General features: G+C 37.9%; 2 protein-coding genes across 3 annotated transcripts; both read left to right on the top strand.

Moving 5' to 3' along the window:
- Positions 1-1,032: 1,032 nt before the first annotated feature.
- ston2 (stonin 2) lies at positions 1,033-18,923 on the top strand. 2 transcript variants are annotated; one of them, XM_053510260.1, is made up of 4 exons: positions 1,033-1,164; positions 6,519-8,390; positions 13,347-13,549; positions 16,672-18,923. In XM_053510260.1, the coding sequence occupies exons 2-4, from the start codon at positions 6,554-6,556 to the stop codon at positions 16,741-16,743; spliced, it is 2,112 nt and encodes a 703-aa protein (XP_053366235.1). In that variant the 5' UTR covers positions 1,033-1,164; positions 6,519-6,553; the 3' UTR covers positions 16,744-18,923. The 2 variants fall into 2 exon arrangements, with proteins under 2 accessions (XP_053366235.1, XP_053366234.1); XM_053510259.1 differs by lacking the exon at positions 1,033-1,164 and adding an exon at positions 4,346-4,633.
- Positions 18,924-62,637: 43,714 nt separating this feature from the next.
- On the top strand, positions 62,638-68,091 carry dio2 (iodothyronine deiodinase 2). Its single transcript, XM_053509246.1, has 2 exons — positions 62,638-63,044; positions 66,919-68,091. The coding sequence occupies exons 1-2, from the start codon at positions 62,817-62,819 to the stop codon at positions 67,477-67,479; spliced, it is 789 nt and encodes a 262-aa protein (XP_053365221.1). The 5' UTR covers positions 62,638-62,816; the 3' UTR covers positions 67,480-68,091.
- Positions 68,092-72,089: the final 3,998 nt, after the last annotated feature.

The raw sequence follows: 72,089 nt of genomic DNA on the forward strand, positions 1-72,089 counted from the left end.
AATGCTGATTTGTTATTTTTCATTTATCACAATTTTACCGCTGAAATACAGACAACGTTCACATCAAAGTGGGACTTTTGATTTTATAAAGTTACAGAACACAGTTATGAGAGTAAAAACGTCCTTTATTTTTCCATATAATCCGCTGCTACTGTACTCTAATGCACTTATCCAGCATTTCACTAGTGCGTGGATACCATTAAGGTAGAAAGTTTTCTCAGTGCATTAGCCATGATCGGACTGCCTTTAATGGCCCAAACATGTGAAAATGGCTTTGATCAATGTCAGTACCCGATTTGACTATAATGCGCTTTGTGCATTATAGGTATAAGGTATAATCCTTTACCCTGAGCATGATCTGACCATATGTAATTGACTGTACTGCGCCCACTATCAAGGAGCCTAGTTGGTTGGCTCTGTCCTACAGTAGGTGTGGTATCTGGATATGATGTTGGAAATTAAACTATATTAACAATATACACTTTATTTAAGTACACATCTCCTGCAGCAGAGGTAGGATTTGCCCTTGCCTTCCTGGAATGGTCTTCATGAGAGCCAGTTTCATCATGGTGCTTGACGGGGTTTTGCAAATGCAAAATTGTAGTTCACATAACCCACATTTTTCAGCTATTATCCAGTACAGCACACCTGCAGCAGACATGATAACAGTGGCAACTTGGTTAAGCTGGGACTTGAACCACCAATCTTCCGAACAACACAGAAACTTAACACACTGAGTTACAACATGTTTGAATTCAAGTGCTTGAACATGTCCTAGCTAATTTTTTGTAATAATCAGCCGTTTATTTACCTTTCATGACTGAATTTCTAGCGTCAGCACTTTTGTGAAAAAAAAAGAAAATGTAGTTGTTTGAACATGTAAACCTACAGTAAGTGCTTGAGCTCCAGGCAGAACTCGCTTATCGTGATTGGTGTGACCTCTCTGTGACTCAGAGCCACTCCCTGGGTGTGTGAGCCGAGTGTTTGCCGACGCTGTTTATGATTCATTCTTATATTTGAAGGCTGAAGTGAAGCACAGGAATAAAGGAGAAGTAAAAGTTTGAGTAAAAGGGAACCATCAGGCAGGGTCGAGTCAGGTCCGTCAGCTCCATGCGGAAATGTAGGATGATCTGGGAAGCAGGAATTTGGCTGGCTCTCTGACAGGTGATTTGTTCGTTCCTTAGGCAGGCTGTTTGGGAGAATCGTTTCACCTGCACTCGCTCACCTTAGCTGCTGTCGTTGCTCCTCCTGAAACCCTGAGGCATCACTGCTGGAAGGAACGCTACCCTCAGGCAATGGAATTTATTTAAATTAATTCATATATTATTATTATAATTATTATAAAATCTACAGTAATGAGGTTGATTGTGGATGTGTGTGCATGTACGACTTTTGACTTTTGTTCTAGTTTCTGTTCTAAAGCATGTGTATACACACCCTGTTTAAACACACACACTTTTTTCTTCCTCGTTTTCTTCTTATTATTATACAGCGAGTTATATATCATGTAGCTTTATGGAAGCTTCCAAAATCCCAGTTTATTTAATTAAAAAAGGGCTACAATCTGATTATTGTAAGTGTTCCTGTTATTCCAAATTAGTTTGAACTGCTAAAACATTAAACCTGAGTTTGAGTTTCATCCAGAGCTCATTCGTTGTTTGCGAGGGTCTGTCTGTGCGTACAGTACTTGTTTGAATTGAACTTGATTCAGATCCTGTTTGTGTTTGACACAGAGCAGGGTTAATCCCTCTGACTCTCTGCAGTAAGGTGATTTACACTCCTTAAAGTTCCATCCATCCATCCATCCATCCATCCATCCATCCATCCATCCATCCAACCTCTGTGGTCCAACTGGGGACCGTAGAGGCCAATGGTGATTACCATTGTATTTATGCACACAGACCCCAAGGAATCGAACTCGGACTCTAACCAATAAGCCCCCATTCCACCAACAAGTTATAAGACTTTATTGAAAAAGATCTAATCTTAATGCGCTATAATATCCATGTACCTTCATTAATTTTATGTTCAGCTCAATTTTCTGATTTCCTAAACTTGTATCCCTGGAGTTCACCTGTGTTTTTCCCAGAGCTTGTTTGACTTGTTATCCATTTGTAAATGACTCTGAACTTGTTTGAATTAGTCTCTGAGTTACTGTATGTATGAATAAACTTGGAGCTTGTTTGTAGTGCTTGGCGACCCCCTGTGATGTACACCTCACTATGGACATCTAGACATCTCATGTGTCTTATTTCTGTCTCCTCAACCCTGTGACCAAGGTTGGGTGTGTTTGCTGACTGAGTGTGTGGTTTTGCATGTGAATGTGCATTGTGTGTGTGCATTGTAATGATGCAGCTGTGCATTTGTGTAGCGGAGTGTATTACGTCTTTGACAGCTCTGTGCTGGGATGGCCCGTGGGACACATAACGGCGAGTAGACACCCAGCTGTTTTCCCTCTCACTCTCTCTGTTTGTCTCTCTCACACACACACATGCACACATTTATAAGGAGCATCTGAGAGTAATTTGTTAGCCGTGATCTGTAGAAGTGAGAGTTTGTTTTGCTGCACATATGATATCTTCCCGTCTCTCTGTGACCTCTGACCTTTATAAATCCATATCTGACACATACATTTCTTACCAGATCCCCCTGTAGTAATGGTTCTGCACAACATACAGTACTTCTTTGATATTCTTAAACTCTTGTCACCAGACTAGAGCCAGAGCTCTGGCCTACTCTTCAGAATAACCTTAGCCTTAATCCCTAGGCACAGAGTGTGTGAAGCAGGATGGATATGGGAGTAGGTAGTAACTATAGGATTAAAGCCTGATGAATAGAAAAAGAGGATCAAGGGCTGAGAGAATGCTCTGGGCAGATTAATGTGTAAAGACCAGGAGACACAACAAGCTAGCGGTCTGCTAATAACACTGTGCTATTAAATAAAGTAGCTGCATAGGTTATGTAGAACTTTTATTTTTATTTTTATTTTTATTTTTTTAACTCCAATCCCTCTCTGGTACTGCTGACTATTTTTCCAAAGTTCCAAACATTTCATAAGTGAGTTTGAGAAGTCTTTTAGAAAGTTTCTCAAACTTGACTCATGCCTTCAGAAAGGCATAGTAATCCCCCACAACTTTATAAAGTCAAATTAATCCCTCCCACAACTTCATAAAGTCAGATTAATCCCTCCCACAACTTCATAAAGTCAGATTAATCCCTCCCACACCTTCAAAAAGTCAGATTAATCCCTCCCACAACTTCATAAAGTCAGATTAATCCCTCCCACACCATCAAAAAGTCATATTAATCTCTCCCACAACTTCATAAAGTCAGATTAATCCCTTCCACTCTTTCAGAAATTCTGATAAATCCCTCCCACAACTTCATAAAGTCAGATTAACTCATCCCATGCCTTCAAAAATTTAGATTAATCCCTTCTACAACTTCAAAAAGTCAGATTAATCCTTCCCACTCTTTTAAAATTTCTGATTAATCTCTCACACATTTAGAAATGCAGATTAATCCCCTCTATTACTTTAGATTAATCTCTCGCAATCCTTCAGAAATGCAGATTAATCCCTTCAATACCACTAGAAAGTCAAATTAAATCCTCCCGCTCTTTTAGAAATTTTGAGTAATTCCTCGCACACCTTCAGAAAGTCAGATTAATCCCGCCCCTTTCAGAAGTTCAGAATAATCCCTCCCACTCCTTCAGATATGCAGATGAATCCCCTTGATTCCTTTTGAAAGGCAGATGAATCCCTTCCACTCCTTCAGATGTGCAGATTAATCGCTCCCATTTTTTCCTCAGAAATTCTGAATAAATCCTTCTACACCTTCAAAAATTCAGATTAATCACTCCCACTTATTCAGAAAGTTGGATTAATCCCTCCACAGCTCAATCCTTTCCACTGCCACAGACACTCTTGACCAATCAAGAACATTGAACTAGTACCGTTTCAAACATGCAGAAAGTTCGACAAATCATAGCCATTGCTGCAAAAAAAGTAAAATGAATCCCTTTTGCACCTGCAGACACTCTTGTTCAATCCTGCCTGCTCTTATATAACTGTTTTACTTTTTTATCCCAGTCCCTAGTACTGTTGAGAATCTTGACCCATACCAATAATTTAGGCAAAGCGTTGAAACAAATTCTGCAAACACACATTTATAAACCTGTACCAAGTTTTATTAATCCCTCCGACTGCTGTGAAAAGTTGAATTAATGCTACACCTGCCTGCAAACGTTTTTGACAAATATTCTTTTAAAGCCCTTCAACAGCATTTTTATTAAAACCACTATGATGACATGGATCCTTTGAGTGCTGGATCTAATCGACCCATATCGTCTGTGTTTTTCAGAGCATGACCATGAAGATATATTACTCTTTTTGGGATGGGTTTATCCATGATTTGTGTATATAGTTACCTTTTGGAGAGCAGGCTATCAGAGAAGGGGAGGGGTGGAGGAAGAGAGAGAGAGAGAGAGAGAGGGAGAGAGAGAGAGAGACAGGCAGCTACATGTCTCAGCTTTGCTATTCGGGCAACTTTGTGGCCAGAGCCTCACATGACCTGCTCCTTACTCGGGTGCTGCAGGATTGAGCTCTGATAACGTCTGCTCTTCTGCTCGTCGGTGAGTCTCTCCACCTTTGGCCCAATCTTCGGGTTGAAGGGTTATACTTTTGCATTTTGATTTAGAGTTTTTGTTTGTGTATTTTGTTTTTCACATGAATGAAGGAAGTTATTCAGATCTTAGCTTCCTTATTTACTTGCTTTATTCCTCTTTCACTAATTTCACTGGTTAATCTCTTTCTTTAACTAAATAAGTCTTGCGTTGCTTTATGAAAGCATTGTATAACCTACAATTTCTGTTGAAAGTTTTAGTAAAATAAATTTTTATTTAAGAACTTTCAGACTTAGTTTATGCGCATTCATTGGCATTGTGATAATACATACCAGGAGAGACTGGTGCTTAGTAACAGCCGGTTGCCTTTGTGTTGAAAGATTAGCCTGTTTTTTGAGCAGGCCAAGTGTCCTGTTGGATTCTAAGCAAAACTGTGTAACAAAACATGAAATTGGGTTTGTTTTGAGAGTCTTGGTGTTATTGTAAAACTCCTGAAAATGGATAAGATCTGCTGCTGATCTAATATCAGATACAAGCCTTGAGCGCTCCCGCTTTGGCTTTTGTCTGGACATGAAAAGACTTGCATGTTTTTTTATTTTGTATCATATTTTTTTTGACTGAGCTACTGACTCTCAAGGCTTCTCACTGATAAGACTTAGGGTTTAAAACTAAAAAGGCTAAATATCCACCTCAATTGATATTACTAAAAAAATAGATGTTTTTTTCCATTTCCATCAATTTGTCTAGGCGCATGTGAAAGCCGCTGTGCTTTGCTTTGTGTGTGTGTGTGTCACTGTGAGCGAGGTCATTCTCCTTTGCTGCACTTGCAGTGGAAACGGGTCTGAAATACAGAAACTGGTGCCTAGCAACAACATTTAGGACTCATTTTGCCGTAAAGTGCATTGGGCAAGAAGTTCAGCTTTGTGACAACGAGGCCACCAGCCCCATGCATGTTGGTTCATGGATTGTTTTTACACACACACACACACACACACATATATATATATATATATATATATATATATATATATATAATTTTCAATATAAAAATATATATATTAATTTTTTAATAGTTTTTTTCAACTTTTATGTTTTATTATACTGTACAATACAATGTGTGATATGTTTTTTTAATCTTCCTTTTTGTTTTTGAAAGCACAACTTTGAGTCAGCATTGTGGCTGAAACGAAATCCCTTTGCAAGCAAAATATGACTGAAAGCTAAACATTGCACAATAGGGTCCCTCCATGAAAACTGCCTTAAAATTGTGACATGAGAGTGAAGTTCACTTCTGCTGACATTACCATCGGACATAATGACATACGGGAAAACAGACATATGTCTCCACTGAAATATAAGGTTATAAGGCAGCGCAGGTTATGACTGAGTTGCGAACGTAACAAGATTGTGAAAATAAGTGTATACAATTTGGACTGAGCTCATGAATTGTTAACTGGAAGATTTCAAGATAACTCCTTTTTTAGTCCATTAAAGCAGAAGGATTGAGAACTAGATCAGACCGTAGCACTTATTTTATTCATTTATGATTGAGTGATCTCACTGTACTCACACAGGACCTCATGATTGCATCATGGCTGCAGCTTTTATAGCGTGACCCAACACTAAGTCGCGCTCCTGTTAGTTTCCACGTTCATCAAATTAAATCTGGTAGCTGGTCAACTAAATTAAAGCTCCTTGGATGTTTCAATGGTTGCTTGGAAATGGTTGCATTTTGTAATAAATATAAAGGAATAATGTGCAGTGAGCTGGTTCAGGGAAACAAATGAGTGTATCCTGAAAGAACAGGGTGTGTGGGGTATTAATGTAGCAAATCATATCTGTAATGTGGTGTCTGATCTTGTAGTAGAGTTAACCTACTTTTTTCTATTTGCAGATTCTTTTATTTGCCTGGAAGATGAGGGAATAAACATGGATACACTCAACTGGACATCCAACATTGCACAGAGCAATGGCCAATCCAGCACCAGCACCAGTCGATTTGCCAGCTGGGTCACGTTTGATGATGATGACAATGTGGAAGAGCAAGTCTACCAGCATGCCCCCAAACCATCCAACATTAGGACTGGCAACTTGAACAGTTTTCATTTACAGGATACCAACAGCAATTTGATTGTGTCGTCCATCCAAAACCAGAGAGCAGACAGACCCATTCTGGATTTATCCCCAGATGAATCAGATTCTGTGTTTGTCCTCGAAAGCCCACTGTCAAACAGCAGCACTCCTTACACCAAGAAGAATCCCTTTCTGCACGAGGATTTTTTAAACATCCAGCCATCTCATATTAACCCTTTTAGTGCCTATTTTAATAACAGTGAACTGACATCATCTGACAACCATGAAACCCAGGAGACACCTACTGCCTTGCTGTTTGAGTCCCCTTTCACTAATCCTGACACCCAAAATAACTCTTTCCCTTTCCCTTTTACTGCAGAGAGTTTTGGGGGTGGTAGTGGGACTGGCACTTTTGCCTCAGGTCTTCCTGGAAATGAACTGGATCTGCTTAAAAACATGCAGATCTCTGAAGCTGACCAGGAACCTTCTCTTCCAGATGACACTGTGGATGCAGGGGATGATGAAAAGACTCCATATGAACCGGCTCACATGGCACCTCAAGATGGCTGGCCCATGCTTCTGCGCATTCCTGAGAAGAAGAACATCATGTCCTCTCGGCACTGGGGGCCAATCTTTGTAAGGCTCAGCGATGCGGGTCAGCTGAGGCTCTACTACGAGAAAGGCCTGGAGAAACACTTCAAGGAGTTCCAGCTTAGTGCCCAGCTCGAGATCTCCGAACACAAAATGCAGCACTATGAGGAGAACAACCGTGTCCATACTCTCAGCTTGGACCAGGTGGTATATAAGGAGAAGCGCAAGATCCAGCCAAAAGTCACTGTGGTTCACCTGCCCGTGAAGGAGCAACTGGTAAAGCTTGGAACCACTGACTACAGGGATTTCCTAAGCTTCAGGTATGCTTTGCAGGAAAAGCTGGCAGTATTGTCAGCTGATGTGGACAGCATCAGTTCATCTGTGCCTTACTCTGAAGAGGAGATTCAGGTTGAAGTTGTAGATAGCTTTTACGGGGTTCTGTCCAAAACAGATAACCGTATTTTACAACATCTGGTAATGACGCAGATTTCTGTGCTTGCCTTTTTAACGGGCTCATACCCCTGCTGCATAGGTCTTAATGATGTCCAGGTAAAAGGCAAAGAGGTGGTGTCTCGGCATGACATCATCCCCAACACTACCACACGCTGGATCCGTCTCCGTGACTGTCGACTGCATGAGTGCGCAGACACACAAGAGTTTGCAGAATCCAGGACTATCTCCTTTGAGCCCCCATCTGGACGGAGATTTGAGCTTCTGCGTTTCCGGACAGGATACGCAGAGAAAACTCTGCCCTTCACCCTGAGAACTGTTGTCAGTGTTCGAGGTGCAGAGGTGGAACTACAGTCTTGGCTAGTAATGTCAACCGGGTTCTCGTCCAATAGAGACCCTCTGACAGTGATCCCATGTGAAAATGTGGCTATTCGTTACCCAATTCCTGATACATGGGCAAAGAACTTCCGCAGGGAAAGTGTGACAGGAGAAAAGTCCTTGAAGGCACGCTTTAATAAAGGAGCCAGTTTCGGTTCCACAAGCATCTCAGGGTCTGAACCGGCTATGCGGGTTACCCTTGGCACTGCAAAGTATGAACAAGCCTTCAAAGCCGTGGTGTGGAGAATCAGTCGTCTGCCAGACAAAAACTCAGGTAGGAACGTACTGTCTTGTTCCAGGGATTTAGGGAGCTCAGGTTCAATAATGCGCCAGGTTTAATATTACAGTTAAAATTTATTTGGTGTTTTTTTTCAGAAGGTAAATCTTTAAGAAAGACTTTTTATTTTACCTGTTACAATTTAAGATAAAAATGTTATGATACCCTTAAATGGTAGAATTCCCTCTTAGAAAAGAGATTTTACTGATAAAAAAGGTGATATGCCTAAAAACACCCTAGCAACCATTTGAGGGAGTGTAAAGATTGCTGGACAAAATCGTATATAAAAGATGCACAAAAAGATTAAGTTTAGTATGACAATGGTTTTTATGGTTCACATAGTGGGACATAGCAATAGTCCGATGAAGAACCCTACAACAGAGTTCATCTGTCCAAGATGGTTTAGATAGATGGTGTACCTTTCAAAGAAACTTTAAGGAGGTTGTTTGAATAATCTATTAGCTACAAAAGGGCATTGGAGAAATAGTGGTAGGTTTCTCGCCTGCTATGCAGAAGGCCTGCATTCAATTCCCAGTCAACGTCCAAACCCCAGCCAGAGGATGCAGTCCAGATTGTGTCAGGAGGGACATTTGCTGTAAAACCTGTGCGTTGGGTTGGATGGTTTGTGGTGGCGAACCCCTTGATGGGAGCAGCTGAAAGATGATCACCACCACCAACAACAACTAATGACAAATGCTCTATGAGGAAGCACAGATATTATTTGTTTCCACTATCTACGCTTGTTGACTTCCGTAAACACCTGTGTTCCGTTTTTCAAATCGGATTGCCGAACTCGCTCTGAAGTAGAACCTGTTTCTAAACCTACGTAAGAGCTCTTTGTTGTCAGAACATTTAAGGAACTGTTTTTTAATAGCCTTATTTATTTCTTTTAAAATTCATCTTTTTTATTTGTGTTATATCCATTTTATGACGTCATCTATAAATGACTAGAGGTAAAAGCCATTAAAAAAATCTCTAAAGCAGGTTTATTAAACATTAGGCTCACAGCGCCAGCGGCAGTAATGGGTTTGGGACATAAATCAGAGAGACACCAGACAATTATTGTTTTGAAGTGATTACTGTTGGAGAAGATAGAGGAGAAGAAAGATTAGCATTAACACAGACACTGGTTATTTTAAAGCCAAACAAAATGCAAAGAAAATCACATTACCATTCTCAAAAGAAATGGCACCCCTAAAGTGTCCAGGCAGAAAGACAAGGTAAGATTTTCTGGTATTTCCAGAGTGCCCACATTTAGCGTTCGGAGGTAATTAATCAAATGTTTGGACACATTAATTCAATGTTTTTGTTTTTATTTTCTATATTTGAGAACAATACTGAATAATAATAATAACAACAACAACAACAACAACAGTCAGCTGATATTTTAAGACACCAAGATCAGCTGTTCTGGCACACTTGCAGGAACAGTATTGTGTCTAGTGCATTTGCAAAACCCATCAAGCTCCATGATGAAACTGGCCCTCATGAAGACCTTGCCAGAAAAGCAAAACCAAAACATCCATCCGCTGCAGACTTTCATTTAGAGTAACCAGTGTCAAAAAACACCAATTAACAAACAGCACCTCAGATTAGAGCCGTTATAAAGGCGTTACAACAGATAAATAGCAGATACATCTCAGTATCAACTGTTCGAAGGAGATTATTGTATATTTTGCATTTTTTACAGTGAGGAAAAGAAATGCAAATCAGGAAAGGTCATAGAGCTATAAGGTGTGTCCAAACTTTTGACTGGTACTCTACAGTATATGCACACAACAAGATTAATTAGGTGTGGGATTGTATACATTTACAAAGACGGCATAATGCTGCATTATATGAAGGGAAGAGGTTATCATAGAGCTGCGCTTTAAGAAAGAAAACGCAGGTATGTTGGCTGTTAACTGAGAGAGAGAGAGAGAGAGAGTGAGAGAGAGAATGAGACTGAGTATTTATTTGACAATTATGATAAAAAAGCCTTTTCTGTACTATGTAAAGTAATAAAGATACTACTTATACTACTACCACTACAATTAATACATAATCCGCAGCTGCCCCAGATCCCTCCCTGACCATGGCTTGAGTCGGCCCACGCCACGGTGGATTTTGCGAATGGATGCTGCGCAGATAATCGTTTCTATAGTAACAGCTCTCTAACAGGGACGTGCAATTGTTGATGGTGAACTTTTGTGTAAAGAGATGTTTGTTTATCATTTATAAAAGGAGTCTCCAGTGTCAGTGTTTCCTAACAGGGGTAAAACCTTCTTTAGGACAGAGAAGGTTAAACATTTTTTATTAAGTAAATAAGAATATTATATCATTATAATAAGTATATAATGATAAATATAATTCCTCCCTCTGTTTATAAACAGGATTATTAGTCAGATTATTTGTTTGCACATGCACACAGCGATTTTTTAGTTTTTTTGTTTGTTGTAAAAACGCTATACTGGACATTGGAATGCATTAGCTTGAGCATTAACTTTTTTATTATTTATACAGTAGTCCATTTGGGGTTGTGAAATATCTGCAAAAACAGGTTTCTGCTATCTATAAAAAACATCTTGTCATGCTACAACGACAAAAATATACAGTATTTCTGCTTCCTTACTGAAAAATAAAGCTCTAGTTATTTACCGTCCAACTTTTCTGCTCGTTTAGCGTGAGCGCTCAGTAGGCCTGTGCTTCAAACCATTCAGAGACGGATCAGCAGGGTTTCTGCAGTGTGTGTCGGATTGGCTGGACAAAGCCCCAGCTGTCAGTGTTCATTAGATCACACACCCCACTGCCTGTCTTTTCATTCGGCATTTCCCTCAATTCATTCTATTTAATCAAATGCAATTTCTTTTAACATGCGTTTTATTTTATTTTATATTTTATCTGATCTATTTCAATCTTCACCACCAAAACATAAAATTTCGTTTTCTAGCTTCTTATATAATAAATTAGTTGTCTTCCATCAATGATCAGGTTTTAATGACTATATTCAGATTGTTGTGTAAGTATAGACATATGCTTTGTTTTTCCTGAACAGCTTGCGTTTACTTTCAGACTGTAACAACAGAGAGAATTCCCAATGAGCAGCTCGTTTAGACCACGTGTAATTTGTGCCTGGGAAGTCGGCCCAGGATCGTAACGTCATGCTGAGGCCTGGAGCTTGCAGCCCCCACCCTTTTTTTTTGGCTTTCTGTTCCTGTTTTCAGTTTGTTCTTTGCTCAAAAAAAACAGCTAAAAACCTGATTCAGCTCTTTTAGATGCTCAATAATTATCTGATAAGCAGGGAGAACGGTGTAGACAGCAACAACAGGGCTAGGAAAGAGAGTTTAAACCTGGACTGGAGGGAGATTGTTACCTGTTGTAATTACTGGCTGATGTGCAGTAGATAAGCAACACACGTTTAAAAAACACACGATATGATATGACATTATTACAATACCCAAGTTCTGATTCTACTTGCATTGTGATTCTTTAAGTGTCACAGTTTTATAACTATTCTGATTTTGTATTCAAGTTTATTTATTTTTTATTTTGTTACAATTCTAAACAAATAATTTGCTCGTACCACACAGGACGCTGTGTAAATAGTTCAAAGTGTGCTGTGCTGTAGAATCATAGAGGAACTACAACATTTTACCACTTTAATTGCAAAAATTTGAATATATATATATTTTAAATACCAGTAAAACTGTAACTTTACTCTTGCCTTAGGACAGAGAAGGTTTAACATTGTTTTACTCAATGTTACTTTAAACAGCAAATTGTTATAAGAATATTATTAAATTATATATATATATATATATATATATATATATATATATATATATATATATATATATATAAATTCAAATTTAAATTTTATTTGTCCAATACACAGTCATACACAGTACGATATGCAGTGAAATGCTTAGACAACTGCTCATGACCTTAAAATAAAAGACTAATAATAGAAAATAAATATAAAAAAGAAAATAGAATTTAACTAAGAAAAATTTTAAAAAATAACTGTACAGTACCAAATATACAATATAAGAATATAGAAAAATAAAAAAATATAGAATAATAAGTAAAGAAAAACAGCTGTACAATATAGAAATATAGAATTTATGAAATGTGTGAGAATGAAGTTAAATATATAATAAAGTACAGTGGAACCTCGGACCTCGGATTACGAGCCTAATTCGTTTCGGAAGCAGGCTCGTATTCCAAAACACTTATAAATTAAAGCACATTTTCCCATAAGAAATAATGGAAATTAAATTAAAATAATTCATTCCACAGCCCAAAAAAATAAAAACATAATTTTTTTTAACACAAAATATAAAGTAAAAATAAAACAAATTAACCTGCACGTTACCTTTAAAAAGTAAAAATAAATCTCGACAGATAAGTGTTTCCATTTATGCGCACAGGCGCTGTGTGTGTGTTTTTCTCTCTCCTGCGCTGCTGAGTGTTGTGTTATGTGTGTGCACGCGTGTAATTTGACACCATGCTGGTTGTGTGTGAGTGAAGCACCCCCTCTCTGTTTCTCACACACACACACACACACACACACACACACACACACACACACACACACATTCAAGGTGAGAGAGAGAGAGAGAGAGAGAGAGTAACCCGGCACAGTGTCAGAGAGAAAAACCGTTGGCTCAGTTGTGATCATGTGACGCTCTGCATCAAATCAAGAAGCGCATGTGTGATACTTGATACTCGGTGCTCGTAAACCAAGACAATGCTCGTTTTCCAAGTCAAAATTTATTTAAAAAAATTTGCGCGTCTGGCAGAACACTCGTAAACCGAGTTACTCGTATCCCAGGTTTGCCGAGGTTTCACTGCCACTGCCACTATATAATAATTTCCTCCCCCTGGCCATAATCAGTGTTATTAGTCAGATTAACTTGAGCATTAACTTGAAACATGTGCTATTGTTAACCTAGTGTTTGGTCTGTTCACTAGCGCTGGGTCACCCTCACACTTTCTTTTGCCGTCTGGAGCTGGGATCGGACCGGGAGGTTCCAGAACAGTTCCAGAGCGTGTTGGAGGTTGAGTTCGACATGCCTGCTGCGTCAGCCTCAAAGACCACTGTGCGCTCTCTGTCTATCCAAGACAGGGCCGAGCTGAAGAAGTGGATTACTTACAAAGCACACTACTCCTACCAGGTACTCTGTTTTTGTGTGTGTGTTTGTGTGTGTTTGCGGGGACATCATTAAAAACATGGACCTGGAGCATGAACTGCAAACACAAATTTATAGGTGAACACACAGAGAGGGAGAGAAACACACAGTTCTGTGGGCAATGAGACACACTACTGTTTACACTTTGCCTGCAAATCAAGTTCATTGTGAGTGGAGATAAGATGAATGTTTCCCCATCTTCTGTATGATTGCTTATTGTCCAGTTATAGAATGCTGGTTCTTATGTTTTCCCGTGCTTGGTGGGTTTCCTCCGGGTACTCTGGTTTCCTCCCACAGTCCAAAGACATGCAGATAGGCTAACTGGAGTTCCAGGAATTGCCTGTGGTGTGTGAAGGCATGTGTAAATGTTGACCAGAGATCCTACCATGGTTGTAAAGATGGGAATAAATACAATAATCCCCATTGGCCTTGACGATCCCTGGTTAATAACAATAAGAATAAGAATAATTACAGCATGATTAAGCGACTTTCTATCTTCAACAACATCGGCTGAGAAGGTATCTGCAGGGATAAACCACCACTATCTCTGATCTCTACGATCTCTTTTCCACTTTAATTGAAATACATGCTCATTTTGTACAGTTATCTAATCAGCCCATCATGTGGCACACTGCCACAAGAAAGCAACAGTAAAAGGTCTTGCTGATGAGGGGGGCAGACGAAAATGAAAACCAAACTTCTCTGATGAAGGAAAGAGAAACCAATAAGCATTCTGTACAATCATGGCGAGCACCAGCCACACAAATGTAACCCTTGAGGTGGGTGCATCAGGTTCCTCATCCAACAACGGGAATCTGAGACTATCTTGGGCAAAGACCAGGTGACACTTTTCCCTATTTTCGACTGCTTTAAGATTTTACTGCCCACAAACTCTTAGAAATAAACCTGGGCCCGGTTTCTCGATAACGCACTAAGCGCGCTAAGAAGACTCTTAATATATATCTTACGTAAAGTGATTACTTTTATAAGTGTGTTTTTCAAACTGTCCCTTAGAAGTCTTCTTAAGTCGCTGCCTCTTACGTCCGACGTTACAAGGCGCTGTCTACAGTGAAGGTACTGAATTAGCTGACATCGGTTGTTTAGGAATAGATTTTTCACTCCTTTTGCATGACAGCGTTAAGAAAGACGGCACTTTCTATGCAAATTAAACATTGCACAAAATTCTTCCAATAATGTTTATTTCGACATGGTTTACCTTATCAATAGCATGTCATAATAGACAGTATATAAATTAAATTACCAAACTGTCGATAATATTTTCATGTACCCTGTAGTGGCGGTGAAACGAACCGGGTATACAATCAAAGTTGATTGACAAACACCTAACAACACTCTTCACCAGCTTCAGAAACAATGTGAAGCATGTTAGTTGTTGGGGTTGTATAAAGCACTTATGGAATGAATACGATGAGATGCCAGAGTAGAGGTTTAATACCCCTATCTCACCTATGTGGTTTCGCGCGGTAGCCGTAGGTATGGTTCATCATGATTCATACGGTCAAGAAGCTCCATAATATGTTGCCTTGAAAAACTTTTTTTTTAATAGCCAGGCAAATAGCTTAGGCAAAATATGTAAAGGGCCACACGAACCACACGACCCCGCGGACGGCGCCGTATTCGGTTTAGCACAACAACACGCTGTATCGCTGCCAAATTGTTTGCCACCTGTTTAATATTAAAAGTGATTTAATGCATTAGCCACATTATGAAATAGGCTAATTAAAAGTCACTCTATTAGTTCTGATATTAAATAAAAAAAAAACTTAAACAGGCTTACAGTATATTCCATCATTAATCCGACTTTGATAATGTGCCATAATGTGCTTCCATACGCCGCTGATTTATAAAGACTGCTGCTTAGTGGCGGCGACTAGCGTCTTGAGTTGAAACTACGCTAAGAGTGAGTTAAGGATGATCCAGACCAACCTTACGAACGTGTGACTTACCTAAGAGATTCTTAGCGTACGAACGTTTCGGGAAATGCGCCATAACGTTAAGAGAGAGGTTAAGGTACAACTTAAGAACTACTTAGCGATAAGAAGCTTTCGAGAAACTGGGCCCTGGTTGTTTAGGTCTCGGCGCTCGCAGAAAAGCATTGCTCTTACTAGAGAGAGTTTCTGTGTCCTGGTGTGTTTGTCGAAGCACCTTGAGTTTATTTTTAATGACTATGCTCTCATATTCTGCTCTGCACACATGATCTTTATTAAAGCTGCTGTTCTGTAAATAAGTAAGTGTGTGTATATATACACAACTGACTGATATAAACTTAACCCAGCTCAAGTAGAGATGAATCTACACCAAACACACTAGAAGTGTCTGGTTTTTGCTGCAGTCGGTGCATTTTTGGCTGTGTCTGAGTGATGCGGGAACGAATCCCTTCCTGCTGAAGATCATCATCCTTTTGAGAGTCACCGAAATACGGGCAGTCACCCTCCAGCAACCTGCTGTCTCAGCTGCCAGAGCCGTTTTCCCTTGTGCAATCCAAACATGTCATTAAGGTGGCTGTAGACGTCTCCATGAACATCTGCTCTCATTACAGCTCCTCAGACGTGTTGTTGAAACGGCTCGTTTTTCACAGGAGGGCTTTAGGAGCTCCTGTGTGGAGGTTGAGGAAGGATTTGTGTTATCACGCGAGTCCCATCCTGTCATGCCAGAGCAAGGTCCTCGGAATACAGTAGGATGTTGAACCTTTGGTATCTGGGGTCAGTGGACGACGAGCGTCTAGACGCTGTGACATCAAATCCAAACTTTAGGCGATCCAAATCAGCTCTACCTGTAATAGTAGAAAGAGTTTCAATAGACACAAAAAAGCTTACTTTTCTGCTTGGTCAGGTCTACTGTGCCTGTGTCCAAAGCAACGCGTAAATTTACCATCTACGCATTAGAAAAAACAACTCATATGACAAAGATATAGCAGCAAAGGATTAGAGTTAGTTTCTCAGTAGTCATTCAAGATATGTTTAGGCTTATGGACCGAGCATTTAATCTCAACACTCACCATTTACCAGGTGAATTTGTCTGGCCTCTGGTGGGTTCTGTGTGTCATTACATCTCCTTGTCTCTTTCTCCCATGTGTTCTCCTGTAGGTGGAGATAGAGCACAAGAACGAGGGAATGATGGAGAACCCGGAGCAGGTGGGGCAGTGCGCTCAGCAGTGACGAGAGAACTCCCATCTTTTTTCTTCTTCTTGTTTTTGTTTTTTCTAATTAAAGTTGCACTTTGACTGAAACACTGAAGTGTGACGGTAAACAATAAAACAGGATGGTGTGAGATGTTTCTGATATGTAAATATCTGGTACTGTAGGAATGACTTAAGTGAAACCTGGGAGTTGAACTGGGGAGATGTTGTGTGCAGGTCAGCTTCAAGTCTTTAGTTGCATTTTTTTAAAACAAACTGGACAATTGAGTTGATTTTCAATCATTTCTCAAAGCAAAAAATATACAGCCTTCTTAACTTACAGTACCGTACAAATATTTTGGCACCCCACAGAAGTTAGTTTCAAACAACACATTTTTACTTATCCCAAAATTCAAAAGTGTATAACACTGAAAAAGAGGAAGAACATGTACAGAACACCTTTAAACAGCCCATTTGCGACATCGTTCATGGCCAAACCCCCAATCTGTACAAAGAAAAGCCATGTACGCCCCCCAAAACCCTGTATCCGAGCTCTCCCAAACCCTTACATCTTCAGATCTGCTTCTAATTGGTTTTTTATTGTTCTGTAAAAATTTTGTCAATCTAACAACTATGTATCATAATATTACAGAAAGCTTATTGTGATATAATTACCTTCTTTGTATTATTATTATTATTTTTTTCATTATTATAATTTTTTTAGTCATTTTATTTGTCATTAGGACATCTTTAACTGTTTAAAAAGTGCCTTAGATGTTTGTACAGCACTGTAAGAATTAAAGGACAACATATGCTTTATGATGGAGGTTCACTTTGTGGTGTGTAACTAATTTAACTAATTTAACTATTCGCAATACTTACCAGTACTTAACAGTACACATACACTACAAAAAACACACAAGGGAAAAATATAGTTCGACTTGAATTCCAGCTCAGGTTGATGTCATAATGTAATCTCATTATTAATTATTATTTTTTCTTTAAAATTCACGCAAATTGCCGAGATGCGTTAGCTTTTCTTTAAATCCAAATACCACAAGTGATGTTCAGTGTAAAGCACATATAATTTTTCAGGGTTGAGCGAAACACCCTGAAATTGTACAAACATGAATATATGAGTGTGTTATTGCAGTGTGACGCAAAACGCTGGATGTTGTGGATGATGAACGATATTAACAGTGCATTGTTCACTTATAAACAGAAAACAGTATTCGTTAAAATTAAATCAATAAAACACTTGGAAACATGCTGTTATGGGCAATTAACCAACTTCATAGTGGTAAGCAGTGACTCCACTTCAGTACAACTAATTGTCTATTTTACATCCTTACAAATAATAAAAATATATTAATGATCATCTAGTATTCTTTTTACACCTCTGCTTTATGTTAAACACAGAAGTGTAAATTCTCCACCGTCGCTTTATGCTTATGAAGCAGGTAATCTCTTACACACAAAGGCTTAGTTTGCTTTTAACTTGATTAATGGCTGGTTTTAATTAATATCTTAACATATCGATGTTCATGTTTATAGACTGGTCCAGTGATGCAGAATGAATGAGGCACGAACTTCATTTCGGTGAACACTGCTTACATGTGCGTAATGAAATCGACCCGATAGATTCTTCTGAACTGGTATTTTTATCCCAACAATGAAAAGTGACATTTTGTTAATTAAACCTGAACTGATCGTGTCTTATTCTTGCTGTGGCGTCGCTTCATTTCGATCCATTTTTAGCTTAATATTGATATTGGGGAGAAAAATCTGTTTTATTGTACTGTTATATTTATGTTGATATAGTGTAATTGTTTAATGTATTTTTTTTACTAACATAACTCTAACATGTTCCAAATCTCTGGGGGTATTGCACTATTAGATTTTTTATTTTTTTAATCTTTAGGGTATCTAGGATACCTTTAGGGTACAGCGTTTACAATGACCATCATGTGGTGAAAGTGTCTCTCTCCGTCTGGTTATTTATTTTTTTTAGTTTGGTTGCAATTGGTCAACATTTCAATTTTAAATAATTTTCCCCTGCTACAGTATGTTAGTACTTCTTTACTAGAGTTTAATAAAACACAATTCAACTGCACCAAGAATTCATTAATTTTGGTTAAGCAAGACAATGTTAGGGCTGATCTGGTGATGGTGCCGTGGTTTAATAGCTCTTAGTTGATGTTATTAACTTGAAATAAACAAATGCTTGTGACTTTTTGACCTTTTGCTTCTGTATTCTCTGACTATCTTTTCGATAGATACCTTTAATACGTTTTATACGTTTAATACGTTTTTTCTTTTTTTCAGTGTTATACACTTTGATACCTGTTTTAGATAAAAAAACATAACTAAAAAATTAATAACACAGTCTGGGACTTGTAGACAGGTCTGATGCATTTGTTTATCCATCGGCCTTAATATGTTAAAAGTTAAGAAAAATTTATTCTGAAAAAAACTGCAGACATTTCGTTGATAAAAGAAGATTTGACCTTGAATTTTTAACCTACTATGGTCATTTGTTTAGGTAAGAATTTAGTGATAAATGATAACATATAAACTGGACATGCTCAAATGTAGAAATGTTGTTTGAAATAGACATTTCGTCTGTTCAATTTAGTTTTATTTGCAACACACTTTAAACAATTGATTTTGTCAAAAAGCAGCTTCATCCAAAATAAACATTTATGTATGTAATGGTGCACACTGTCACCTTGCACCTCCAGGGTCGAGGATTAAATTCCCACCTTGAATCTGTGTAGAATCTTGGCTTAATTAGCAGACATGCGACATTACTGTAGCAATAAACCTTTTATTTTATTAGTAAAAACTATAATAATCAGAGACGCAATGATAAACCAAGAGCGGAATCCAAGGTCTAGGCTCTGATAAGTTATATTAACCAGACTAAAGAATTACAGTGATCCCAATTTTTATTTCTGAGGAAACATGACTTTTAATTCCCACAGTTCCACTAGGGGTTAAATAGGTTCCATCAGTCCAATTTAGTCCCATTTCGGCAACAGAAAATCTGCGCTCCTTATTCTACAGTTCCCCGAAACCATTCAAAGCTGAATAGCTTCCTCCTGGCCTGAGCTGAGACGGCGTTACACTGCAGTGAGGAGCACTCTGACCCTCCTAGTGTTCAAGCCCCAGTTTTATTTGGGAGATATCTCCATCTAAAATATCCTGCCTTTCATTTCCACTTTGAGACGTTTAACCTGTAAAGTGGCCAGTGTTCACTTTGTGAAAGGAAGATTACTAAAAACAGGCTGTTTAGCTTCTTAAATAGGGGCACTTTTTGGGAGTAGTTCAATTCATGGAGATGGAGAAAAGTACTTGATTTAATAATAGCCTACTTGCTGAGTCATTGACTCAAATAGGCTAAAACGACAAAATTCACAAGAGGGCAGCATTTCACAATGCACACCTACTCTCTCTCACTGCATCCAGATCCAGGATGAGATTTACAGACATTACTGATTAAATGAAATTTTTTTTTTTTGCCTTGCAAAATGTTGAGAAATATATATAAACGGTTCAGTTTGTATATAGTGATAGGTTCGTACTATATATATATATATATATATATATATAGCAAAACCATCAGCTTGTCATTTTACTAAGCAACTGCAAAGGCGAAAACACTCAGTCCTGAACATATTGTATGGGAAATCTTAAAGCTTTGCTTCTGAACGTTATAAAACACTGACACTGGAGGCTCCTTCCATAAACATTTCACGGAAAACGATTATATACACATTTTTATTCTTTTATGCGAGCATGTATTATGGAGTCCATGTGAATGAGTTGTTGCTATAGAAACCAGCATAGATGTACAACCCTGAACCTGAAATAAAAAAACCTGAAACTTAGTAGTCCGTATAAACAACTTGGTCCATAATGAAGAAGGTTGTGTGGAAGCTGTACTTGCAAAATGTCTCCAAAAGAAGGTGCTTTTTGCAGGACAGAAAAATTTAAGGAACAGACAGTAACACAGCTGGTTTGGACGTAAAAAGCATAATGATGCTTATGTTGGCTTTCGTTTTTGCAAGAGGTTCATAATTATATGGAATAAATCATCCTGGCTATACATAAACGATAGTAAGGAATCAGAAGGGTCTTGTTCTGCGTAGAAGCTCCATCTGTTACACATGAGTTAGGATATATTTAAGATTTTTTTGACTCTTGGATTTTGGCGCATACCTGAAATAAGACACAAAATGCTTTTTTGGGACTTTAAAAACACAAAGTGAATACAAAGCACACATATAAAAGTATTGTTTCCCTGTTGAAATGTGCATGGCTTGCTGCACTGCATGAAACCAGAAGCATGGCTGAAGATTAATTTATGCAAATTAATGCCATCTTTCAAGCTGCTGTCCTAGGTGAACTCTATTAAAAGGTGTTCAGTGCCACTTTAGATTTCTTTTTTTAACAGCAGAATCTGTTCCTATTTGCTGGTGTCTTTTTTCTGTTCAGCTCTGTGACTCTGTTTCTTTCTCAAGAAATCATAATCTGCGCTAGTCTTCTGACAAAATACTTAAAAATTATAACAAGCCCTAGTCATGTGACTAAGTATTTAATTATAGCGAGTACTAGTCTTTTGACTAGCACTTAAATATTATGATGAACCCTAGTCACATGATTAGGTATTTAATTATAATGAGCTTTAGTCACGTGTGTAAGTACTGCATTTAATTATATTGCGTGCCAGTCATGTGACTGGTACTTTAATACTGTATTATGATGATCCCTGATCACATGACTAAGTACTTAATTTTAAGAAAAGCTAGTCAGGTTTCTAATAAGCCCTTGTCACATGAAAAATTACTTGCATATTATAACAAGCGGTAATTGTATGACTAAGTACTTAAAGATCTAGTCACATGACAGAGTACCTAAATATATAATGAGCACTAGTCTTGTGAGTGAGTACTTAAATATTGTACCAAGCCCCAGTCACATGACAGCGTATTTAAATAATTGAATAATTTATGGCCACATGAGTACTTAAATATTATAACAAGTGTTAGTTAAGTGACTAAATACTTTAATATTATAATGAGCGCTAGTCACATAAATAAGTACTTAAATATTATAATGAATGCCAGTCTTGTAAGAAAATACATAATATTATCATCAGTAGTCACTTGATTAAGTACTTAAACAGTATAACAAGCCCATGTCACCTGACTAAGTACTAAACTATACAGTAACAAGCACTAGTTATGCGACTACCAAATACTTAAATATTATAATTAGATTTAAATATTTGAATATTATTACAAACCCAGATCACAAGACAAAGTACACCATCTGGAAAACACTTGGGAAAAAAAAAAGACTTCTATTGTTTTTTAAATTTTGGGGCGATCAGCATTGTTTTAACTAAACAAGTATTTTACTCATGGTTTAAACCCTCATCCAAGTAAATGTATTAATTTAGGTAAAATACATCCTCATTTTATTGGTTTGTGTTCGAGCTGTACAAGTTGGTCACACACATGTTCCACTGTTTCAGCAGAGATGTGATGCGGACTGTGGACGATTCATAGTTTGAGAGAACGAGGTGGTGAACACGCATCCATACGCTGACCGATCTAAAAACCTGTTTCGAGGTCACGTCAGAGCCCTCCGTCCATCTTTCTGTCCGCACGTCTGTTTACCTGCCTTTCCATCTGTCCGTTTGCTCTTTGTCTGGTTGTTCTGTTTGTCAAGGTCACGGAAAGACGGCCAAAATCGCTCCACCGACCAATTACGTTGGGGAACCAACATCGCCCATGGATCAAAGATTGATGTGCATGCTGCCAGGTTTTGAACCTCCTTAAGCAGTTTTTGATGCAAAAAAAATTCTATTTTAAATACGCCTTGAAAAGTCTAAGAAATCTAAAAACATTTTTGGATAAATAATTAGTGTAACAAAAGACGTTAATATTTATTTACTACTTTCTTGAAACAACTAATAAAACCTGGATTTTATTAAAAGGCCAGAACTCGATCACTGTGATGAACTACAGTTAACCTGTGGATTATAATCAGCCTAACCAACATCATGTCAACTAGCTATGGTAAGCTTTCACTAAACTAAAAAGGGGATAGATCACCAAGTCAAGCCAGATATTTATTTTACAGTTAATGCTAGCATTGTGCTCCTCATCATTTATATTTATGTCTATAATGACCAAGTTTTAAAATGTGTCTGTCTTCAATCTAAAAACTAAAAAATACATAAAAAAACTGAAAGTAAGCGTTTAAGAAGCTCCGCAAGGATTTACCTTTCTTTATTTAATGACTGTACTCGGTGATTTTGTTTGTACGATGGCAAAAAGTGATTAAACTCTAATAAAACAAACTCAAGGGGTTCAAAAACTTTTAATAAAGATCTCTCAAGAGTCACGCTTATTGAAATATTGTCTAAATACAGTACATAGATTTTTTTTGTCTACTATTGCTTACTATAAAACATTTAGATGATTTTTGACTTAATGAAGTGAAAACAGTAATAATTAATAGAAACAACAAATGTCTTTTGTTAAAATAAACATCTTTCATCTTTTATCTCAATAATGCTGCTGGATCCTGGACTCTGATTGGTTATAAGGTGTGGATTAATTCTCTAGAACAGCAGTGTGTTCATTCTAATACGTAACCGTTTCTATGGTAACAGCTTGTTCACAGAATTATGATGATATACAGTTTAAAACAATATTGAGATGGTGAAGTTTCATTGTAATTCTTTGATCTTTGGTCCAAGAAAATAATCAACTCCAGGTTGGTTACAGTAGCTCTGCTGCATCACATAATTTCAGTGTTGATTAGTTTCTTCAACAGCACAACACCAAAGTGTTTTATTGCTCACATAACACAATTTTATGGCAAAAAAAGCCCCCTCATTATTCCGTCATTAACTTTGACAAAAGCAGTCTCCATCAAATAGGGCTTTATTAAAATGTTTTAGGGAGACTTTGTGGGCGTGAAAAGTTTACGCAGGCATTGTGCTTTAAGTGTTGTACATTTTTGCAAATGTGAAAAACAATGATTAGTTTAAAAAAAACTCACTCTGAGACAAGCACACTCCATCATCGCTTTATCCGTGTGCCATTCTATGATTGGCACACGTGGGCATCTTCTTGACGTAGACATGATGTTCAGACATGAGCAAGACAGCAGCTTATTCCAGAGAATTTACAGCCTGGAGACAAACAAACTCCAGCCATAAACACTTCTGTATTATCCGTGTACGTATGCAACGATCATTTATGCATGCTTGGAGTATGTACATATGCATGGAAAAAGGATCAACAGAAGAATCTTTTCCTCTTCTTTTGAGTTGCGGCATTATTGCAACCAACTGGACTCTGAAGTGTGGAGAAAAAGATCCAGGATTATGACAAATTACATTTACAGATTTAACATGAAATGTTACAGTACATGGCGTCTCAATGTTTATCAAAATACCTTTTATAGTTTTAAGGCTTTAAAACCTAGGCCTTGCCAATAAAGACAACCGGCGTCTTCTCGTCCCTTTCCTGGAGGACGACGACCAGGTGCAGCGCTCGAATTGGGTTGAAATCACGAGGCGATGTTTTTGACGGTTGACTGCAGGTCAGACACTAATCCACACGGTGAATGCAATTGTGGCTTCAGAAAAAGAACGAGTTTCATACTGTGCCGTTAAGCTCGACGGTTCATATTTTGAGAGCACCGGCTATTGTATAAAGGTCACTCTGGGCCTCTTCACTCTCTCGCCACACATTCGAGTGTGACAAAAGCTCCTGTGATTGAGTTTTAGAGCACAGAGAGGTAATCTAAGAAGCTCCAGAACCTTTTAGATGAGGTCAGAGTTGATCTTTTCTTTTGCCTTTAGGACTGGGAGACAAAAAGGGCTTATCTTTTTTTTCAATCCCTTTCAAATATTTAGGAAATTATTCAGTGATCAGAGAGGAAATTTATGTTAAATACACATGCATCATCCTAAGCATGCCAGGAACATTTGGCCTGCATTGTTTATCCTGCACAGTTTATCATCATGCACTTCAAAGTTATTTGTTCTTTCATTCACTAATTTAATCAAACAAGTTGATAATTTAATTTAAGTCTGTTAAGTGCAGGAAACAATAAAATGTGTGTTAAAACTGTTGACTAGCTTCAACCATAAAACAGTTAATACAATGGCTAATTAAGACTAATAATTTTATTTACATTTTTCTAATATGGCTATTTTGCAAGAGCAATAAATTAAGGAAAAGCTCAACCTTCACAATAAATTCAATTCAATTTTATTTGTATAGCGCTTTTAACAATTTTCATTGTCACTAAGCAGCTTTACACAATCAATAGAATTATTTAAGTTTGTATTAAGTATATAAGTTTTAGGGAATGTAAATGTGTATGAATCAAAATGGTCAGATAGTCCCTGATGACCAAGCCAAGGAAAAACTCCCTGAGATGGTAAAAGGAAGAAACCTTGAGAGGAACCAGACGCAACATGGAACCCATCCTCATTTGGGTAAAACAGAAAGCAGGAATTGATCTGCATTCATACTGTGTGTTAGGTGGCAGATAATTCACCATATTAGTTGATGTTAATTGATGTTAATATGGAGTCCAGGTAGTTATTGGAGGCTTAGGTAGACTTGTAGCAAATTTCAGTCCTCAACTATCGAGTGACTGCGGCCAAGTCAAGTCCTTAGAGAAACAGCTGTCAACACCAGTCGAGGCCAGAACTGTTTTCATGGTGGAGTGAAACCGTCCCTAGACACCAGAAGCATCCCAAAGAGACACACGGCGCATCCATGTGACAAGATCTCCAAGCAGAAGCGGGGCACCAGGATAAGTCAGACAGGTCAAGAGGGCAGAGGGAGTCTAGATTACTGGCAGCTTAGGCATGACATGTGTAGCTCGAGAGGGAGGGAAAGAGAGAGAGAGAGAGAGAGAGAGAACAGGAGAGGGGAGAGCAGAAAAGGGAAGATAACAGTTAGGTATGGTCACAGTCATATAATGTATAATGTGAATGTATTGTGGCGTAGGCGGAGCGGCGGCTGTCGACTGTCATGCCTTGCGTGGGTTCTCTATGTGTTCACCCTGTTGGGGAAGGTTGTTTGGGCTGGGGGCTTTGGCCATGTTTGTGTGTGGAGTGTGTGTGACCTGTTGAATATGCTCCGGTTTATGCTAAGGCTAAATTGGATGTGGTTCTCGTCTGAATGTGCTGCTCATGCTATACATGCTGTGTGTTAAATAAAGTACTCCCAGCCATTGCATTGGACAGCAATTAAGCTCACTTGTCTCTTCAACTTCCTTACCGGTGGTAAAACGCTACAGTATATTTAGTGCAAAGTGCAAGCAGGGACTCCAGCAGGACTAATTATAACAGCATAACAAAAAGGGGAGAGCCAGAAGGAAACACAGACATGAGGGCTCCCTGAGATGTAAAGCGACCAATCACCTCACCATCAGCAAACCTGAGTGATCAATGAGAGTGGGGAAGACCGCATCTAAACATACCAGTTCACCATAATACTCTACGTCCATTATTCCCCCAGATCTGCTCCTTTACCCAAGACAAATCTATTTATAAAAATGCTTGGCTAAATAAATAGATTTTTAGCCTAGACTTAAACACTGACACTTTGTCCGAGTCCCGAACACTAAGCAAGAAAAAACTCTGCCCCCTGCTGTAGTTTTCATAATACGTGGTACTGACAAGCAGCCTGCATCTTTTGATCGAAGTAGGCATGGCGGATCGTAAGACACTAGCAGTTAACTTAGATACTGCGGTGTAAGACTATTTAATGCTTTATATGTCAAAAGTGGTTTTAAAATTTTAAAATCAATGCAAAATTTCACAGGGAGCCAATGAAGCAAAGATAAGATAGGGGTGATGTGCTCGTATATTCTGGTTGTAGTGACGACTCTCGCTGCTGCATTCTGGACTAGGTGAAGCTTGTTTATGCACCTAGTTAAACAACCAGACAGTAAGGCATTACAATAGTCCAACCTAGAGGTGATAAAAACATGAACTCGTTTTCTGCATCATTTAGTGATGATATATTCCTTAACTTGGCAATATTTCTAAGGGTAAAAGAATGCTATCCTGGTAATATTGTCTACATGAGCTTCAAATGAAAGACTAGAATCTATAATGACACCAAGGTCTTTCACTGTTGCACTTGATAAAACAGAAAGGCCATCTAAAGTTACAGCTTGATCTAAAATCTTGCTTCTAGCTGCATGCGGCGCAATGACTAGAACTTCTGTCCTAACTTAACACCCGGTCTCTTATATTTTTTATGCATTGCTCAGCTTTAGCAAGCTAGTTTTTCCTTATCTGGTTTTGCTGAGACGTATTACTGTGGGTCGTCAGCATAACAATGAAAACTAATACCATGTTTACGGATTATGTTGCCCAAAGTGAGCATGTAAAGGCAAAAAAGCAGTGGCCCTTAAACCGAACCCTGAGGAACACCAAACTCCATTTGGGAACATGCAGAATAATCACCATTCAAATCTACATACTGATAATGATTGGTCAAAAAGGATCTGAGCCAGGAGAGGGCTGTTCCCTTAATTCTTACCATGTTTTATAATCTGTGAAGAAGAATACTATGATCAATGGTGTCAAAAGCTGCACTGAGGTCGAGTAACACAAACATAGTGACGCAACCCTGATCAGAGGCCAATAGGAGGTCATTTACTACTTTAACAATTGTTGTCTCTGTCCTGTAATGAGGCCTAAATCCTGACTGATATAGTTACTGAATGCAATTTCTATGTAGATATGAGCATACAGTAGCTGCTTAGCTACTATCTTTTCCAAAATCTTAGAGATAAAGGGGAGGTTTGATATCGGCCTGTAATTGGACAGCTGACAGGGGTCGAGGTTAGACTTCTTAATTATCGGTTTAATAACTGCTAATTTTTAAAGATTTTGGAACATACCCAATGCTGAGTAAAGAATTATTTGTTTTCAACAGGGATTCTGTTATTTCTGCACTTAAGAAATATGTTTAAGAAAATGTGTCAGCATAGGATCTAATATACAGGTTGATGAATTTGCAGAAGAGATGAGTGAAATTAGTTCATTCTCTTCAAGGGAAGTAAAGTAATAAACAATTATTATTTCAGTTTCAGAATACAACTTTTCTAAGTAATATTTGTACTACGTTGTTAGAAAACAACTTATGCTTAATGAGTTTTCCTGATTTAATAAAACCAAGGCTTAAAAATACACCGATATACAGTTCTACGTTCTACTTCTACGCTGGACCTAACCAGTTCATGATCCATTCAGGGTGCTGAATTGACATTGGTGTAGTATGAAAGCGTAGAATTAATTTAGCTATGTAAAAGAAAATGCTACTACTACTACTGCTGCTGCTGGTGCGGCTCAACCATTCAATCGTGTCAAATTTTTGATGATTCTACTATCCATTTTTGCACAATTTCCGAGTATAATTATTTTTTTTCGACTAAATAAGATCACATAATGTAGCTGAAATAAGCAAGTCAATGGTATATGGTGTAAAAGTGCAGAATTAATTTAGCTGTGTAAAGGGAAAAACTACTAGTAAAAAAAAACTATGATATATTTCACCTTTTCATAATTTTTTTATTAAATACACAAGTAATAAAAGAAAATTTAAATGATATACAGTGCTGTGTGAAAGTCTTGATTCTTCATATGGAAATCATTAAAATAATGTACATTAAATTGAAAAAATGAGAGCAAATGCTTTACTGCAGCAGGCTGCGAATTGCCTAAAGATACAATTTAAAAATTAATGTGTATGTAAAAACTTCAGCAGCAGCCACATTTCCCCTCTCGTCTGTTCCAAACACTCAGAATCACCAGTATACTAATCACCGGCCCAATCATCTGTCATCATCTGCACTGTTTTCTCACTGGTTCATGGCTTATGGGAATGCTTGAATGATTCATTGGTCACTGTGTGGCTTAACTAACAAAAAACATTCCACTAAAACTGCTCAGGCACAGGGACCGGACTGAAAACAATGCAAGCCAAAATCTTGCCAAAAATAAGAGGCAAAAAAGTTCTTCAGGAAGTCTGGAGAACTATTCATCAAGACTGTGTTTAAAGTCGAAGGCACAATATAAAGAAATGTTGGGGGGGGGCAAGACTTTTGCGCAGGGTTCTACTTATGTCACTGTAAAAATAATTTTTACTGTACAGATCCACTGATTCACTCTAAATGACACACAAGTTGTTTCATTTTCTTAATTATTATGAACGTAAACTTCTTATTTATAAATAGATACAGTATAACCAGTGCTTATCACCATCAATAATTACCAGCACATGTTTATTCTAGGATAAATAATTCCAGGTTTGAGTTTTGAACATACAGTACCTATACGAGAATGAGCATGATGATTGGGTTGCAGCTCAGGCTAAATTTAGCCGGGCCCTGCGATCAGGATTTGCCTTGCTAGCCTGGAGATTGATCACACTGACCACATCTTGTAATGAATCCAAGAGCCACTTAGGAGTCACACATTCACACACACACACACACACACACACATACACATTTTCAGATACAAAACTGTTTTGCAGACCATGACAAAATGTTACACATTTCAATATGATTTTGTTTTTCCTGTTTCTATTAGCCAAGTAATGAATAACACAGTCTGGGTCATGCTCTCACAGGGAAAATAATCAACAACCCAGCTGGCGTAATGAGTTCCTGTTACAAGCCCAGGGTTTATAATCCTGCAATTATTTTATAAATATTTTAGCTTCAATACAAGTACAATTTTTATTCTACTAGCGAACACCAGAAAGGAAGCACGGTGGCTTAGTGGTTATCACTGGCACCTTGCACCTCACTCTATGTGCTTGGTGGGTTTCCTCCGGGTCCTCCAGTTTCTTCCCACAGTCCATACACATGCAGATTAGGCTAAGTGCCTTTTTAAATCGCCCGTTGTGTGTGAATAAGCGTGAGAGTGTGTGTATGTGTGAGTGCCCTGCGATGAATGTGTCCAGGATCCCGCCTCGTGCCCTAAGTCTCCTGGGATAGACTCCAGACTCGAAAAAATCTTTGTGTCATATGTATGATGGAAACATCAGCCTCTCTTGAAGATGAAAACCAACACGTGACTGAGAAACTGCAGTGCATACACTTACAAGAAGCGAGTGCTGAAAACTTTTACATTTCATAAAATTTTTATAAAGTTATAAAACCTGTGTCAGGAGACTTTTGGAGACTTACTTGAGAAGTGTTGCCTTAACTAATGCATTATGGTAAACTTGCGATGTTGCATGTGTTGCTGTGTCGAACGCGTTGCCATGTTGCCACACACGATGTGGTGTTATCAGGGTGTAACTGTGCTTTTTGTCATGTTTGTGTGTGCATCCTTGGAGTTGAAGAAAAACAGACAAGGGTGAGGCTGGAGATTTTGATCCTCTGAGACTGCACTACATCCATCTTGGCCTAAACACAACTTTTGTGTGTCACCTGGAAACATCTCTAATGAGAGCTAGACTGTAACATGCATTTTTTTCTGCAGCGTTTGTGTTTTTTTTTTTTTAATTTGTTGTGACATTACACAGTTGTATCATTACTTGCAGTATACCGGGATTTGTCTGTTAGAGCTGAGAGCCTCCCAGTTTGAGAGAAATGGGTGGTTAAGACACATTCCTCTTAGAGGTTAAAGTAAAAGATGCTTCACGGTACGAAAAACTCTAATGTACCTCCACTGGAACAAAATGTTTATTTTGTCTCTACATCGAATTTCTGCTTAATGCCTTCATAATGTTCCTGATACACAGCATCACTCGCTTTACTTGAGGATTTTTAATAAATTTTGACTTGGAAAACAAACAATGCTTGGTTTACGAGTACCGAGTATCATGTATCACGCATGCGCTTCTTGTTTTGACGCAGATCGTCATGTGATCACAACTGAGCCAACGGTTTTTCTCTCTCTTGCGCTGCGGAATTGTGGGTAATCGTCTCCCCTGCTGGGTCTTACTGGTATAACCAACATCCGTGCACTCGTGTACTGTTTACTATTAAAAAAAAAATTGTGTCTGTATGCTTGTGTGTACAGCGCACGTGTAAAGCAAAAGCAAGTCTCATTAGAGAGGTTAAAAATCCATTTTCTTTCTCTGTGTCAGCCCGTACTGTGTCTGTGTGCACATGCGTCATTGGACACCATGCCGCAAACACACACACACACACACACACACACAAACACACACACACACACACATACGTCCTTCTTTTGCCTTCACAGACACACACAGTCACACACACACACTCTTTCTCTCTGGTCTACACAGAAACACTGCTCTGTCGCGAATTTTTTCAAAGGTAAAGTGCAGGTTAATTTGTTTTATTTTTACTTAACAGCAGTGATGTCGTTAGTGTGTTGCTCATTCGAGTGTCATTAGTGAGACTTCTTGTTTATTTCTCAGATAAAGTGTTTCCTTTGTGTGCGTGCGTGTGTGTGAAAAGAGTGTAGGAAGGGTAACTGTGTAAGACGAGAAGAGGGAGAGGGGAGGGGATTCTTACTTTAGCTTCACACACACACACACACACACACACACACCGCCTGTGCGCACAAATAGAAAAACTTATCAGTTGGGGTTTATTTTCACTTTTTATTTTATTTATTTTAGGTTAATTTGTTTTATTTTTACTTTATATTTTGTATTTTTTGTAATAATTATTTTTATGTATTTATTTGTTTTTGGGCTGTGGAATGAATAATTTGAGTTTTCATTATTTCTTATGGGAAAATTTGATTTGATTTTTGAGTGTTTTGAAATACGAGCCCGCTTCTGAAAAGAATTATACTCATAATCCAAGGTTCCACTGTACTGTATATATTCTTAGTGTCTCCTTGGACATTGTGTTACCGAATCTTTGTCCTTGAGCATTCCCCAAAAGGACAGTACTAAACCTTACTAAATAGACTTCTTCTAGGTGATTTAAAAAAGAAACACAAATGTGACCTCCAACTCCAAATTTATTCAAGCTGTCTTTTTAATTAACAATTTTATATTTTATTTTACTTGTATGGCTGGGTATGATAATATACTATATGTGTAAAATCTTTATACAAATTAATCCTCATGCTCCCAGAACCACTCAATCACAATCCTTTAACTTGCTTGTTCCGTCAGGAAAGAAAACCCCCAAGGTACATTCAGGTCGTCAGCTGACTTCATTTTATTGCCATATAACGTTGCTGATTCTAGACCTGAGCAACTGAAGCAACTCCAGATCATCGCACTGACTCCAGAGGCTCGTACAGTGGACACTACAGTATGCATGATGGGTGCAGCATTTCATGCCCTCTGGAATAGGATCAATCTGAGCTCATCAGTCCATATGACCTTTTCCCATTGCTCCAAAGTCCAATGTTTTGTGCTCTCTAGCAAAATGTAACATTTCTTCTGATGAGTCTCAATAACTAGTGTTTTTCTTATTTTATGGACACACAGCTGTTTAGTCCCAATCATGTGCGTTCTCATCATATTGTGTGTGTATATGTAAATGTCTTTTTTCATGATGCATCTTTACCAAATGATTAAGTGACATTAAATCACACTAATTCATTTTGTTTTTGTGACTACTTCTCTTCCGTGAAGCTGAAAGCTCAGCACTATCCTTTCAGGTTTTAATAATATGTTGGACAGTTCTTAACCCAATTCCAGTCATTTTAACATTTTCTTTGGTTGATGAGGGCCAAAGTTTTGCCATTTTTATATTGTAATTTGTTTTTCATTTCTATATTTATTTATTTTTACTTTTTGTCTTGTAATATTTCGCTTTGCTCTTTCCAAAGCACTTTTGAATCATTTTATCTATAAATCTGTAAATAAATTCTTTATAAATCAATCCTACCATTAAATTTCTAGAAAAACTCTAGAAAAAATCCAGGGCTATAGTTTTACATTTCCAAAATGCATTAACTTGTAACTTTACAAGGCGATATTAAAAAGTTTCAATATTAGTTTTGTAGCACGCCAACAGACGGTGACACAAGGGTGCACACACAGTCACAGGGAGCACCGACCTTCATAAGTCAGTGTGCCAAAAGACATCGTCCTATGTACAGGGTGGGCCATTTATATGGATACACCTTAATAAAATGGGAATTAAAATGGGTGATATTAACTTCCTGTTTGTGGCACATTAGTATATGCGAGGGGGAAAACTTTTCGAGATGGGTGGTGACCATGGTGGCCATTTTGAAGTCGGCCATTTTGGTTCCAACTTTTGTTTTTTCAATAGGAAGAGGGTCATGTGACACATCAAACTTATTGGGAATTTCACAAGAAAAACAATGGTGTGCTTGGTTTTAACGTAACTTCATTCTTTAATGAGTTATTTACAAGTTTCTGACCACTTATAAAGCAGTTTGCTAACTGTAGCATGGGAGATGGGTGGTCTCGTAGGGTGTCTTGCATTGAAATCTGCTGCAATGACCCGGTTACTGCGTTCACCAGACATCAACACAATTTCTATCCGCTCCTCACATGTCGTTAGTATGTAAACTGCTAATAACTGCTTTATAAGTGGTCAGAAACTTGTAAATAACTCGTGCAACTGGTGCTATTCTGTCCACCTGCTATTTCATCTTGATCAGCAAGTTAAAACAAAGAGGGAACATGAAATTCTACACGCAAATCTGTCACAAGGACATTTGACATGATTTGGCAAGTTTACAGTGATGAGTTGTTCGAGGTGTTTTAAGTGAGACACGCATGCCAAAAGTGGAAGAACATCACTGGTGACAAAACTTTGGTGTATGGGTGCGACCCTGAGATGCAGCAACAGTTTTTACAGGGGAAGAGCCAATCATCTCCAACACCGAAAAAAGCTTAGACAGGTCCGCAGCTCAACCAAGCGCGCTCTCACAGACAGGGCCCAGACCCTTTTAAGGGGTCTGAGGGAGGACATACGGGGAAAAAAACAGAGCTTGTAAACAGAACTCATCTTTTATTAAATTCTTTGATAAACATCCTAAACGTCTAAACCTCTGCACTCTCATTTACTTCTCTCAAGTTCATCATTACTGTCAAGCAGATGCTCTGTTGATCTTTCTGGAAAGATTTATTAGGCCTGATGCTTTCTAATGCTGTGTAATAAAACAATGTTTGTTTTTTCCTCTCCCAAAACCCAGGACGCTTTATTTGTTTCAAAGCACTGAAACTGGAGACTCCTTCCCTGTATGGTAAATAAACTCCACCCCATAGAAAGCTTTACCATATCTACAATCACACATGCTTTTAAATGAGTGTGTGTGTGTGTGTGTGTGTGTGTGTTTTCAGTGCTGGCCCAAATCCTTTGTCTAATGAAGGACTATGCTGTACCCAGAGACAGTGGCACCACCACTGCCACATGAAAGGGAAACACATGCACACTCTCATTACAACATTGACACAAACTCTGAAACAAGCGGGTAATTCATGGTCTGAGCGGTCATTTTATTCCCATGGCCAGCACAGAGGGATACTGTGACCATGAAATGCTTCAGGGCGAGACGGCCCGGCGTATTAAAGAGCCCGGAGACTTGGCTGCCTTTTAATCTGATAAATATATCAACTGTTTTGGCAAAATAACAACGCAGAGCCCGACTAGCCTCCGCTCAACCTCGGATTGTTGGCCAACGGAAAAACTCTTATTTATTATTAGCTCTTTGTTTACCAGCTATAGTAATAAAACACCACACAAAGAAACTAAAGTATGTGTCAGGCCAAAACGACTACAAATGAGAGGGAGAGACTGAGACCAGATTTGATCTTGTATAAATAAATAAATAAATAAATAAATAAAACATTGTTTTGGAACTCGGAGAAGAAACAAAAGTGCTACGAGTGAAATTTCAGCACCATCGTGTTTCATGCACTATATTTCTGAGATCCATAATACCGTGCTCCTGATTGTGCCAAACTGGATCGAGTGTAAGACCAAAATGTCACAAAAGCTTTAGAACCCGTTCTCCATATCGAGGCGGGTAATGTGATTACCAGTGAAATATCTCTGAAACGAAATCCTAGTCATGTCAGTACTCCTTACGCACTGCAAATTCAAGTCAGGAAGGATTAGGCAGTGTTTTACCGTCTATAAAGGGACCAGTAGAAATAACCCCAGGTAATGGATATCCCATCGTAGCTGAAGAAAAGACTGAAGAGAGGTTTCACGCTTGTCCGTTAGTATAAAGTCAGTCCTTGAAGCGCTCGGTCTTTTCCAATGCCATGCATCAAACTAAAACTAAAACGGAAACCGCGTTTAAAGCACAGAACCATAAATTATAGATGACGTTTAAAAGGACGAGGCTGAGAAGCGAAGCTTGTACAGGATCCTTAACTAATCATTGAGGAGTTCCTACAGTCTAGACATGTTACTGTCATGTGACTTAGTAATGATTTAGTGTGAAGAGTCTGAAGTGTACGGTACGTCCCAGCCTGTTTGGGCTTGTGTGGTCACTACAGAGACAGACTGGATGCTCATACAGGCAATGTCTAGACCATGACCTCTCTGTTCAATTATTACTCCAACTTGTGCACCTCAGTAACAGCGTTCCCTGTGAATATGTGAAGCACCACAGAGAAAGTCCTTCAGAGACCCATGCTAGCCGTATTTAGGTTGGAAAAGGTTTTAGAAAAAAAAACATTTCAAGCGAAATTTCAAGCCACTAAAGGGTAAATTGACTTTTAATGGACGATGGCTTTGTTATTTTATTAGACTGAAACCGCTCATGGAATTTCTTTCTTTTTTTTTTTTTTTTTTTTTTTAAACCTTTACAGGTTTAGACCTCGTCTGCCCACAGTGACCTGTTCATCTCTGGGGCACAATGTGCTCCAGTACCATGGTTTAACTTTGTGCCTTAGACCTCAGAAGATTAGCCTTTAAAACACTAACTGTAAAGTCTTTACTGTAATCAACCCATCATTGAATTCTTGACCAAGCCAACCCCTCTGTTCCAATTCAATTTATCCTATTCTATTTAATACATTTCATATATCGTATTCCATCCCACCCATGATATATTAACTCATTCTCTCTGTCTTGTTTTGCTCAGCCAACCAACCTTCCATCAACTGTGTGACTCATAAGATCCATCCCATCCATCTATTGAAATTAAAATACTGTAACATGTGAGTGACAGGTGTTTCCGCTTGCCCAGGTACAGTATGCCCTGTTAGATTGATTATATTAACAGTTTAATTAACAACTCTAAATTTCTGGTCTTGGTTGGAGACCTGGGTTTCTTCCGTGAAGACTGCAATCATTGGTAAAAAGGATAAACCAAGAATAGACCAGAAGGCTGTGCGAGTTATTTTCAAGCTGATAAAAGAAATAAATTCCCTGGATTCTATCTTCAACTCCAATCCTGGAGGGCCAGGTTGCAGCACAGTTTTTATTTCACTCACACCTAAAAACAGCCCTGAACCTGGAAGTTAACAAATTAGTTGAATCAGCTGTGTTTGAGCAAAGGACCAAAATGTGTTGGACACTGGGCCTCCGGTGTTGAAGATCCCTGCCATACAAATATTTGTAATGTCTTGAAACAGAAAGAAACGACTTGCGTGCCAATAACCAGACATGGAACAGGTCAGCCAAGGAAACCAACATCAAGCTGACAAACACTGTGGGAGCTAAGAAGAAAGCTCCCAAAACAGCAGTCAGTGACAACAGTCAGTCAACAACCGCCACAGGCAGGGTGAAGGTATCACAATCTATTATCAGGTTGAAATTTTCAAAGAAATACAGAGATGAGACACAAAAGTTCAGGAAATGAGGTCAAAGTGTGAAGAAAGAATCTGCTTATGGTCCAAACCATACAAGCTCACAAGCATGGTGATGGCTAGTCAGGTTACTAGTCAAGCGTGGTGGTGTCATGACTTGAACTTGCATTGCTGCTTCTGGAGGATTACCTCTAATATTTAACTGATCATAGAACTGACAATGGTGGCGATACAATTAATTCAGGAACATTCTGTCTACAAGTTTACAGGGAAATGCATCCAGTCTAATTGGGAAGAAATTTATCTTGCAACAAAACAACAACCCCAAACACACTACAACACAACAAAGGACTTTTTCAGGGGGAAAGTGGAAGCGTTTAAAGACTGACAGAATCGATGAGACACACAATGAAAACTGTGCTACAGTGTTGGAAAAGCATCACCAAATCGGATCATAAGCAAAGGACAAAGACCACAACCAAAAGCGTTATTCCCTTTAACTGTTCCGATACTTTTGGTATCCAAAAAATTGTATAGTCTGCTATGTTTTAACATATTTACTACACATATTTGCTAAGAAAAGTTAAATGGTACAGTACTATAAAGTTCTTGTAAATGTGGAGTAGTGGCTCAGGTGGCTAAGTCTCTAGGTTGTTGATTTGGGGATGTGAGGATCTGGGTTTGAGCCCCACCGCCGGTGGATTTCACGCCCCATGCTCCACTGCATGCAGTGCTGGTCCCAATCCTGGTTAGAATAATGGGAGGGTTATGCCAAAATGGGTATCCGGGATTGAACCTGTGCCAAGTTGTGTGTGGATTGGATGGTCTGCTGTGTCAACACCTTGATGGGAGGACCTGAAAGAAGGTACAACTTCAGTAAATGAAAGCTTGAGTGTAGTCAAAGCAAAAGTATGCGCCTTGCTGTTCCAGTACATTTCAAGGGGACAGTATATCATTAACAGATTTTTCATTAAGCGAAGGCTTAAAATGTGCCAAGTAGAATCGTTTCCCTTCTAAAAAGTTTTCAAGTAGAGCACCTTGACAGACCCATGACCCATCCGAAGGGCCCTCAAGGGACGACTTTTCTGCCAGCTGAGTGCCTGTCTATACAACTGTGGGTGTATCGATCCTCACACAATGTCGCTAAGTAGGTTATCTCAGAAGCCTTCTGATGGTATCAGTAATGATGAAGTGCTGCAGGTTGTGTTGTGTTGACCCGGGCCGAGAACTCTGCATGACTTTTCCCGATTTACTTCTGCACACATTTAACTAGGAACACACTGTTCTGTTCTGTTCTGTTCTGTTCTAGTTTTTATTGCGCTGACCAACAGCATTTCAGCCTGTTCCCTGCATGAACAATTACACAGAGGTGCAGCTTTTCAGTTAATCTGTACAGAAAAGAAGCTGAGACATGAAAGAGAGCGAGGCGGAGCAGTCCAGACCTGGCACTTGCTTTAGCAGTCCATGGATGAAGAGACACAGAAGGAGAAAGAGGAGGAGGAGGAGGTTCGACACTAATCCAGACTTGGCCAGAACGTGGCTTTTAATCCTCAATCCTTTAATGCTGGACAGAGGCGCAGACGAGACGAGTCATAATACACGAGTCTGCATTAGCCTCATGCCAGCTCATTACCAGGGAACGCTAACTTTCGAAGGCTTTATGTAACTGGAGCTGGGGCTTTTCCTGGTTCAACGTTTAAGGTTTTCTTTAGCTTTCATCCACGACAAAAACAAAACAGTAAATGAATAAAACGTGTCTTGTATTTAAACTTTGTGACAAAATAAAACACGTTTTCTTCAACACAAAATTCGTAATTGCGCTTGCAAGGACACTTTGATAAAGTGGCTTAATTTGTGTGTGTGTGTGTGTGTGTGTCTGCAATACTTTGTCCTGGGGCACCAATGCACATTTGTATAACATCTGTAAAACGAAAAAGGAATATTCAAAATTATAAGATGATGACTAAAATCTTTAGTTTTCCATAACAAAAATGTCACTTTTCAACCTTAATTTTGTTACTTTTTCCCCTCTCTTTTTCTTTTAAATTATTTTTTTACTTTGGCTTATTCATTGTCACGGTCTATATTGCTTTATCATGTATACAGGATCACAGTGACCTGGAGCCTATCCCAGGAGACTTGCAGTAGGGCACGAGGCGGGGTACACCCTGGTTGGGGTGCCAATCCATCACAGGGAACACCCATACACACACTCATTCACATACCACGGCCAATTTGGGAACACTAATTAACCTAAACTTTTTTTTATTTTGTTTTTTATTGGAGTACCTGGAAAAAACCCACAAAACATGCAAAAAGACCCGAGGCGGGACTCAAACCCAGACCATGGAGATGCAAGGCGCCAGTATTGACCACTATGCCACCATTTATTCATTGATTTATTTCAAAACATTTTCAATAAGGTGATAAAAGCAATAAAAAAAATATAAATTAAGTAAAAAAAAAGTTAAACAGAAAAAACCCAACAGAAAAACAATACACATTACTACACACACCATCCAACCGTATAAATGACTTTTCTGTCTAATAATCACAGTCAAGACAAGCGAAAAAAGCAAGTTCTCCTCTAAAGCATCCAAAGATTATTATTATACAACATTAATAGAATTTTAATATTTTATGTTTACCGTGTTTAAAAAACGGGATAAAAGAGATAGAGGGCCATAAATAAAAATCACAGAGTAGCATTTGCAGCTCCTTGTGTACATAACTAATCCCGTATAAATAGGGCTTAAGACTAAACCACACTTATCTGTCAAAATGAACGCTGTTCTGATTACACTTGAATTAAAGCAGACGCTTCAGTCCTCAGACAGACTCACTCAAAACTGTTTCTCATTATTATGTAAGGTTACTCCCTGATACAATATGAAGCTGCCTTGCCAAAAACCTGCTGTAATTTAAGAAAGTGATGCAAGTCCCCGGCCGGTGGTTTTGGCACGGTTTCCTCTCTCTGAACTGTTCCCCTTGAACCAAAAGCACTAATAATGTTTTGCATGGCTCATGTCTTCACCCCCTACTATACATTCAATATGCTTAAATGTGCATGATATTAAAACAACTCTTCCATCATCCTGAGCATGATCCACATCCAAGTGAGTGGAAAGTTCTTTTTTCGTTTCGTTTTTTTTTGTAAATGCATTAAAAGACCTCGGAGTTAATCATGCATAGCGTTGTTGAAAAGCCATAAAATGACCATCAAAGGCTCGAGTTTCAAATCCTTCTCATGAGCTAATCATCAAAATGAAAAGCTTGGAGTTCAGCATCGGAGCAGGAAACAATGACGCAGTTTGATAACAACCTCCTGCGTCTTTCAGATGAGCTCTACGTCAGCACCGGCGTATGATTTTACAGTCCCTCAGACATGAAGTTCGGGACTTCCTATAATTATCAACAAACCGAGCGAGCAGGCGGCGTTCGTCATCTCCCCGCTCTACGGTGTGGGCGTTCCTCGATCAGTCACTCAGGAAATCTGGCAGCGGTTAGCCTTTAGCTCCGCAATCCCACCGTGGTGGAGCGAGCTGTCATGTTTGTTCAGTACACAGCTAACACGACGACGCCTGTTTGTTCCTGTTAAAGTTAAATCCATTCACTGAAGCAGTCACGTTCCCTGGAAGCCAGCTGTACTCTGAAATCAGGCAGTGGATTGATGTGTGCGCAACGCCGAACACGCTAATTGTGTAATGCGCATATTAATAAGGTGAGACATGACTCTTTATTAACAGTAGAATCTGTATTTATGGGAACTGCACATCAATCAACATCATCATCATCATCATCATCATAATACCTTTTTAAAAAAGCCCTAAAAATAAAATTGTAAAACAGGCAAATACTATTTATTAAAATTTGTGACAGAATTATTCAAAATATATAAAAATATATCTAAAAAATATATTAACATAACACACATTATACTATTTTTCTTTTCCTGATGTGTGTATACATTTTTTGGCCGACTGAGTATATATTTCTATATAAAAAAAATTTAACACTTTTTAACAAAAAACGGACAGGGAATGAGTCAAACTTGAAGAATGATCCAAATGTATTTGCCCCCCTCCATCCACCCCTCCATTGGAAGGGTAACAAAAAACAACATATAAATAAGTTAATAAATAGGCGGTACAGTGACTTAGGGTTATGGCTGTTGAGTTGCACCTCCAGGCTCAATTCCTGCCTCACGTCTTTGTGCATAAAGTTTGCATGCTCTCCTCATGCTTGCTGGGTTTCCTCAGGGTCGTCTGGTTTCCTCCTACAGATAAAAGACATGTAGGTTAAGATAATTAGCATTCCCAAATAGCCTGTAGTGTGTGAGTGTGTGTATGTGTGTGTGTGCCCTGCAATGGATTGGCACCCTGTCCGGGGTGTACCCCGCCTCCTGGAATAGGCTCCAGGCTCCCTGTGACCCTGTATACAGGATAAAGCGGAAAATAAATCAATTAATGAATAAGGCAAAAATATATATTTTTTAAAGTTAACAGCAGTTTTCTCAGGCCACCCAAGAACAGTGTACATGTTTTAGCCTTGCGTCTAAGTTCATAAATGACTACTGTGGAACTATTAAAAATCTGTTTATAAGTGTGCAACATTAAAAGAATGTAAACTAGAGCAGACTGGAGGCTGAGATTCACTTCATACCAAAGATTTTCAGGGTGCATGAAAAGCCTTGTTTATTGGTTTGCAGCCAAACTGCTGAGCTTCCTCTGCGTAACGCTGAATGAATCCTTTTAGCTATGATTCCAGGTCATGTTTCAGATGTAAATTCAAGTGTGTGGTAATCATGGTTACTAAACACACATGCAAATAAATTCCAGGGTGATGGCCGAAAGGTCAGAGGTCAGTGTTATGTTAAATTGACATTCCGAAAGGGAACAGGGCTAAGGCTACTTGGCATGGCGTGTGCAGGATTATTTGTAGTCGTGTAGTCGATTTTCGACTAGACAGTGTTTACTCTCCTTGAAAGTAGCGTATAACTAGATGACGGTCACTGATTAGATGTTAGAGCAAAGAGTTACGTTTCACCCAAATGTGAAACCACCGGTCCACTCACACACCCATCACCCAGTACACAGCCTTGGTTTTTAAACAGGAGATATGTTTTATTTCCTGTGATGGTCTACATTTCAGGGTCACGTATTGAATGTGTGCTATACATTAGTAGCCTAGATTTAGACTTTGCTGCAGTCATCAGTAACCACACAGGCGGATACTCTGACTCTGCTATTTCTTATAGACCATGGTTCCAGATGTTCCCAAGCTGACTTATAGTCCATGTGAAAATCTTAATGCTAAAGGTCTAATGCTAGCTGATATCAAAAGTCACAGCCTGGTCGCTTTATTCATTTCTTTTGGCATGATATTAATAGATGATTAATAGTGTGGTATTTCAGCATTTCAGTTAGGCAGAATTTTTTTTGCCATCAATACAGCCCTGACCCATCAAGGCGTGGACTCCGGTAGACCTCTGAAGGTGTGCTGTGGTATCTGGCACCAAGCCATCTAGGGCAGATCCTTTAAGTCCTGTAAGCTGTGAGGTAGGGCCACAAGGGATGAGATTTGCTTTTCCAGCATGTCCCACAGATGCTTAATTGGATTGAGATCTGGAGGATGTGAAGGCCAGATTCCTAAACCATTTTTGCCATGTGGCACTGCGCATTATCCTGCTCAAAAAGAGGCCACTGCCATCAGGAAACACCATTTACAAGAAGGGGCGTATTTAGTCAGCAACAATACTTAGGTAGGTGGTACGTATCAAAACAACATCCACAAGAATGGCAGGACTCAAGGTTTCCCAGCAGAACACTGACCAGAGCATCACAGTGCCTCTGCTGGCTCGACCTTTGTCCCATAGTGCATCCTGGAGTATTCTTTATAAATAAAAGACAGGTTTTGTCTGTACATTGGTCAGAACTCACTTTTTCATTGATCTCCTTACAATTTCAGTCTGTATGTCTGTATCTCTGTCCAGCCAGATTTTGTCACAGCATCACACAAAACTGGCTGGACAGAATTTAATGAAACTTTGACAGTCCTTAGATATCTGCTTGAAGTTCAACTTGCACCATAATTAAACTTACAATTTGAAATAAAAGTGGTGTTATAAACACTTATGTGCCAGATTTACAGTGATACTCTTCTTTAAAATAAGCTTCTTGCGCAATGTAAACAAACACCTGAACCAATAGATATTAATAAGAAAAGCTGAACTGAAAATTATCGCTAGGATTAGTTTCGTATTTTTTCTGCTGAAATAACAGCACTGTTGTAGTATAAGTAAATTTTAACGTGCTGGAGACAAAAATGAATCTTTATTCAATCTACTTTTTCACTTTCTTATCTGTAATTCATTCTCTGATTATCAAATGGAGTGTATTAGGCTGAATGATCTTGATTCGATTTAAATTTTCCCCCAATTCTGTTATAATTTTAAGACCATGAACCTTTTTTTAAAAAAAGTTTTATACCTTTGTTTGTTTTAACAGATTCCTTTAACATGATTAATTAAATGTAGTCCGTTCCTTATAACATTAGTTTCACTTAAAAACTAAGTGCAGGATTTAAACAACACAAACTAACTTAACTAAACTTGTTAAATTTAAAAATAAATTTATAATAAAAAAACATTTTTTTTTTTTTACTGAGCACCGGATATCCCTGTCATCCGCTTTAATTATAATTTCTAAACAAACTTAGCAAATAAGTCACTGCTGATAAACAACAAGCTGCCAGTGTATGAACAGTTCAGAGTTTAACTCCTTGGATGGTCAAGTAACAGCGACATCAGTGTTGAGCAACACTGAGCATGCGTGGCTTCTAATGCATGTGTTACGTGACTGCATTGTGTTTTGAGGCTGGTGTAAGCTTGTGTAATGCGTGGGTTTGAGATTAATTTCCTCCCAGAATTTGTAGGAAAAGGCTAATCGGAGTTTTTTTTTAATGTGTGATAATGGACCGCCATAAAAATGCATTTCTGTTGCACCACTCAAAAGCTCAAAAGCACTCAGCACTGTATCGGTTATGTCCAAGGCTGAGCGGTCATGTCTGATCAAGCTAAAAAAAACAGCCAATTCTGGCCACTGGCTGATCGACCGGTGCATCTCTATTATAAATGGAATAAAGCTTTTAAAAATCGATTTTGGAGTCAGTGTGATGATACAGTACATGAATCGGCACAAAAAATTATTGTGATTTATAACTAAATTGTTATTTAAAAAACTATCACTTTAAAATTCTTACTTTGATTTGGGATTAAATTGCTAATATCGCTAATTTGAAATTTTGAAAAAAACATTTTAAACATTTCAAAAATAAAGGCGAAAACCTAGACAAATTACAAAAACTGTTGGACAACCTTTCTCGGCACCCTTTTTGCACTAATTACGGCTTTCGGCACTAAAAGTGCACACATTTGTGGGTCACGGTGGTTGTGTAAATGAAGCGGTCGGTTGTAATTACAACGGAAACAGATGTATATGACAGACAGGTGGTTTTTATAGCACGTCTCTCCGTGATGGTTTAAAGTTGTCCCACATTTTAACACTTTTCTGGTGGAATTACTGCCTCATTAAATCCTTGGAAAATAATCAGTAATGTGCGTGCGTTCCTGTGACACGGACACGATCGCGGTTTTCACGCTGTTTGCATTCTCCACCCAAGAAAGCAGTGGATCTGAGATTGCTGAAAACATCTGTGGTGGCGTCACTGCACCTGCCAAAGCCACCGGTGTAATTAATTACTCCTGCACAACAGTGACTTGGATTTTAATCAAGAAAAATAAGTGTGCGCGACTCGACCGGAGGAAGGCGGCGGCTGTAATTACATGTCCGGTGTGGGATTTTTCCCAGGTGCAAATACGAATGGCGGGAACGAGGCCAAAAGTTTGATAGCTCTTATGCATCATTAGCTGAAGAGCATCACTTACTCTACAAAGTGCTGTCTGTAAATAAGAGCTGCAACTCTTTCATGGTGTCTGTTCGCGGTCTTACTCTTACTTTGCTCTGCATCTCACACAGTGTTGATATTCACATCCACATAGCGGCTTGTTTTAGGCTTAAAATTTAGCAGATATAATAAAAAAATTTCAATCAATTACTGCATAAAGTGTTCCCCCCCCCCACTAATTTAACTTCAATTTGTCAACTTCAAATTGCGTTAATTTTAAACTATTTCTAGTTACTAGACTAGTGAGTAATTTACTAGAGCTCAAAAAACTTTTTTTACTGATGCTGATACTAGAGACTTCTTCCATAAATGTTAATCAACTTAAACAAATCTCAAACATTGTCTTTGTTAAATAACAATTTTAGAGCCCAAGCACTATGACATCAGCCCTGTGTTCTCATCATGTGTGAAGGGACCTCTTGTTGTTCTCAGAATTATTTCGTTTCTTTCCAGCATCCATGGGCTCTCCTCAACAGGACGTCAGATATTTTTGGTTATTTGCAAAACGCACCCAATGGAATTTGATATAATCCTCCCAGATGGATTTATACGATTGCCTCCAAATAAGGCATCTGTGATGTCAAGATTAGGAATGCAAAATTATGAAAAGATTTTTCAGATATTAATTGATCCAGAAAGAAAAAAAAAATGCTTTAAACTTATGCCATAATAACTTCCTGAGTGACATCATATTGATAGAAATCACATTGAATAGCATCATAGTGTGATGCATTTTGTTTTCCAGTATCCAGGGCTTTCTAGAGGTCTTGAAAAAAAAAAACTCTAAAATGATTATGGTATGTCCCTCTTATATGCTTATATGTCTATTTGGTGCACCCAGGTGGCGATGGCGCAGGTGCTTTGGCCCGATCATCGTTTCTTGCAGCTTTATTTTTTCTTTGGTTTATATGAAAATCAAAATAAAAAATATATATAAATGTCCTGGGAGCTTTCTATATATTATAAACATTTGATAAATTATATAAATAAAAAACATTTAGTGTGTCTCAGAAGGTTGTTTGATTTGTTCTACCTAAAACCTAGCTTTCTTTGAACTTGTCGAACATCCTGAAATATAAATGTTGTTTTACATTATTTCTGAGCTAACATAAATGTTGAACATATTTCCATCACATGAAAAAAACATGATGAATTGGCATTGTGTGCCAAGCAACACAGTTACATACTGATGATGCGCGTCCATAAAGTTCATGTACGTTCACCTAATCCTTCAAAACATTATGCTTGGAACAAAAAGCCTTACACCAGACAACTGATCTGAACTCGGTATTGTATACTCTTGCCGCTATTGATTCAGTTAGTGCCCGTCCATGTGGTTCTGTACCTTGTGTAATCAAACAACTGAACGTACGGTAAGTAATAATGCAAACGCCGGCAAGATACGATCAGCCGGCAGGTCGGACTACAGCAAAACATGCGTCTGTTCAGCGTGCTGTTCACTCCAGTGACCTTTTAAACGTAATGGAGACTTTAATTGCATTAGTGAACTGTTGATTATGCAGTTGATGGTGCTCCTGTTCTCAGCACAATCAATGAGCAGGAAAGGAAATGAAAGAAGGCAACCTGATCTTCAAGACTAAGTCAAGTGTGTAGGTTGAAAAAAAAAAGCCCACACACAGTTATCGCTTATTTTAGTTTGTAAGCCTCGACTAAATGATCTCTTGAGCCCTTGTTCACTATTCATGGACTCTTCAGGTTCCGGCGCTCGCGTGGCCTGTCATCATCGGCTGTGAGGAAGGAGGAAAGCCAGGATTAGGTTAAAGACTTAAACACAAAAAGGCAACGACACTGTGGTTTAACAGGTCCAATCTGATTGGTCAGGTGCAAATCACAGATTTATTTTAATGTGCTTGCTTTCTTGCTCACACCTGCTGGATGTCCCATGCAAATCTAGTAAAAAAAAAAAAAAAAGAAAGATAGATTGGAAAAAACAGATTGTTTAACATCCAACACAATTGTGTAAGTATTTATCAGTCAGTAACAGTCAAAGGTGAAGATTTCTGAAATGAAACATGTTTTAACCTGCTTTGTCTTTACGCATGAGTGGTTTATACCACGTCTGGTTAAGATATTGCTCGACTCTTACACACTGACCAGTGTTCACGTTAGTCACCAATGAACAGAAATAAGTACAGAACAAAAAAGTCAACCTTCGTGGTATGACTAATATTACTAATATTTAGAAAAAAAAAAAGATCTATGATATTTAGCAGGTGAGATCAGCACACAAAGAAATGGAGGAGACAAAAGGATAGACAGGTGATGTCATGTTCTAAACTGTTCAAGAACAGTAGGGCTTCATATTGGATTTGAGTTGTGCCCAAATATGCTGTGTTCTAGTCCACTTGAAAAGGTAAGTGCGCTTTCACTCTATGGGCTGAAGCACAGAATCCCACAGAAGAAGCACAGAAGAGAAGTTCAAATCATTTGCGCAATATAAATGCTCCATATCGTGCATGGGCACGGATCAGCACACCATGCCCAACTCCACTTGAAAAAGGTGATCTGGACAGCTGGACATCATCAACGCATCTGTCTCCTCCAAAATCCCTGTGTTTCATTACATCTCATCATCCAAACTGTGTGCCCATAGCTGATAAAGTGAAAAGACAAACAAGAGGGTTGCTATCAACATTTTTTCCATAGATATTAATATATTAGGCAAAGCAAAAAGGTGCATACTGCTGCCTGTTGGAAATATGCAAGTGTACTTCAATACGAAACAGTATAACAAGATAACTTAGATATTTAAGGAAATAAATTCAAATTGTTCTGGATAAGGGCAAATGATTGCCAGGGGCAAATAAATCCTTTTTTTAATATTCAAAGCTTCAAAGTTTTTTAAAGTGTCTTTCTATTTTCCAAAAGTGCGTATCACTTTAAAAACTAAAAATTAAAAGAAAACAACCTTACATTGTGTTAATATGTTGTCACAGAACAAGAAAATCTGAATAACTCAATTTTGACAGATAAAAATAAATTAGTTTTTTTTTATTTATAAAGTTTAATTTATATAAAAACAATTACTAGTTTTAAGGCCACTTATTGTTGTTTCATGGATGGAATTTTATTCTGGTTTTCGGAATTATGACGCAAAAGTTTAATGTATGGGCGTTTTTTTTTTAAAACAAACAGTTCTTATTTTAGAATATTCTTAAATTACGCCTTCTTTCTTTTGCAGCTCACCTTATAATAATAATAATAATAATAATAATAATACTTACTACTACTACTACTACTACTAATAATAATAAAGTGCTTGGTGTATTCCAATAAGCAAACTATTCTGTTTGCTATGCTTAAAATTAGGCAACACATGATGATGTTATCTGCGATTTGTTAAGCGATGTAATAAATGTAAAGCACAGAGACATGGACCGACTGTAGAAATCAGCTATAGAGTGATTGCAGCTCCTCCAGAACATTTTTGTCATAAGAGCTAAAAATAAAACATTTACAGTATGTCAGACATGTCAGTTACTCAGTGTTAATTTCTTGTTAGAAACAGACACAGCGCTGTTCCCTATAACCGCACGCTGGTTTTATATATTGGAATATCGCTTAAAAAAATTAAATAAATAAAAACAAAAATGAAATCTACAATCCCTACAGGGTTACTGCCCCCTCGGTGCTTTGACCCCTAGTAATTAAAACCCACATGGGGTGAATGATTTGGAAGCCAGGCTAAACCCGTGTTCAGACTGGTGTGTTTACACAGACTGTCTAGCAGATAAACCGTCTGAAAACAAACTGCTGATATGGACAGTCGAGCTCCTTGCCAGCATTTCAAGGAAATTTGCTCAAAAATCTCCTGTTTACGAGTGACCCGAGAATAGTTTGGACCTTTTAGTTAACGACCAACATTTCATACTGAAGGCAAAAAGGGAAGGAAAAAAAAATGATAAAATGCATATTTTTATTCGCTTGCAGTTGGATGCCAAATCCCAGCCAAATTTACCCTGAAAAGTGTACATCGAGAAGTTCTTCGGTTCACGCAGCTCAGGGAGTGCATTTGGCTTCAGATGTGGATCGGGTTATATTTCTACATTATGAATAAAGTCATAACTCATGGGGAGTTTCCAGCTTTTTGGCTTTCGAGCTCATCGCGACAGAAAAAAAAAGGGTCCACCTTTTAAACACAGGCATTTAAGATATGTTTAACGTGGAACTTAAATCAGCCGTAAGAGAATCTGCTGGAAAATTTTCCCATGGTGAACTCGTTGACTTTGGAAAGGGCTCGTGGGTAAGACGAGGAAGACATCAATAAAATTTAAATAAACAGCTTTAATCTAGAGAATATTTTAGAAATACTGTCCCGCCTTCAACCCCACATTATTCACCGCTTTAATCTAATAAACAAGCATGTATTTTATGTAGGGTTTTATTACCCTTCTGGTGCAGGGCTTTCATCGTATAGAAACTCATATCAAGGAAACGTTTCACTGTATAGAAACTCCAAACACTGTGCACCTCATACAGTATACGCACAGTTTGTACTGTATAAGAAAAAACACATGGGCATGAAAAGAAAGAGTGTGTCTGATTCACTGTTAAAATGGAGGTAAGTATGGGATTTGTAATGAGCTGTTACAAGGAAAAAATCAATGCAGTTTTAGTATTCCTCTTACGCAAAAAAGAAATACGCAGTTTATACTTAATCGAAAATGTTTCATTCTTTTTACTCATACTATATGTTGAAGAATGTCCAATGTCACAAGCTTGTTTTTCTTTGCAAGTTGCAGTTAGTAAGTAAAACTGGAATAAGATTAAGGCTTTTTCCACATCCGCCTTCCTAATAAAAAAAAATATATATACACTGAAGGATATATATATATATATATACAATCTCACACACGCCTTACTGTATATTTCATGTTCTGGTGTTAATGTACGGTAAGTTGCTACCATAGAAGCGTAGGGCACTAGAACAAGTGCGTAACCCAGAATCCTTGGTGTTGAGTCTCTTACACGTGAACCTGCGTTCACCTTTCACGATACGAAAGCGACGCAGCTTATCTTAACCCACGCATGATTGAATGTCTCAGCCTCGGCGGTGTATACGTTGAGTAGCGCATTGGTTTGAAATATTCAAGCCCTTCCACCCCAGAACCCTGACAAAGGGAGTGCGTGCTGCAGGATAGCATATTTATCCATTAATTCCTGGCTGACCCAGCAGTTACTTCTCATTTCCTTCCGTACAAATATATACAGTGCATACATCTTCATATTCCGCTTCTCCGCGAGTAAGACCTCACCGCCAGACCGCTTTACTCGAGGTTCTATCAGGAATGTACACAGAGCCGCAGGACATGTTCTCTTGTTTGCAATTCCTACACAGACGTGACTGCATGATCGCATTCTTGGTTAAATCCCCAATACACATTGTTCTGTTTTCGCATCATTCGCCAAGTTTGCATTACTGAAGAATAGTGCTGCTTGGTTTTTAGCGCTTTCGTGGAGGAGAGGGTAAATATTTGGCAGGAGCAGTCGAAGAACTTGTTTATAGTGCAGAGTCACTTAATCCCCGGGAAATTAACGGCACTTATAAACAGAATTTCCTCAGATAAAGCCAGGGCTTCTTCTTCCATGACTACGTCAATACAAACACCGGGCATGAGAATGCACACACATATCATACAGTGCATACAGTATATATATATATATATATATATATATACTGTATATTACATATATCACATACAGTATGTTAGTCAGTTCATATTTCTGTCAGTATGTTCCCTTCTCTATAATCCAACATCAAAAATAGCAGTAATAATCATTCGCCAGTTCATATAACAACATCATCCACTCGTCCAGTGCATTCCAACAACAACAGCATGGAAATTATTTATTATTACTGTAATATACTGTCCTAGTTAATGTATTTTTTATTATCGTTAGTATAATATATAATTGACAGATGAAGGATGAGGCCTCCATGATTTTGTAGTTGGAACACAGGGTCAGTGCACACACACACACACACACACACACAGGTTTGTGTACATTTCAGCCTCAGATTCAGACCATGGCTCCAGGTACAGTAACAACGCTCTGAGGAATAAAACAACAGCGTACCATCTCAAAAAAGTAACGTTACAGGAACGAGCATCGCAAAGAGATCAAGATTTGTGGTGCCAAAGATATGCTACAGCTCTCCTAAGGGTACCTAAGCACCCCCAAGGTCCCTCCCCCGGCACTATTATTTTTCTTCTTCTTTTTTTATAGTACTGTACATAGCGGACTAGTGAATAATATCTTACAGCAAAAATAATTGTTGTCGCTTTTCCAAACAACCCAATACATGAATGTTCTCAGGATGCTTTACTGTCGGTATGACACAGGACTGGCTGTAGCGCTCAACTCTTCCTCTCCAGACAAGCTTTTTTCTGGATGCTCCAAACAATCAGAATAGAGGATTCATCAGACAAAATGACTTTACCCCAGTCCTCAGTGGTTCAATCCCTGTACATTTTGCGGACTATCAGTCTGCTCTTGGAGAGAAGTGCGCTACTCTTAGTGTTGTGAGGATGTGTCAGGGTGTGGCCTAGAGGTTGACTGACAGCATGCCAGGGCTAATTACAGAGGTCATAAAAAAGAGTGATAGATACACTAAGAGACATTTATGTAATGCTTGTTATTATACCTTAGTATACGAAAGTAACATCTAACAAAGATTTACATTTGTATGTAATATATAAATGTATAAAAAAATTCTATAAAGAATGTGCAATATAAAAAGTTATATAACAGGATGAGTAGAAGATGGAGTATGAAATAAGATGATGTGTGCGACAGTACTGTCCATATTTTAGGGTACAATCAGTAAATCAGTAAATAAGAACCAGCAATGTGCAACATTTACAATCCAGAATTGAACAGCACTGCAGTAATCACCATGTTAATTTTGGTGTATATGTGTGTATGAACAATTCGACATGATCTTCACGGGCACAAAACATTTTTAATGAAATCTGTTAATTACATCCTAATAATGAGACAAAAAGTGACCCTTGCATCTGTGATAATTCTGCATTGGGGCTGTTCTCAACTTAAACAGGAAAATGAGCCAAGACATGTTTAATTCAACACTATATCTAATTAGGTTTATTATCTCCTCTCAATATTGGTACTAGATAAAACTAAATAGACAAAAGAGCGATACTTCAGATGAAGCAATTAGACAAACTTTCACACCGCAGTGAAGTGTGAGGTGGGATTTAGCTCTGCTTGATCAGTTCATCCATGCATTAAATGCATAATTACACACTTCTAGGTTCAGATTTTACTTTTTATGAAATAACTGGATTTGGTAGCTTCTAATAATCACTTACTATTTGTGACCGACAGTATATTATAGACAGCAGTTAATTTTCTTCACTATAATATCTTTTGTGCAGTCGTTCAGTGCAGATTTTCCACCACACTGACCTGTAAACTAAGAAGAAGAAATCATAAACATGTCTGATGTACAGAGAAAACTTTCTACCTTGATGTTATCCCAGCACTAGTGAAACGCGGGGATGAGTGCATTAGTGTGTGTATAATGTGTTGTTATTCTGCACAACCAAAAGTCCTGGTTTGAACGCCCTTTGTACTGTAATAACTGATTGTTATGTGTTTAAAGTTTTGTTTACAAATGTCAACATATTTTTTATATCTGTTGAGGTTTCTACTATCCTTATAGTGTGACACCCATTCTGCAGAAAAGCCCAGGATGAAATCACCAAAGTAGGTTTTGTGTATTAAGCAAATAAACCCAAGGGAAAACCCAAAGGGCATAAATAAAAAATAATACCATTGTAGGTTCATTAGATACAAACAAAAACATAAAATATTTTGCTATTGTGCCACCATCAGGCCTACAGTATGTGGGTCCCATCACGTATGTGAATAGTGGGGGGCCGTAGCACATTTTTCCTCCAAACTTAATGTTTCTACAGTATATCTTTTCTTCTTTGCTATTCAAAAGAAGAAGGACAAAAACAAAAGGTTATGCACACTAGTGTTCTTTTTTGGTTTCTTGGTTTGAATCTCCAAACACAAAGTATATCTGTGCAACTACTGCTCTTTTGTCTTTCGGTTCTGTTTAGCCATGGTGGACAGCAGTCTGGATGTTGAATTAGCTCCAGTACTCCAGCAGATCGAATCAAGAGTTCAAAAAATATTGCTGCAAAGGCGGAAAAATGTAATTAGTTGTCTTTAATTGTTGGTTTTGCTGTCTTTATATTAATTATTCAGCTTATTGCAGTTCATCATGAACAAAACTAGACATTTGGGCCACATCCAAAACCCTTTTGAGCAAACTGGTTTAACTGGCGAGTACAAACTATTTTTTCCTGCGCAGGAAGAAATCGATAAATCCACATCTAATGAAGAAAGCTGTTTATCGATGGATGGACTTGGCAGATTCATGCAGCTCCACCTTTTTACGCTTTCTTTCTTTCTTTCCTTCCTTCCTTCTTTCTTTCTTTTTTTCTTTAACCTTGTGCTTTGACACAAAGCCTGACTTTCTCTTAGAGCCTCTATACAGAAGACTTTCTGTGGCTGTCACTCCAACTTAATTGTGTAAAACAGCTGTAAAAGATGGAGTGCTCTTTTGCATCATTAGTGTCCTCTGCTGACTACAAAAGATGCTCACATAAGTGTATAAGTGTAAAGTATAATTCAACAGATTAATTAGTTTATATTCTTACATAAAGCAGAACTTGAAAAACAGTTGCCATGGTCGGACCTCAACAAACAAAAAAAGGATGTTCTTTGTTGCATTTTAACAGGTTTTAACACAACAGCATAAATGGATGTTAAATTAGCTGTAGCTTTCAGTAAGGGAGAACATGGCGTTCCCCAAAGATTTCCCCAAGGTTTAAGATCATTATTGCTTTCTGTATATTCAACATAACAAATGCGCATTGTGGTTATTTATAAGTACAGTACAATAGTCAAAACCATTGCATCCTTTAGCAGCCATAACACAAAAAGACAAGTTGATGTGGCTTTAAAATGCACTCGCAAAATGAACAAGTTACTAAAGCTCAGATTGAAGCACATGAAAAATATTTTAGCCAAAATTATCAAAATAAAAAAACTGGTCATATATCACTGACTTCACTGATTACAGATGAGACCAATTACTCACATTAATGTTAATTATTTAGCTTATAAAGGAAAAAATAAATGTTTTTTTTTACACATACTTTTATAGTGTTGTTATTTACTTTTATAGTGTTGTTATTTACTTTACCTCCTCTGGTCTCATGAGTAAGGATGTGGCATGTTTTAAGGAAGAAAATCACTTTCAATCACAGATTGATTTAGGGATGTAGCGTGATTCTTTTGTGTGGCCATTAATGTTCCACCACACTGATGACAAAATCAATTTTTTAAAATAAATTAATTGTTTATATATATTTGCATTTAAGTTGGTAAAATGTTGCTGCTCCTCTATAGTCCTGCAGGTGGTGCTGTCTAAAGTATTCACATTCACAAATTATTTCTTAAGTTTGTTAAGAATAGTAACAAAAAACAAAAAAAAAGTTTAAATATTGAATTGGAAAAGTTATTAAAATCGTGATGCTTACAGAATGGCAATACAAATATAATTGGCACCCGGGTATCATGATAATATCGTATCAGATGGTCGCTGATGATACCCAACCCTTACTTAACACCTAATACTATCAAACCAACGCAAAAAACAATCAAAGCTATTTCATACCCAGATCCACAAACTACAGCATGTATTCAGCACTGTATTATATTTTAACACTTTTGTAAATGTAAATACTGGTGGAAACAGTCAAAACAATCCATTTTAATAATCTACAACAAGAAAAATCATTACTTCATCAATTCCAGCTTTTGAATAACGGTTTGGTAGGTCTAATAAAAGTACTCTGATTATCATTTTATTACTTACCAATTAGATGTAGTACTTAGAAAACTGTATTTACAAAATACATAAATTAATAAATGATTAAACAGTCTAATTCTTGTCTTCCGTCCAACTCTATTCGTATTTGACCTCAATGTTTATTAACCTTCCCCGCGACTTAAGCCTACCACACTGATACAGATTTAACACATTCTATCAGACTATATCATATTATAATTTGAAACGTTTAAAAATCTTAGAAAGAAATAATGCAATCTTACATGGGATAAATGCTGAATTAGATTTAATATAAAGAGCTTTAAGAGATGGATAAAGAAGAGAAGTGAGGAAATTAAGGGTTTTAAAAAGTACAAACAAACAAACAAACAAACAAATAAATAAATAAATGATGAATGGAATAAAATGATTACTTTCTTTAAAAGTGTTAATATTTATTTATAATTATTACTAATTCTTTTAATTAAACCATCTTACAATATTACATAATGCTTACATGTGGATATTATTTTATTATTATTTTTTTTTTATTCACGAGCCGGTAAACTACTTATGCATGCACAGATTGCTAGTGGAATAAGTATTGTGCAAAGGTCTTAGGCGCAGTAAGCCCAGTAAACAGTAATTAATGACCCTTTAGAGTAACTGTACGTACTATTCATGCAGTTTTATAAGCAAATTAGTACAAACTACCATGTTTTTTTTTTTTTGACTGTTGCATCTCCTTCTAATTTACATGCAAAATGCAGCGCCTTCCCTTTTTTTGGCCTGAAAAGTGGTTGCTTATATAATGTGCTGCTTTCTTTTTTGGCATACTCATATTTTTATTAACTTTATTAACTCAAATTCCTAAACTTTTAATTTTGTGGTGGAAAATGTGATGTTTGAAAACCCCAAATATTTTTGTACTGACTCAATAATAAAGTCATAAAATAATAATAAAAAAATAATTTAAAAAATTATATAGCGCTTTTAACAATGGTCATTGTCTCAAAGCATTGCCACAATATATATATACAGTTTGTACAACAGCAACTACAACAAGAAGAACAAGAAAAATCCCACATCCATTAAAAAAAAAGTGCACTGGCGGTTAAAAAACTGCTCCTAATTTGAGGAATATTCGTCAAACTTTCATCACGTCTGATGGGATGCGGAAAAGTCATGTATATCAAGCAGACCTTAGACTGCATTATATCCTGTATTATTTCCTGTATGAAATGCATTTTAACCACATAGCAATTACAAACAGCTGTAAACATCTGGCCTTGAGTAGGTTCAGGTTTTACACCCTTATGGACGGCTGGTTGGTGTAAGCGAATCCAATCCCTAAAACTGCTAGTCAAGTAACATGAAATATAATATAAAGTATGTGTTTTTATTACGACAAATGATTTATACGCATAATAAATTACTGCACTCATTTTAACTTTAAAAGGATTACTTGTTCCATGTATGTTTTTATTTTCACACGAGTCATTTAATTCGGGATATTGTGTGCTATGTTTCGTCTACGCTACTTAACAGATCATTGAAAAAACACTGATGGTGCTTTTTTAATTCCACTTTGGTGCCACAAAACCCATCATTATGGAAAGATAAGATCTTTCATGCTGGAGTTTGAACAGTGACTCACCTCATGTCTCCTGTGATGTTTGTTCGGTCTGCGTCACGTTTGCAGCACGTCATCAGGACTCGTCCTGAACCCTAATCACGTTTTGAATTCAGAAGATTCCGTGATTATGCAGTGACCTTCAGGCATTTTTACATTTTTTTACACAACAGCTGCAAAGAGAGGCTTATGTGTTTGGGGTTTTTAAATCATCAGAGGTATCAAAAAAAAAAAAAAAAAAAAAAAAAGAGGGAGAAGGTTTAAACACAAGGTTGGATAAAAAATGCTTACTTATGTAAATGAGGGTTAAAGGTGATGTATGCATACATTAAATATTAATTTCTAACGTATTTATGAAAGGAAATAAATTATGAAACATGATCACTGGCATTGTTATTAATTGACAAATAATTGAATCTCAAAACCGTACAAATATTAAAGAAATGTATTTTCTTCTCTTTTAGTATCTTTTTGCTTTTTTTTTGCAGATCTAGAGTTTATATTTCTGCCATAAATCTCTCCACAGCTGAGTGTTTACTTGTAGTTTTAGCTCTGTTAAAAGATTTATATCTAAAATTAAACTTGCAAAAACAACAAAAGTTGCAACTGTTAAATATATAACTAACAGCAGAAAAAAACACCCATTTAATTTCCTTATAATTAATGATTCCTGGAGGTCAGAGGTTACAAGCCCTCGCGTCGTCGCGTACTCCACTGACCGAGAAAACTCAACCGAGCCAATCAACATCCACAGCACAAGGATTCCTTTGTCCTATAGTCATTTGCATCTCAAACGCAAATATCAGTCTCTCCTCGTATGTACAGTGCTTATATGAGATGTGACATATAAACACATCGGCTTTAGATCTCCGTCCAAATGAAAACACGGTGGATAGTAGGGGTTGAAAGCTGTATGAAAATATGTTTTGCTTAAATCTCAGTGACTCCCAGATGACTCGGGCTGTAACAATAGCAGGATTGATGAGCGGGGTGGACAGCGGCCTATGCATTCGCTCTGTAACCTCTTTCGTGTGTCCAGCTGTTTGGGCGTCTTTCACAGGCAGCTCTTGGGTGTGTGTGTGTGTGTGTGTGTGTGTGTGTGTGCACATCGGGTCAACAGGTTTATCCTGCCAAATGACATGCTATTAATCCCAGCTCGCTCCTTAAAGACAGCGTTTAGGGGGAAATCCAGCATCACAGCTGCACAAGCTTTCGATTCTGCTCCCTTTTCAATCAGGCATCACTTTTCCTGGCACCTTAATCTTAATAACTCGATCTCTAATTGAGTTTCAGAGTCATGGTGCTATCAGAAAATAATCAACAACGGGGTGGTGTGATGAAGAGGAGTTCTCCACTTAAACATTAAGTATTTTCCTGTAACTTTTTTCCCCCTCCCCCCTATTTTCTCCCTAATTTAGTCGTATCCAGTTCCTCCCTGTCACTAGGGGGCTCCCACATTAAGGCTATTAATACCAGTGAGCCAGGGAGGGCCGAAGTCTATCACGTGGTTGCCCTGAAATATGTGACGCCAACCAACCGCATCTTTTCAAACTGCTCACTTGGGCGTAACACACTCGGAGGACAGCGCTATCTGATCCTTCCTCTTGCGTGAGCTCACAGGCGCCCATGATTGGTCATAATTAATGTGGGAGCACTATATGTCTCCCATCCTACCCTGATGAGAGAGTGCTTTATTCCTCTTACACCACAGCAATTTGATAAAAATTGCAATTTTTCATTAAATACAAATATGGTGCACTTTCTATCTGGTTGTGGCTGAGGAATGTTAATTATTAATTATTTCTGGTTATTACTTGAATTATAGTAGCTACAGTACACACCATACTGTACCTTTACCTCATTTTTGAAAGAAAAAAACAACAAGAACAGAAAGTGTAAACTTCTGGGTCCTAAAGATATCAGATAAATTGCAGCTTTTCCTCAGACAGTAGCAAGTGCTGACACTGGAGACTCCTTCCATAAATCTAGTATTTTATCACCATATATTTTATCATTATATACACAATGTCTCTGTCAGTGAGAAACGTCTTGAAACGAGCATGTTAATATAAACCTGCACTACTGGCAGAGCTGCTGTTATATACTGTCCATTTGTGACATCTGGATATAGCAGAGCTTAACTGTAGGACTGCAGGGAGACTGGGCGACCGCCTGACCTCCTGACTGTGTGGAAAATGAGAGTACGATTCATTCGGAATGTAAACGACTCGTAGGGTTTGGATCTGATTCCTCTCCTAAAATGCATCAGCTGTGTTTGTCCAGGTGACACTGACGCTGGAGATGAAGCTACGTGTGGAGATAATGTGGAACAGGAGGATTACATTAAATGTGGACACTGCTTAGCACATCACATGCGCACGAATGAAAAATTGATGTGTAAAAAAACAAACACATGGATGGATGGATAGATGAATAAATTAATGTAAGAATGAATAACTGGACAGCTGTGTGTATGTACTATGCATGTATGTATGTATGTATGTATGTATTGATGGATGTATTGATGGATGGATCGATGTATTAATTAAGTGATACAACCAACCAAAAACAAACAAAAAAAACACACAAACAAATAGATGGATAGACAGATGGATGGATGGATGGACAGATAATATATGGCACAAGTAATATATAGATTTCTGAATAAATACATGAATGCATGGTTGAATTAAAATGGGTGCATTAATGATAAGAGGAATTAAAAAGTTAATGGATGGATGGGAGAATGTATAACTGAGTAAATAAATGGCTTCAAGGATAGATGAAGTAATCAATGGATGAATTGATAGATGGACTGATGGGTACATTGATGAACAAACACACAAATTGACAAATGGACAGATGGTTGGAGTAAAAGATCAACAGATGAACAAAAAATGCATAAATAGAGCAATAAACAAACAAACATACAAACAAATATACTGTATAAATAAATATAATGATAATAGGCAGATGATTGAATGGATAGAAAAACGGCTGGGTAATTTAATTTAAATATATTTTAATAATTAATTAGTTAATTAATAACTCTAAGGATGGATGGATGGATGGATGAATGGATGAATAGCTTCAAGGATAGATAAATGAACTGATGGATGCTTGGATGATAAAGAAATAAAAGGATGGCTAAATAGCTAAATGAATGATAAATGAATCAATGAACAAACAAACAAATGAATGAACGAATGAATACATGAATGGTTCCAAGGATAAATGGGTGGATGAATAGCTCCAAAGATGGATGGATAAGTGGATGAATGAAGAAAGGAAATTAATGATGCACGTATAGATGAATGGAATGTGAATAAAAAACAAGAAAACAAGTAAATGAATATATTGATGGATTAAAAAAGAAAATCAACAGATATTACAGTGATAAACTGAGCACAGAAGTCACCTATAAACATTATAATTAATAATAAAATGCAATAGTTTAATCTGTACTGTACACCACATTCATTTCATTTTCCCCCAGCTGTTAACATCTGGCTGACATTTTAAAGCAACTGAGTCCCAATTCAGCAGTAATTATTAGCAAGTTGAAAAGTTTGTACCCCCTTTTGCACGCTCTGCCGTTTTCATCAGAATGTGCCTCATCAAAGCATCCGGTGACGCCAAAACACTCAGAACACATCCAAGTCTTATTTAAGACATAAAAAGTTCAACAGGTTCAAACTCCCAGGCAGAGCGCTGCGAGCAGTTAAGAGACAATGATGAGCGGAAAAAAGAAAATGACTTGCACGTGACCTGAAGTAGAAAATAATGACCTCTTACACAGATGGAGAAAGAAATTAAAAAAAGATGTTAAACTGATTGGATGAAAAGAGTGAAAAATAAGATGGTTTAAAATCCCAGAGAAATTCCCAGAATTTTTAAAAAAACACAGAGTCCATAGTTTATCACATCTCACAATCTATCTTCAATTTTATTGACTATTAATATGTAAACAAACACCATCTTTATTACCTATGATAAGATAATAAAGAAGTACATGAACCCCATGGCCTTGCTGGTTTAATGAATTGAATAAGGCTTATTGATACAGAGCGTACTGTAACATTATCAAAAAAGCAGCAAAAATTCAGAATTAGATCTGAGCAAGTCAGAGGTAAAGGTGTGCAAATTCCCTTACCTCTGACATTTCATACCTAAATTAAAGTCTAAACTCCACTGAAAGATGAATGAAAGATTGGTTTGTTCATTAATTAATTAATGCAGTGGATTCAAAGCTTATCTTGAGAATACTTGGTATAAGGCAGAAAAATACCCCAGTACATCGGGTGAATTTCCAGAATTCCAAACAGAATCTCACCCGAGCTTAGGAACGTTCCCTTAATCTACATAGACATGCGAGGGGTGAAGACACACACACCTATAACATGTAAGAGGTAAACACACACTTTTAATTTTATGAATCAATGTATGCCTCAAAATGTATTAAACCTTTTTATGTGAGCTAAATTTGGTAACATCCCTCTTGATCACTTATTCTTTATATTGCCTCTCCTGTACAGGGTCCAGGAGGCCTGGAGCCTACGTACTGTATCTCAGGAGTCTCGGGCATGAGTTGGAATCCATCACAGGGCACATAAGAACACACACACTCATACTCAGTCACACACTACTTTGTGAGAATGGCAGTTAGCCTACCCTGCATGCAAACAGAAGGAATCGAACCCACGACCCTGGAAGTGCGAGGACACCTAAGCTAAATCAGCTAAATCTAAAAACACTTTGTTGACTTCCTGTTGGAAGTCACCTTCCTTTAAGAGCAACAACTCACCTAGGTATGGAATCAGATTTTTGTTCTTCTAAACAGATCTTTAAACATCATGAATCTTTTGGGTTAAAGGTCTTACCCTTTTCCGTAAACTGAACTATAACTTCACAAACAATAGAAAAGCGGATTTCACGATTCCTAGTGATGTGTCCACACAGATCAGAGCTGTTATGAAGCCTTTACAGATACACCTGTAAATGGCTTTAGGTAAATACATCTCAAAATTAACTGTTCAAAAGAGATTATTGCATATTTGGATGCCTTTAGGATCAATGTGACTCTCTACAACGTAGAAAGAAACTACTATTTGCACTTCTGATAGTGATTCTGCATTTTGGTGCTGAGTACCAGTAATATGCAATGAGAATTAAGTTGCACCTTCCTACCTGGGACAGTTCACATTCTGACTAAACAACCAGTCAGACTCATTTTCCTCTTCTTTTCTTGTCATTTCTTTCCATGCTTGAATATGGGTCTATTCCAACCTTAAAAGAAGGAAACTAACAAAATTTAAAATAATGGCAACGCATTTTGGTGCACACATTTTATCATAAAACTATGAGTGTATATTAATTTTCCATGGCTTTGTGTATATGCATTATTAATAATACTGATTTGGTTTCATTATTGGGAATTTTGGATATTTATTGACATTACTGATGTTAATGTTCAGTTGCTGGATTTTCGTTTTTACACAGATGCATGAAAGGCTATATTAAATGGGCACGGAATGAATTCTAATCTGTGCTTGCTAAGTGTTTAACTTTGGGTCAACTTCCAGGTTTTATGTCATCTTTATGCCCATCTTGATGCAACTGTCCTATTTTTTTTATCAGGGTTTGGGACCGGTACTGCATCCAGTGGCTGGGGTTTGGGCTCTGGGTGGGAATCAAACCCGGGCCTTTTACATGGCAGCCAAAACACCTACCACTGAGCCACCAGTGCCCTTACAGTATGTGCCAGATAATAATATAACTTTAAAATCTAATTTACAATAAGCTACTAATAAGCAACTTGCTCAGACCTGCCCCAATAGATATTAATTAGAAAAGCTCAATTGAATAATATTAGTGGGATTAGTTCAGTGCTGAAGTGGTATAAGTGAATTTTAACACACTGGAGTCATTTTAAAACAAAACTTAATCTTTATCCAATCTACTTTTAAAATTTCTCATATGTGATTTACTCTCTGATTGCCGAACCGGGAGTGTATTTGGCTGACTACGAAAGAAGTACTTACAGTAGTGTGCAGTAAACAGGTTGTAAACACAAACTTTTATGAACCCCCTGTTTCCCATTGATTGTACTGTAGTAAACTGAAATGACAGTAGATTTAAAGTCTTGCCATAAATTAGGTACATTTTGTACAATTTCCTAAAATTTAGCCACCAATCCAGTGGAAACTAACACCCTAATATAATATTGTCGTGTTTTATCTTTGTTACAGGCAGACATGTACCTGGGATTCAACCTGAAATAATAATATTACTGTTTACATTAACGGCAGACACGCTTATCCAGAGCATTTCAAAGTATGAAAGGTTGAGGGCCTCGATCAAGGGCCTAACAGAGGCAACTTGGTGGTGGTGCTGGAGTTTTGTGTTTTCATAGTCCAACATCTCACCCACTGAGCTTCTCTTGCCCCATGTTAAATTTAAATACCCCACATTAAAGCTCATCAGCTTTAACCTTTGAACCCTTTCTACAAAATGTAAATAAAAAGAGCTTCGCGTGAAACTTAGGTACTTTGCACGCTTTTAGCTCCTTTTTTTAATATTGTGAAAAGAGATATTAAAAAAAAAAAAAAAGAAAAGTGGGCAGGGAGTGCTGGAGGCTCGGCCCCGTGGCTGGTGCGCTGTGACGCGCTCTGTGTCGGTGTCTTTTGTGGTGGTGGAGAACCCCGGCACCCGTCCTGCTTCCATCCATCAGCCCTTCTGCATCTGTGGCTTTGGGGGAAAAGGGAACGAAGTAAGGAGGGCCAAAGGAAAAACAAACAACAAACAAACACAAACTAAAAGCGAAAGATGCGCGTGGCGCGGTGAGGAGTCGCTGCGCGTCACCTGTTGCGGGACAAAGCATGCGCGCGCTGAGCGCGGACCTGCGGGTCACCCTGCAGATTCTGCCCGGTTTCTTCTCCAACTGCCTCTTCTTCGTGCTCTACGACTCGGTGGTGCTCGTGAAGCGCGTCGTGTCGCTCGTGAGCCTCTCGTGCGGCGGCGGCGGAGGCGCGTGGCACCAGCGCATGCTCACCCCGGCCGGCGTGCGCTCCATCTGGAACAGCTTTCTGCTGGACGCCTACAAGCAGGTGAGCGAGTGACCTGGGCTGTGCTGTTTCACCGTTTCAGGGGCAGGTTTAGGCAAAAAAAACAACAACAAACAAACAAACTGATTTATTTGCATTCTATTGCTAATGAAGTGTGCAAAAACAACAAAAAAGCTCCAATGTATATAACTTTTCAGAGCAGATCCACAGCAGTGCAGCATGATCCTGCAGCATGAGTCTGCATCCAAACTACTGTTTAGGTCATGGAAGTGTGCTTTTGAGAAGTTCCAGCATTTCAGTGCACACTGTAAATAACTTTTTAACTTATTAAGACAGATCCAGGAAATATTCTAGGTGATGCATAACAATAAAACATCTTGTTATAGACTGAATAAGTTGTCTTGGTAAGCTTTTATAATATAAATGAACTAAATGTTCCAATACGTATTAGATACTTCAGTATTACATTATTCTGGATTGAAACTATGCTTCTCGAAAAGAAATAATTGTCTTGTAAGTATACCAATAGATGACAACAATTCAGCATTGTCAGTCGTATCCTGAAGTTTGTCATTTATCATTGTTATTTTATTACCTTTCGAGACCTAAATGTCCTCGTATGAGGACACTACTGTACATTGTCACCCAACTTCATTGTGTATATAGTATATATATCCTTGGACCATCCTCATACAAAAACTGTTAGGTATAATTCTTTCGCCAACTACATACTGGTTAAAGACATTGATTAAACTTTGAGTTATTAGCTATAAATAAAGAGACAAAAACAGTAGAAATTGCAATGCACACAACAGTAGAGTCAGGAGGATCTATTTGCCATAGAAGTTTTAGGATTTTAATCCATTTTATTCATTCATTCATTCATTCATTCATTTTTAGTTCATCAAAAAACTTTATATTTTACATTGAAGCACTCAACTTGGGCACGTGTAAAGATGCTGTAAAAAAGAACATGCATTAAAGCAATGAAAATAAGCATCACATAAGATCAAAAGCAGTACACTTCTGGCTTTACTGAAGAGCCATTTCATAAGTTTTTTTTAAGCATACTGTAAAACCTGCAACAGTTCTTCTGCGTTAGTACATCAGCACTACATCCTGGCACCTTTATGCTCAGTGGATCGCTTGATGCTGAAGACTGATGATGCACCTTTAGAAGTAAAAGATGTATGATAAAGGCACAACAATTCCAGCAATGAACAACAGCACTGTCTTTTCTTATTTCTGAGATTGTAGCAGACATGCAAATAAGTTTGATAAACAATATTCTAGAAGGAAAAACTTTTTTTTTTTTAATTTAAGTTAACTTACACTTAAACTTAAACTACAGGAAGCTGGATTTTTTCTATAACATTTTTTAAGTTGGCCATATTTAGCTCTTATTTTGGTCATGTGCATTGAAAAAGTTGGATCCAATCCTTACTTATGTAAAAACAACATCAACTCGTACCTTCAGTCAGTGGAAATTTCCAGAATTTAAAGCTCCAGCCAAAATATTATTATACACATTCAAATCAGTTTGTGCTGAGGGAGGTCTATAGGATATATATATATATATATATATATATATATATATATATATTTTAAGCTGAAGCATGGCAATAAATTTATGAATTCCTTTAGTATGTATTGTTAACATGCCAAATTAAATATAGTGTACCTTTGATAAAAATGATTGACATACTGTATGCTTGTCCATAACTGGACCTTCTGAAACATTAAGCCAATTATAGGTGTGTCACCTTTTCCCAAGCAAAATATACAGTACATACCCGAGATATACTTGATGGTGTCATAAAGAACATAACAAAGAAAAGTACAGTTTGGTACCCGAAAGTATGAGTGTAGGTTGAATAGATTGACATTACAATATAAATATAAATGCTGCAAAGCTGACTGGGAGGCATGGTTCTTGGTCTCTGATTGTGATGCTGTGATATTAGAAGGTTCAAGCTTTATTGTAATAATTACTGTATAAAGACCAAGCTAGAGAATGCAGTGGGAGTTAGACTAAACATTATGAAGTGAGCAATACTTGTATAGTTAATATATCCAGAAAAGATGATCTGAATGTTACTTTGATTTGACAAACAGAGTTTCCTTTAGGAATCAGGCATAAAATGTACACTCTCTGGACATTTCTGGTTGAAATAGACAAAAGGTGTGCGCTTGTGGGTTAACCTAAGCAAAAGAAAAAAGTAAAGTTAAGTACTCTTTTTTCCTATAAATGCACAACAACAGCAGTATCAAAACCACAGGACCAAAAGCAGAGACCTAGACCTCAATTAAGGTCTTTCTTAAGAGACCATGACCTCATACTTGAGAGACCTTGCTCTCAGAAACAAAGGTACCATGATGTACTTTTTTTTTTTACTTATCGCTAACGTCAGGATGTCACGGCTACATCTTTTGTACCTATACTGTATATCTTTATACATGAGAAAATAATTTTATTGGAACTTGATGCTAAGGTGCATTGCTAAGTAATTGTACTCTACATGCACTCTAAAGGAAACATTTTGAAACAATTTGGTCCCTTCATTCCCGAAAGTGCATTAGGGTGTTTTATTAAACTCGAATGAACTTGAATGCCTGCGGTGGTTGTAGCAATTAAAATGAAGGCTAATTTACTTATTTATTTATTTGTTTATTTTTATTTCAGCTGAGCTTTAGTTACACTGGGATTCATTTACATTAAACTATATTAGCAATGCACTTTAGCATCAAGTTCCAATTAAATTATTTTTTCAGGTATAAAGAAACACAGTATCTCTATATATATATATATTTATTTGGATATATTTGGTATGCTGTTTTTGGCTTGCATTTAAAGTAGTACACACCATAAAACGAACAACTATCCCTGCTTCTCAGTCAAAGATAAATCCATTCAGTAGAAAGAATAATGAACTTTGATCTCCAGACAGTCAATGAACTCGCAGCACATGAGACCATGGCCTTTAAATTTGTTGTAAAAGTCTGGGTCTCTGTGAACGTTACTTTTTAACCCGGACTCGGCGTGCGATTGCCTAACAGACAGTAGTAAGTTGTACATGTGCCAGACTGAATGCTTTCAGCATCCTCCGCAGTTAAAGGCTGTCGCCAAATTCCCCGGCTGATGAGACGATGGTGGAAACAATGCAACGGCGCCAGTAGGAGACATACGGCGGGTTTTTATTAGATTCTAGATCAGGATAAAACACATTGTAGGTATTTTGTAAGTTCTAAACTTTAGATTTCTCCATCCTATAAAGGATTTCTTTAATGTATGTTTTATCAAAGCATTTAGTTACTTTAAAGCTGTGTGGTCTCTTGTGAGCTTTTACTGATTTAAAAGCATAGTTATTTGTTAGGCTTATTACTAGCTGTGGTCTTAGACGAGCACAGCAAGCTAACTTGTATTAGCTAAACATATTTACAGGCATCACCAATGATTAATCGTGGTACTTCTTTCCAAGGTATAATAAAAAAAAAAAATTCAATATTAAGTCCCCTACATATGGACAAGTTCTGTTCTGGGAGCTCATTCATTAGTCCATTTTGTTTGTAAGTCCAACAAACAAATTTTTTCACTTTTGTCTCTATCGTTGGAGCTTGTTGCCTCGTAGCAGTACTAGCTTCATTGCCGCTGCTTTTACGCTTACTTTATCATGGGAGGAACACTGTATGCATGTGGGGATGTATGCTGATATCATAAACATGTGACGATTGAATGTGCACAAATGTATATTTAAATCTTAGAAAGTTTATAACTCAAATTTCCGTAAGGAATGTTCGTACAGTACATAAGAGAATAAGAAGAAAAGTTTTTTTTCTTTCAAGATCACACACTAAACTATTTAAATAATGAATAAGAAATCCATTGTTGATTGAAAGCCTAACTCTGTGCTTGCAGGTGAAATTGGGCGAGGCGGCTCCGAATTCCAAAGTGGTACGCGTTCCTGGGATCCCAGACGAGTGGAGCAGCAAGAATGGAAAGACAATGGACGAGTGTCACCTGCTGGACTTTGAATCGTCCGATCGGCCCTTGGTGGTCAACTTCGGCTCGGCTAGCTGACCCCCGTTCGTGAACCAGCTGCCGGTCTTCCGGAGGCTGGTGGAGAACTTCTCGGACGTGGCGGACTTCCTGCTCGTCTACATTGACGAGGCTCACCCGTCTGATGGATGGGCGGGTCCACCTATGGATCTTTTCCCGTTCGAGGTGAAGAAACACCGCAACCTGGAGGAGCGCATGGTGGCGGCGCAGAAGTTGGTCCAGCATTTTTCTTTGCCGCCGCAGTGCCGGCTGGTGGCTGACTGCATGGACAACAACGCCAACCTGGCCTACGGCGTCGCCTACGAAAGAGTGTGCATCGTACAGAAGAATAAAATCTCTTATTTGGGAGGGAAGGGTCCCTTTTATTACAACCTTAAAAGTGTACAGAACTGGCTTGAACAGAGCTACGGGAAGCGGTGACATTTTAACACCTCTATGCCTCCAGTAGTGACGTGAACTTTGAAGAGTCGTCGGAATCTTTTGAAGATCATTAGTGAACGCCAGCGATTAGCGGGGAATCGTTTCTTTCTGTTCTAAACAAGGACTTCGGAGACTAAACCAAGCATTGCACTTCGACTTTTATATTTTGATAGAAAAAATGTGTATGCACTATAAACACCTATAAACACTATCAATATCATGAGTCATTTGCATTAATAGTACATTAACAACTACAGCGTGTAATTTTGTGCTTTTATGCTCAGTAACATGCATCGCTTTTCAAAACCAAATCGTCGATCCCAGAAAAAAAAGGCCCCTGCCTGGTATTATACAGAATACAAGAAATATAATTTATTTTTTTCTATGTTAGTGTTTGTTATTTTAAATGTGTGGCATGTTTACGTCCAGCATTTTTTTGTTCCTATGTCGCAAGTTGACAATCGTGCTTATTGCTTGCCATTATAGCCGTTTTATCCGCTTTTGCTTGCCTGATTACCACTTTAGCACATCTGCTCCCAGTGGAAAAAAAACATTCATGAAGTATGAACCAAGAAAAAAACACTAACATGCTAATTTCTACCTTTGTGCCTGGTGTTACCCTTTATCATAGTCCTTATCTTAGGATGCTACTGTTTCAAAGAAGGGCTAGAATAATAATGAACTACAGTATGAACATGTTCATAAGACATTTTGATACATTCATAAGGCTTTATATAAGGCTTTTTATAGCAATGATACTGCTATGATTTATTATAAGCAGAGCTTTAGGTGTAGTCTTGGTTATTCAGTAGTGTTTGAACTGCTGAAAGTCAACTGCATATTGCTGTGCTTAAGTACACCTGGGTTTAACTGTGCAAAAAAAAAAAATGTCAAGATTGTAATTACAACTTCTTAAAAAGATTATATGTACTGTATGTCATAGTATATCCGTCGAGAATGTACACGTATTGCTGATTTGTAAATTCTGCCTTTTCTTCACTCAACATTTGAAACATTTGAAAGACAAAATTTATTATATTAGTGATAGGAGAAAAAAATTATTCCATTACGTATTGCGATTTTTCGCCACACTGACTCCAAAACTTATTTTCTATTTATTTTTCTATTTTTTGTAAGTTAAACCTATTTAAATTTGAAATCAGCAAAACATTGCCATCCCTCTATGATCCTCCAGGTGGCGAACACTAAACTATTCACACGTTGGCAGGCAGCACAGCGTCCTTAGTGGTAGGAGGGAAGTTTCTGCGAAATTTGTTTAGAAACTAGTAACAAAACTGACAAAGAATATCCTACGGGATATTATAAAATCATAATACTGACAGAACGACATTACAAATTAAAGCAGCACCGTTATAATATCGTATCGGGTGATCCCTAGTGATCCCATCCCTATATATATATATATATATATATATATATATATATATATATATATATAATTAAATACATATTATAAGATGTCATAAATGTGTTTATGGCCTGTATAGAGAATGTTATAGCTATTTGTTATTATTATTATTATTATTATTATATATTTTGTTGATGGTCATCACGAAGGCACTAATTTAAAAGGGATTTTTTTTGTATTGTATTATTTGACAAAAGAATGAAAAAACTTGTTCTATATTTGTCCAACACAGAATGTTTATTCACATGGTATTTTGAAGGTTATTATTTATGCCTGTTAACACCCTCAGCCCCCCCAAACACACACACAGACACGCACACACGCAACTACAGACGCTTGTTTGTGTCAAAGACAAACCGGTGTGTGAATGAAGGCCACTGACGAAAGGATCCTGCGTTCCTGTCTGTGGTTGGATGAAACGTCACACCTCTTTGTCCGGACCTGAAATAAGCGTTCCTGTAGAAACGCAGGAATCAGCTTTTTGTATTTACTCCACTTCGCATTTCTTCCCTGAGGCGTGCTGTGCAACCGGCTGCTTTCTTGCAAATATATCAAAAATAAAAATAAAGCTGAAGCTTTTTGCTCCTGACTCTGCAAGTCTTCTTTCTTTTTCTTTTTATTTTATTACATGTGGAAGAGTTCTAAATAGAGGCTAAAGCTGGATTGGTTACGGATGAGCAAAAAAAAAAAAAAACAAACGAAAAAAGATCTAGAAGCTTGAGTGATAGAAATAAACATCATACAAACAGGAGAGGGAGAAAAAAAGAGAAATGACTACAACATATCTAGAGGGTGGGGCAGGGCAGGTGTGTTAGTGTGTTGGTGAGTTAGTGTGTAAGTATGTGCGGGTATTTTCCATTAAATCGATGTCTGCAGGCATGCTCTGGGTGATGGGTCTAAACATGTGCAGCACCATCTGAAACGATGCGACGCCGAGCCTCCTGGCTGAACCTTTCCACCGCTGCGGCTGCCAAATAACCTAAAGAGCGAAGCGTTTTGGGGAGAACGTGTCCCACGGAAATGCTGTGAAACAGAAACCTTAGTTGTGTCTATGCCTTGTTTATCCGAGCGGAACCGGTATGCTGGACCAGCTGAGGTTTTTGTTCACGGTATTGGAACGCAGCGGGCAGCGACGCTGCCAACGTCACGGATGAAGGTGGTAGGGCACTGGCTCAAAATAACAGCGGCGGTCCAGGAAAGACTCTCCCACTGTACATTTTAGGAACATAAACCAACCCTGGACAGATTCCTTATTTTCTCCTGACCCCCCTGCAGCGAGGCGGGGGAAAACCGACCCCAATTTATTTCGCTATAGAGGAGACGTAATGGCCGGAGTTTGCCAAAACAGTCTCTATAAATTAAAACAAAATGTTGATGCAGTGCTTAAATGAAAGACATTTTTTCTCCTAATGTATATAACACGTTATTTGAATTGGATGCCTGACATCTTGGGAAAACTAAATCAAGCCTGGTATCGATATCACTTATACATCAACTCTGGGTTTCTCTGGGAGACGCTGAACATCATATCCATTTCTACTCCACCTCTTTTCTGTCATGGAGATCTTTTTGAAAATCGGAAGTCAGGATAAAATTATATATATACTATATATATATACATATAGATAGGGACCATGAAGGCTGAGGGTCACCATTGTATTTATTCTCATTTGTACGACTGTGGCAGGACCTCCGGTCAACATTGTATTTTTGAAATACTTCCAAATTATGTATTATGTTTTTTTATGTTTTAAACTGATTACTGGCTGGGGACAATTCCACCTTTCCACGTAGACGGTCCTGGCCTCGGCTGAAGCAGACAGCTGTTCTCTGAGGACTTGTGACTGAAGTCGCCCGATAGTTTAGAGCCTCCAGTAACGAACTGGACTCTATATTAACTGAAACACATCTCCTGTTATGCTGAACTTTCAGCCTCCTAACAAACAGTATGACTGCAGATCAATCCCTGCTATCCGTTTTCACCCAGATGAGGATGGGTTCCCTGTTGAGTCTGGTTCCTCTCAAGGTTTCTTCCTATTACCATCTCAGGGAGTTTTTTCTTGCCACCGTCGTCCTCGGCTTGCTCATGGGGGACAATCTGATCATTTTGATTTATACACATTCACATTTCATACAAACTCCAAAAATCTTTTTGATTGTGTAAAGCTGCTTCGCGACAATGACAATTGTTAAAAGTGTTATACAAATAAAATTGAATTTAAAAAAAATATTATTTACAGTACTAGATGTTCCCAAGACCCCATTCGCATGGTATTTACTGTAATTGCACACAAGGGTTTAAAAAATTTACAGCGGCAGCTGTTGAATACTGGAATTAACTTATTCTTTCTTTTTAAAAAAAAATTTTTTTTCTTTTGTTATGCTACAGTACCTCAAGTTTGGCCAAATACAAATGTGAAAACCTCAATAAAATTTGTTCAGTAGTTTTTACGTGATGGTGCACAAACAAACAAAAAATTCAAAAACCATCTTGCTGTGTTCTATTTTAATTTTTTTGTATATGCCCTCAATGTACAGACATGCCAACTTTACAGTTTCATTATATGTATATATAATTATATAAAATCTATCAACATGAACAATTCTGACCAATCACAACCCAGAACTCAAGAGTGACTAATACAGATTCTTTAATCATATACTTTATTAAGGTTAGGCGAGGTATAATATATGTTTTGCATATTTTACTTCTTTGACATGTCTTTTCTAAATGTTTTTATTGTTTCTATATGCAAAAATATGATTATTGTGTTGGTAATATTGGTAATATTTTTGAATAGCTGAAACAGATTATCTGCATTTACATTTTCGCAGTCTACATTTTGCCTTAAGAACTTGCCCCTGGGACGCCTCTAAATTCATTTGTGAGGTACCGCTGGATTTTTTTACATGACCCACATTGTGCACATTTGAATTATTTTAGACATCCATCATTAATTCCCTCTCTCCACCCTGCGTTTAACTGTATAACGATCGCCTGCTCACGTACTCCGTACCATGAGCTAATTCTGGCTCGGGAAGGGAACGTGGAACATCCGTATTCAAGAAAAGATCTCAGCTTCACAGACTGCAGTCAATAGTGTGCTGGAGAAGTGCCGTCCATGTTCTTGCAGTCAGAACCTGTTTCCCTTACCTTCCCGGGAACACAGAGACTCGGGAC

This window comes from Clarias gariepinus, chromosome 13 (genome assembly GCF_024256425.1).
Source record: "Clarias gariepinus isolate MV-2021 ecotype Netherlands chromosome 13, CGAR_prim_01v2, whole genome shotgun sequence".
Taxonomy (NCBI): Eukaryota; Metazoa; Chordata; class Actinopteri; order Siluriformes; family Clariidae; genus Clarias; species Clarias gariepinus.

Bases quoted from the DNA above. Each gene is read 5' to 3' on its own strand.
- ston2 (XM_053510260.1), top strand. From the start codon at position 6,554: ATGGATACACTCAACTGGACATCCAACATTGCACAGAGCAATGGCCAA. The intron at 8,391-13,346 runs GTAGGAACGTAC...TCTGTTCACTAG, and splicing joins TCTGCCAGACAAAAACTCAG to CGCTGGGTCACCCTCACACT. The intron at 13,550-16,671 runs GTACTCTGTTTT...GTTCTCCTGTAG, and splicing joins AAGCACACTACTCCTACCAG to GTGGAGATAGAGCACAAGAA.